At 35.4% G+C, this 72089-nt stretch overlaps 2 protein-coding genes across 7 annotated transcripts; one reads left to right on the forward strand and one right to left on the reverse strand.

The window, feature by feature from the left end:
- Window positions 1–7902: 7902 nt before the first annotated feature.
- LOC129262305 (trichohyalin-like) lies at window positions 7903–43036 on the forward strand. Of its 6 annotated transcripts, none has more exons than XR_010293684.1 (14): window positions 7925–8275; window positions 11304–11492; window positions 16043–16097; window positions 16590–16789; window positions 19359–19523; window positions 20336–20520; window positions 20985–21016; window positions 22244–22452; window positions 23217–23328; window positions 27439–27624; window positions 30940–31614; window positions 36169–36206; window positions 37510–37534; window positions 38139–43036. XR_010293684.1 is itself a non-coding variant. In XM_064099976.1 (13 exons), the coding sequence occupies exons 1-11, from the start codon at window positions 8093–8095 to the stop codon at window positions 31605–31607; spliced, it is 2214 nt and encodes a 737-aa protein (XP_063956046.1). In that variant the 5' UTR covers window positions 8005–8092; the 3' UTR covers window positions 31608–31614; window positions 36169–36206; window positions 37510–37535. The 6 variants fall into 6 exon arrangements, 1 of the variants encoding a protein (XP_063956046.1); XR_010293683.1 differs by having other exon boundaries at window positions 7992–8275; window positions 16590–16819; window positions 38139–42508; XR_010293682.1 differs by having other exon boundaries at window positions 8005–8275; window positions 16590–16819; window positions 27442–27624; window positions 38139–42508.
- Window positions 43037–47614: 4578 nt separating this feature from the next.
- On the reverse strand, window positions 47615–61885 carry LOC129262304 (small ribosomal subunit protein mS29-like). Its single transcript, XM_064099977.1, has 12 exons — window positions 61463–61885; window positions 57179–57234; window positions 56649–56795; window positions 56134–56235; window positions 55065–55266; window positions 53021–53154; window positions 52317–52397; window positions 51610–51771; window positions 51064–51123; window positions 50001–50093; window positions 49329–49443; window positions 47615–48736 (listed from the first exon to the last, which is right to left on the reverse strand). Exons 2-12 carry the CDS (start codon window positions 57218–57220, stop codon window positions 48651–48653), a joined length of 1224 nt encoding a protein of 407 aa, XP_063956047.1. The 5' UTR covers window positions 57221–57234; window positions 61463–61885; the 3' UTR covers window positions 47615–48650.
- Window positions 61886–72089: the final 10204 nt, after the last annotated feature.

Below are 72089 nucleotides of genomic sequence, written 5' to 3' on the forward strand. Positions count from 1 at the left end.
TGGACATAATTACTGAGCACAATGTCTAAAAAGACGAAGACAAAAATAAACAAAAGACAAGGCCGTGTGTATTATGCGAAATAATAAAATGAACGTATAAGGTTTGGATGAAGGCTGCAAATTGTAATTTTCCTAATTGCGTTTCATTTAGGTGAAGAAAGCAAGGCTACAATTAGTAAAGCGTATATAGTTTGGTAGCCAGGTAAATGCGGGTTTCCAATGTAAAGATTCCATATTCATATTTTTGGTTTAAAATGCATGATAATAGTAACGCATATGTTAATGATAAGATAAAGATGAAAACAATATTGTACTAGTAATAATAATCATGAAATGATAATGATAATACCAACAACAAATCTATTTTCATCGTTTTTTAATTAGAATATTTACGATTTTCAACTGCTTTCATTCACCCAAAGAAATTCGAACTATGTCTTTAAATGGGTAATCCACACTAAAGAAAAAACTGTTGGGTTTTTTAAAGACGAAAACATTCGAGAAACAGTATTGGTGAAGGTTTAATATAAATCCATCAAAGATTATGAGTTATGAGTTTGTTTTTGTTAGTTTTCATTTGTGACTTTATGCGAGCCGTATCTACATTTCTGTAATATCAATTCAATAAATTACCATTTTGATTGGTTCCTGATTAATAAAGTAAATATCCTTTTCATATGGGGCCTATAAGGATATGAATTGATGTGTCTGATGATAATATTGAACGCATGATAAAAATTTCTTAAGAAAATGTAATTTTATGGAATTCATATACTGTATATGACACGTGGGAGAGCTGTTCGTTTGTGACGTCACAAAGTAAAATCTTTACAAAAATATATCATAACCCTATGTTCCATTTTACGACTTTCGTCAAACCCTCCTCGATGCATTTACTTTTTTTTTTTTTTTCTGCGATTATCAAAACAAACTTTGCACATTAAAAATGTTGCTTACTTTATGAACATTATAAAGTAGTTGTTTAAACAGCTTAAACGGATGTTAAAGATCTTAAACAACAAAGTTTAATTTATAATATTTAATACTCAATATATTAGGCATTGTTGTTTGAACTGTTTTACAACTACTGTAAGGTTCATTATAATAGTAAACGGCGTTGTATAAAATTTCAAATAGCATTTTTAACGTGTATACGTCAGGGTGGACTTCTCCTTTAACTAAATGATCTCGCCAGTCCAAGGTGGAAGATGAATAAATTCCTAAGGATTGTGATCTAGGATGGGATTCTGGCGGCAAGGTTCGTACAGTCAATTCAATTATCAAAGCAAATAAGATTCCCAATCTATCAATGAGATTAAGCTAAGGCATTTACTTTTTAATAATGATGATTTTAGCTGAGGTGCATTGACGCCTTCATGGTAACCCGGCCGACATAATAGCACTATTGGATTTTTCTCCGTCAGCAAATTCCTCTAATTTATTCACACATGTACCCCCCCCCCCTCTCTCTCTCTCTCTCTCTCTCTCTCTCTCCCTCTCTCTAATTGCAACAATGCCTAAACGGCTACATCTAAATCATCTCAGAGTTGAATGGAAATTGACAAACTTAGATAGGTATATGAGGCGAAATGATTGTTGTTTTAAACATCTATTTAGATTTTTTTTTAAATCAACCCAAACTTGATTCGTTTAAAAAGCACGATAGTAGTCTAAGAGCGCGCTTCTAAGTGATGGCGATGTCGATAATTTTGATGAACACCACCAAATGAGATTAGGTTATGGCGAATTACACACAAAGAGGTGGGATCATCCGGAAAGTGCAGAACCAACCCACTTTGATGAGGAAAAAATGTCATCATTCATGATCATCCAAGACTTTGCAAGATTTACAACCTATTATCTGCAGACTTATCATCGTTAGATATGAAGTTCGTGACTGAATGAAAAATGTACATGTCGTACCTTTTATCTTTTATTCCCATTATCGTTCACTCATTCTAATTCCATTAAATTACAATATCCCCCCTCTCTCACTCTCTCTCTCTCTTTATCCCTCTATCCCTTTCAGTCTCCATCACTTTCATACTTTCTACTTTATTTTAGTCTCGTCATCATCCTTTTCTAAACCTGCTTACGCCCACGGAAATTCCAAAGTACGAGGTTCAGGAGGATTATATCGATTCCTTTGTGATCTCATATTCTTATAAATATTTATTGCTTTCAAATTCAATTATATTAAAGAATTCGTGATTTGGATGTCTGATCAAAATTCAAGATTTTACGATATTATTGAAGGTATGAATGGCTTTTCACATCATTATCTTGACTACGGATTTACTTGAATGTACTACGAGCAGTATTGTATAACAAAAAAAACATTAAATTGAGCATAGAATAAATAAGATCTCGGGTGAAAATGAGCAAGAAAATAATAGTGATTTATTTACAAAATACAATGGCCAAATTCCATGTCCCTATCTCTTTCTATCTGTGAATTTTATTATCTATCCATTTACATATTTATACCTACCCGAGTATTTGTTTATGTGTCTATTCTGTTTATATCCATCCATCGTTTATCTATATGTCTGTTCGTCTATTGATATGCATCTATCTATCTATCTGTATATTTATCTACAATTATATATCTCTCTGTTTATCTATCTATCCATCCCTCCATCTATCAACATATCTAATTTTTATCAATCTATCTGTCAGTCTATCTATTTGCCTATTTCTCCTTTTTTTTATTCCTCTTCTCTCCTCTCCTGTCCTATTCTCCTTTCTTATTTTTTCATTTTTGATCTTTCTCTCCTCCCAGCCTCGCTTTTTATGACCCCTCCCATACAGCGCGATTATTACTCGGCGCCAACTTCCCATATTCTCTTAACTGGTATAGTAAGCAGGAAGAGGATACGTCTGACAAATCAATTATATTCCACAATGGTTGTTCCTATTTCAATTCCAACATCCAACTCCGTACCTTAATTGATAAAACACCATCACAATGACACTCCCATGCTCTTCATTCCACCTCCATTTTGACATTCCATTTGCTTACTGCAGTCACAGAATCGGTATAGATCCAATAAAGCAATAACCTCCAAACGAATAAAAAAAATAATGCACTTTCCGCTGATAATATCTTGGTTGAAGGGCATCCGGAGTAAGAAGTTTTATACGCTAATGTGATATACTGTACATCAGTGTGAAGTAAGATAAGCTGTACAACTATATGGTGAATGGTGGCGACCAGTTTTCGAGATGCCGTGCCTGGCTTTCAAGTGCGTCCGCGGTTTTTTCCCATCACTAGTTCAACTGTTTGATATTCTATGGTTTGATGTATGCTTGCTTGCAAGAGGTTTACACTTATCCTCGCTCACCACTGCAATACTTCTTCTACATCCGAAGCCCGCGCTTTTACCGTATGCATTTCACTATACCGAGTGTGTTTCCCGCCTTTTTGTGCTTCTCCAGGGTATACATGCATTATAGCGCCGTCCACGGGATGGTAAAATAGGGCATGTCGATTCGGAGATCAATGATGATTGCTTGTGAGGGCGCAATAACGGTGAGCACAGGGTGAGCTTTGACGAGCCATTGATAGCCATTGGAAGATGGTAATGCTCCGCAACACAATGTTTCATGAAGTGTTCGGGGGCGCTCACATATAATGATAGTATCAGGGGCGAATCCAGCCTTCGTCAATAGGGAGGGGGCGGATTTTTTTTTCAGCCACATTTTCCCCTATCGGCAGCTCGAAGTTGATTGTTGTTTGTTTCTTTGAAGGGGTAGGGGGTAGTCCTAATAGTCACTTCTAAGCTTTATTCTTATAAATCAACATAAATATATAATAAACCTTATTTAAATAGTGCGAGTGCGAAGCGCGAGTCATTTTCTTTATTTCATGTATTTTGTCCTAAAATTGATTCTGGGCAATGTTTGTGATCCTAAACGAGATGTGTATCCAACTAAATAATTACTGCGAGCGCGAAGCGCGAGCAGAAATTTTTAATATACGTTTTGATTGATCAAAAAAGGATCTGTTAAAGGCTGCTTGCAGTTAGCCATGATTATTCTAAGCACTTTTTGTAATCGTGAAAAGGATAAGTATATAACTAAACAATTGATGCGAGCGGAAAAATCCGAGATTTACACCTAAAAATGGGACACTATTCATTTTTTGTAAATCATGAAAAGGATGAGTACTTGGAAATCTTCCTAAATTAATAATGCGAGCGCAAAGCGCAACCAGAAAATTTTTGATACAGTGATCTGAAACTGGATAATGATTTAAATAGAGAACAAGCTGCGTATCTAAATAAACATGCGCGCGTGTTTTAGATTTCGACCTAGAATCTGGGCATTCTAAATACCTTTTTTAATCATGAAAACTAACAGAGCGAGCGCGAAGCGCGATCTTAAAATATTTGATATTCCGATCTGAAAATGGGTTAATTTATACTCTGCATTTCAAGCACTTTGTAGAAAAATTGCGAGGTGGATATGGATCACAGTTTAAAAATAGCTGATATGTTTCATTAATATTACTTTTTAGTTTTGACATAGGACCGGAACATTCTAAAAACATTATGTCATCATAATAAAATTATGACTATCTTCTTATTTCTCTTCCTAAGCGCGAAATGAAACTTGTCGATGTTCCATTCTGAAAAATGGGACAATTTTATTATCAAATTAATATCTTATTTATCAATCTAATAAGGCTAATGAGAGCGTGAAATCTGTTGATATTATGGCCTGAAAACTGGACATTTAAAGCATTGTGTGTAATTATGAATAAGATCCATGAGTTAATATATTTTCAACAATCAATGCGAGCGCACAAATCGCTAGCCGAAATTTTCGATAAACTGTCATGAAATTGGGATTTTAAGTAGTTTGTTACAGAATTAAAGGACAAGTCCACCCCAACAAAAAGTTGATTTGAAAAAAAGGAGAAAAATCCAACAAGCAAAACACTGAAAATTTCATCAAAATCGGATGCAAAATAAGAAAGTTATGACATTTTAAAGTTTCGCTTAATTTCACAAAACAGTTATATGCACATCCTGGTCGGTATGCAAATTGGCAGACTGATGACGTCATCCACTCGCTATTTCTTTTTGTATTTTATTATAAGAAATATGAAATATTCTAATTTTCTCCTCCTTGTCAAGTGAACCAAAGTTTTATTTCTCCCTGGACATGTGGAATTATCATTATTTCAACAGTTTATGGTTAAGTTAAGTTGGTCCTTTTTGTCAAATTTGTAAAAATTGAAATATTGTATTATTCAAACAATAAAAAACAAAAAAAATAGTGGGTGATGGACATCATCGTCTCTCTCATTTGCATATCGCTGAGTTGTGCATTTAACTGTTTTGTGAAAAATAAGCGAAACTTAAAAATGTCATAACTTTCTTATTTTACATCCGATTTCGATGAAATTTGCAGCGTTATGTTTGTTTGATTTTTCTCTATCGATTCAAATCAACAATTTTCTGGGGTGGACTTGACCTTTAATATTGTGATATACATAACTCACCAATCAAAATGTGAGCGTGCAGCGCTAGCTGATACGTTTTAACAATCTGACATGAATAGGGATATTTTGAGAACTTTATGGAATACAGGAAAATAATAGGTACCTGACAAATCAAATTTTGCGGGCGCGCAGCGCGAGCAGAAAATGTTAATATTCAGACCATAAAACATAATTTTTTACAGAGCACTTTTTAAAAATCAATTTGTAATTCAAACAAAATAATGAAAGTTCGATTTCCGAGCTGAAATATGTTTTGTATAATGACTTCAAAATTTGATATTTTAAGCCCCATATTGAGCTAGATATGTAAATCACCTAAAAGGCAATGCGAGCGCGAAGCGCGAGCGAACATTTTATATAGTGACATGAAAGTTTTTCTTAATATTATTTTCCAAGACTTCCGCTCATCTTATTTTGTTCACTCGTCTTCCTCCTCTTATGTTTCCCCTCTTTTTTCTCCTCTCTTTTCCCTTCTTTTTCTTTTTTTATTTCCCTCTTTTTCCTTTTTTTTTGCTCCACTAATAGCGGGGGCCGGGCCCCGGGCCCCCTGGATCCGCCTATGTAGTATGGTATGTACGCCCGCGTTTCACGCCTTGCCAGTTCCGAAGCAGTTATTTTCACCATATTTTTTATTGACCAACCCGTTCTACCCCTTTTCCAAAGCCCCTCATTTCAGGCGTCAGTTCTCGAAGACCCCCATTTCATGCTAAATTTCATTTCCAAAGCACCCCCATTTTGCAGAGGACCACCTAGTTATAAAAAAGAGTGCAATTTCAGATTTTGGGGCTGCACATTTCTTCCCTCTCCATGCAAGTCCCAGTCTCAGTGTTAACTGAAAGTTTTCACAAATTTCATCAAAAGGGTGCAAAAAATCATTTTCTTTGCATATGAGTTTAATCGAAAATATCTACGCGTCTTGCGCAGTATTTCCAATGAATATAAACCCCCTCCCATAAAATGAAGGAAGACCAAAAGAAAAAAAAAAGGGAAATCATGAAGGAAATGGCACCAAAAACAGAACTGAAAAAAAAAGTAAAAGGATTAAGAAAAACAAAGCCAGTGCGGAGATTGGTGGTCATATATTATCAAAAATGAATATTCCGCGCGTGATTCGTGCTCGCATTGCCCTTTTCAGTAAGATACTTATCCTTATCATGAATATTACATGGTGCATAAATGGCGGGCATAAATATCTCGTTTTCTAAAGATAATTTCAGCCTGCGCTTAGCACTTTCATTATTAAAGAGTGATACGCATCATGTGTATTTATTACAAAAACGTTATCAAAGTGTCCCTTTTAAGGTCCGAATTATAAATAATTGTTAGCTCACGCTTCGCGTTTGCCATTAAGTGGCCTTCGTATTGTGCATGCTGACAATAATAGGAGTTAAAGTAAATCAAGTAAATCGAATTATTCGTTTAAAGAATTAGATAATATATTTATTGTGTTCATGCCTGGACTTTCTTAAACTGTCCTGTTTAATCGAGCTCGTGTTGATATTGCTTATATATAATAACAATGATGATAATAATAACGGTATATTTCACTTCAGTTTCGATCACTCACTTGTTTATTAAATTAATGTTTGAAATATAGTTATTAGGACTTTGTCTATATCCCTTCCTTGCTGTAGGAAAAAGTTTTTCGAGTAGCCGATAAGGATGTGCATGATCCTCCCACCCCATCTATATTGCAATAGACAATGCTTGCTGGTCAGCCCTGTACCTCTGTTAGTGTGCCGTGTGCGTTCGATTATTCTATAAGCCAGTGGCAGATCCAGAGGGGGGAGCACAGATCCGGCCCATGCCCCCCCCCCCCCTTGAGAGTCATATTCGATATTTTCAATGTAAAAATGCCGTTCATACTTAGTGTGCCCCCTACCCTTTGATTGTCACAGTAAATATTTTTTTTACTTCATAAGTGAGGACCCTTTTTTTCTTTTTTTTTTGGCTTGTCAAATTTTACGTGGACAAAATGACCTTCAGTTTTTAGGGAAAACCTTTATGATTTTGGCTTTTCCATTTTTTTCCTAAGAAAATGTGCCCCGGCCGGCCCCCCCCCCCTTGGAAAATTTGGATCAGCCCCTTCTATAAGCAAAATTTCAGTGGGCAGTGCCGGATCCAGGAGGGGGCACATCCGGCCGTGCCTCCCCCTTTTGAGAGCAAAAGTTTTAATGTTAATATGCTGTTCTTACACAAGTGTGTTTCCCCCTTAAGTCACAGCACATATTTTTAATGAAAATATGACCTTCAATTAATGGTGAAAACCTTTTTTTGTCAGATTTTCCTCGGTAAAAAGTGCCCAAAATGTGCCCCCCCCCCCCTCTTTTAGAAAATCCTGGATCCGCCCCTGTCAATGTCTTAGTGGTGCCACCGAAAAGTTGTATGATGTCAGTCAATCGAGAAAAACCTAAAGGCTACCATACTTCTTCGCGATATCGATAGTAGTCGCTACGTTCATACGTTCACTACAAAACAAAATACTCCACGTATTTCGCGTTAAAGCGGACCTGTGTAAAAGCCGGTTTCTGCGATTTATAGACGGCAGCAAAACCTCGTCAAAAAGAGAGTAAAAGCAGCGAAATGGTGGCAAACGGAGTCTCTAGAGGTCGGCCAGGCCGGACACCACAATTTCTAACGTTAGGCCTCCTTGTTGTTATTTGTATTTTAGCTTTTAATTACTGGAATGTGTCATCACGAAGCCGACTTCTGCAGCGACAAGTGCAAGAAATGACGGCGACACTCGAAGAATTGGCAATGAAAAAGGTGGGTGTGATGCACAGAGGATGACATTACCATTACCGACGCACACCATTCTTGTGCACACATAATCTGATGGGGTAATCACGAATCTGTGACACAGTCATTGGCGCTAATGCACTTTCGCACCAGCCGACTTTGAGATAATTTTTTTTTAGTAGGCTACTAAAATCTAGTACGTAGCCTAGCCTAGTAGGATGGGGGATCGGGTGTCCGGACACTTTATATTTTTGAAGCCTTCTTTTTTGTCTTAAGATTACACTAAAAATATGAATTCAATAGTTGTAATCATCTTCTATTTTGTTCTCTATAATATTTTCTAAAATTTTGTACTAAAATTTGATGAAACTTCGCTTGTAATTTTTCCAAATGACTTTCTAAAATTGATCGTCCGGACACACAACCTGTCCGGACACACAACAACTGGGTATATTGATTGAAAAATCAGAAAGAGTTCCATAAAGACCATATGCACCCCCTACCAAAAATAACAAAACGTCAAAAGAACTTGAGACTTCCGCCTTCCGGTCTGTTTTCTTGAGATTTTTCTACCATTTTTTACTGTTTGCTTACTCGAGACTAGCCTGGAGGCTCCTGGAGAGTAAAAAACAGTCTACTGACGTAGGCTTACTCTTCATGGAGCCTGGTTCAGTTAGCCATTGGATTGGTTTATAGTATATGATGGGGTGTCCAAACTTCGCGCACTTTTCAAAAATATTAATCAGGCTTAAATTTTTTCACAAAATATTCATAATTTATACAAAACCAATTCAAGAAATAGTTACCACATTGACGGCAAGATCGTAAACTATAAAATCATGGACGAAAATGTAAAGTAGGTCAAGGGGATTCGCCGGTATCGCGATCTCAAAATTCTATTCCGATCGGCGAATGCGCGCTGTGGTGGAAAAGGTTCAGAAAAAGTGTGACCTAACTTCGCGGACCAAAGTTTTCGTGGACATTTAAACAAAAACTGAAGCTCAAAAAGTGAAATATTTATATCAGTTTGATGGCAAAATGCTATAGAATCGGTTAGTACCACATTGAACTCACATTTTTGATGATTTCTGCTTGCAAAATGGTGATATCGTGATGCTTGTTGAGAATATCAGATTTCTTCAAAACGGGCGCTAACGGTGACAAATTTGCCGATCTTTTGCCAATATTTTCATGAATACTGAACTCATCCTAAAGAAACTTACACCAAAGGATAATTTTAGGTCGCTTTTCACGTTGATGATGTCAGATTTTAAGGATATTGGCTAGTTTTTTAGATAATGACCGTCCGCGAAGTATGGACACGCGCGAAGTTTAGACTCACTGCCATACACACCGTAGGTTTTCCCACGGTGAAACTAGACCTAAATCACACATTTTACTTAGGGTTTTGACAAAAGTTTTGAGCCCAAACTAACGTACATGGGCCAAAACAATATTTACCCCCCAAATTTAATATGTTTGTATATAGGCCTAGTAGTAAATTTGAAAAATAATTAAGAGCATGAGCGTTTACTTACCCAGTCTGTTTTGGTCAGCATCTTGATGTCTTTGTTATCGATACCTAGATACCACACGCGTGTATAGGCTATAGCTGCTAATTTAAATTTTAAAAATACTTGCATCGACGATAAATATGAATCGTAAAATACTTGCATCGATGCCATTGGTTGATAAATGTCATAAAACTATCTTTATGATATTTATCAACCGATGTAAGTATTTTACGATTCATGATGTTTAGTATTTATTAAGTTTATTTTTTTTTAAGTATTTTTAAAATTTAAGTTGGCAGCTATACATGCGTGTGGTATCTAGGTATCAATAACAAAGACATTAAGATGGCGACATCACTCCCTTGGGTTCACTGTAATTGACAAAAGTTGCTGCAGGCAAATCTTATGGTCGCTAACTTCTGAATGAGAGTTCTACAATGACCTTGAAATACAACCATGCCCGTTCGCGATATTTGGAAAAGCGGTGGGCATAGTGACCTTGAAATGTGATGAGAGACTTGCTACATGTACTGTACACATGGCATTTTGGAACAAGGTATGGAACTGATGGGGAAATTCTCTCAAAGTCGGCCGGTGCGAAACTGCACTAGCTCCCAGTCATTATATTACTAGCAAATGTGTCTGCTAGATTAGTTATTGGCATTATTATAAAATGGGTAACCACGTACCACCATTCAAGCTTAGTACAGCAGTCACACGCATTGGTTCCCTGTTTCCACAAGTGCGCACATAAAAATGGACAAGGGTTTCCCTAAACCATGATTTTGCCAGTAAATCTAAATCTAATCCATAACCTTGCATTAACTTAACTTGGTCATTTGGTGTGGGTGTGATGTGATGTGTTTCATGACGACAGACAGCAGCAGTTCATCCAATTTAATACGAAAGCTATGATTATTCGACTATGTGAACATAGGCATGAATTGTTGAAGCCATTATGGCTTTGGCTATGCCTACGGACTGCACACTCTCATGAAAATTACTTGACAAATGTAACAATTTGGACAGATCTCCAAAGTCAAATTTATGGTTTAATGTAAATATTTAGAGAATCTAACAGATCTACATGTAGATCACAAACCTCACTAAAATTGAATTACATGTAAAATCCTTCCATATTTTCTTGACACTTCTTGATATTGGCTTGCTGTAGGATTTGTGAAAGAAATGGTTCCGAATCATATGCAAAGAAAGCATTGTATGCTTTAAATCTGTTCTAAATTCATATCTGAAGGGAATATAGGCCTATTTTAAAGTAACCCCAAAACTGCAAACAGTCATGGTTGCATATTTCCTCAGTTTGTCTTTGCATTTTTTTTAAATTAATTGCAGGCTCAAAACTTGTGGAAATTTTAAATACATCTGCATACTGTACTGTCATGTACATATGTAGGTCACTGTGTAGTCACATTCCCATACATTCGCAAGGTTCAAGTTTCATATTTATGAAGAAAATAATGGTGAATACCCTTTGTTTAGCATGTGTAGTTACATGTATTTGTTATTAATCTTTTTTGTAGGTTCATCTGGAGAAAAGAAGCGAAGCACTCCAAAGCCAGATAGGAGATGCCAACAAAGTGAACACTGTTTTAAAAACTGAAAAAGAATCCTGTATTAGAGAGAAAGAAGATATTCAGGCTTTAAAAGAAGAAGTTGGGTCCCAAGCGGAATCTTTGCGGAAAGAGAAAGACCTTGCAGTAACCTCATTGGTAAGTGGTCTTCATTTTCATTTATTTTGATTGGCGCATGATTTGTTGAAAAAAGAAAGAATTAATCTCAAATTGGGTAATGATAACACTTTATACTACATGTAGAACTTCTCATTGTTATTATGGTTTACATACAGTATGCATGAATAGTGTCATGAATCTATAGCCTCTTGGCAATTGCATAGCAGTATACAGAAGATGTTAATAAAAATCTTTTTCAAATGACATATAGAATAGATTATAGATGTACTATGTACATGTACTGGAGGGCCTACCTTTTAGTCTGCAGACACAGACGCTGATTGAAACTTTGATCAACAAGTGAGTATTCACACAAGACTTTATATACATGTACACATACTGTATAAAATGTGCCAAACTTTTAATTTCAGCGAGAAGACCTTCAATACACAAATTTCTGTAGGCTGCGTATTCAGACAAAGTAACTGAAGTGAAGGTTTTTTTTTAGATGTACATGTATTTGTTAGAAATGTAAAATTTTATATTTTCACCAAAACTTAGCATTCTAATAGCTCTATAAAGTGAGTTAAAGGCAAAAACATACAATTTAGGGCAAATTTTGTACATGTTTTGCATTATTAAGTTATTAACAAAATATAAACAATTTTTTGAAAATTTTACTATAGTCTTGTAGTTTACTTCCAGCTCTATGCGCATGCAAATTTTCATGGCAATTGCGCAATCATCAGCTGAGAACTGAAGGGGGGGTCTGAAATAGCCCAATTAAATTAGGGTTAAGCATCAAGGTCTTAATTTTCAAAATATACAGCAAGTCATAAAATGGGTTCATGTGCTTGATTTTTTGCCATCAAAATTTTAATCTCAGTATCTCACCTAGTTGACAGTTCTCAACAATTGGGCATTTTTCCCGGGGGGGGGGGGCCACTTACATTGACGAGTGGATACCATGGGCCACCCAAAAAACATGTAAAAAGGATGTCTTTTTCAAGATAGGGCACGTTACGTACGTAACGTGATAGGGGTGTCAAAAACACGAAAATAATGAAAAAAGGGTATCTATTTCGCTAGGAAAGTTACGTGTTTAGGGTCAAATTTGCGGAGATAATAAAACAAAATTAAAATGTTTTATAAAGGATGTCCTTTTTGCCCCAACACTACGTGTTTAGAGTCCGATTTGCGCGAGGTGTGGAAGGTGGGGTGACTGGGGTCGTACTAAACCAAATAATTTGTGTAAAGGTAAAACCGACGACCGAAGGACCCGAGACATAACAATAAAATACTCCTGTACTTGTTTAGGGGTTCATTTCAGGGAATACTTGCCAAGAGTATCGTTTTGTTTCCAATACTTGTAAAGGGTAGGGTTTCACACGCCAATACTTGTTAAGGGGTGCATTTTCAGAATATGGAAAATACGTGTTTAGGATGCTTTTCGAGACCCCATGGTCGCGCATGGTATCCACTCGTCAGTGGAAGCAGCCCCCCCCCCCCCCCGGGGCATTTTTAGACCTAAACAAGATCATAACGTTGAGTTAAAACCTCTATTAAGATCTAAATTTATGTGAATTTCATCAAATTTTACAGTAGGCCTATTCATATTGCTCTTTGTTTGCTCTTTTAAAGTTGTTTGCTCTTTTGCACTTTCAGCACTTTTTATCTCATGTGAGGAAAAATTCCAAACCACTCTCCCATTCAAACTTGAGGTCATATGATTCATCATACTTCAAAGTACTACAGAGTATTAAAAAGTATTCTGAAGACATGTAGGCATTTAAAAAGGGGGTCCATGGATTGTTTTCAACCAATAAGATTCACAAAATCCGTTCTGCATTTATATTGCACATCACAGGGGAAAAATCAGCTGATACCTAGCTGATTAATCACCTGTTCAGTCACTGTGATTTCAGTGCAATAGCAAAAGATATGCGCAGATCATGATGCACACAAATGTACATATAATTGTGGAATGTCTTGCTGTACCTTAATACAAAAAGATCATAGCAAAATTGTATATTTATTAAAAAATACCAAAGAATATTTGTTAAATAAAGTCGAAAGTACCAGCGTGGCATACATAAAGTATTGTATACTGAACAGAACATGAATTGTGTAGTATCGACATACAACTGCAATCACACCTCATTATAATATGCTTATTAAAGTATGCCATGCTGTCGTTGTCATACATCACAGTGGCAGTTTTTATTGCTTGGAATGAGTCCAGGAAAGTAAGGGAAATATAATAAAATAAGTTTGAGGCTCTCTAGAACACCTGCTTCTGAAAACTTATTGCTCTGGAATTGAAATCAAATATTGAAAATGGGGGTCTTGACTGTGGCACATACTACAGGTGTAATATACATGTATCTTCATCAGTTGCACCCCCCCCCCTGACTTTAGTGCATTCAGGTTTATTCTGTACATGTATGTATGCATAAAGAACAACCTAATTGACAAGTCTATGAAAGTTCATTTAAGTATTAAAAAAAAATTAATGTACATGTATGTTTTTATTTATCCAAAGATAATATTTGGTCATCCATTTTGGGCCTTTGTGGTAGGAATTCTAGGATATAAAATACACACAAGATTAATGTACATTTGTATAAAGCAAACATTTCTTTGTTTTGTCAATTTTCTGATATTTCAACTTCTTCCCATCACTGTAAAGAGAAGTAATGTTTGAAGGCTGCTATTTATTGCTTTAAAATTTTCTTTGAACTCTAAGCCTAACAAAATATAAAGCTTTTTTTTTCTTGCTATTTATTTATGCTCTTTTTGAAGTAATACAGTTCAGTGATGAAGACAGCCAACTGTATGTTTTCCAGTTTACATAGCTAGGCCTTAATCTTCAATGAGAATGCATGTACATGTACATGTCAATCTGATAATTGGAAGAGATGCAATGCAAATTGAAATATGGTATTAAAAAAGAAAACCATGTGAGGTTCAAATGGCATTCAATTGCTGCATGGACTGTTATGTACATCATGCAGTATGCACAATGTACAGTACACAGGAAGTGAACTCTTACCTCCCCAAGAAGGGAAATAAAGTGCATATAGGATTAGTTTCTGTGTTGGATTGAAAAAGGAAGAATAGTATTATGGGGTACATACTGACAAAATGAAAATATCAAAGAAATGTAATGTATGATGAATACTTGTTTACAATAATGGCTGCATGTCGCTAAGGTACAATATGTAGTGAGGGTACCAGCAAATTCAGTATTTACAATGGACATACATACACAGTTTGAAAGAACAAAAGCTAAAGTACATTGTACATTTAACCTTCTCCAAGAAACACTAAATTCTTTATAAATGTTCCTTTATTTTTTGTACCAGGCAAAAAGATATTTTTTTATTTTCAGGGGCTACTCTTCACAACTTACTACATGTAAATCCCTCGTACCATGAGACAAAACATAGCGATCAATCATACTACATGTAGGATGGACATTGGTCAATTCAATAAATCCAAAGAAATTGCCCTAATATCAGTCACTATAAAGCAGAGAGAATATCACCTCTTTAGTTTTACAGAGCCCAAATTTTGGTAAAACCCGCCTACAAAGAATGAAACTGAATTTTATATGTAGACTGGAGTTTTGGCATTGGGAACTGTTGATACCAATGCTGCCCCAGTGCAGATTGGCACAGTAATTTAACAGTTAAGCTAGACTTCTATCAAGACCTACATGTATTTGTTCAATTAGTGTCTGTGCAGACTACATGTAGAAGGTACCAGCAAAGTACGTGCACACATGGACAAGCTACACAACCTGCTCAATCGTACCAGCTTTACTCATATTCTTCCTATTAATATATTACGTTGTAGAGTGACATTTTAAAATGATTTGATAAAGAAAAAAAGCAGCATCTAGAGTTTGTTTATTAATTTGAAAAAATAATTGAATGTTTAAATGACAATGTGTACATGTGTCAAAATCGCAAAGAATAGAGATAGAAATTCCTTCCAAGATATAATTTAAAACTATACATTTTATAACATATTTTTGGGAAATAGGAGTTTCACACAATAATTCAAATACCATTATTCACATTAATGTATTTGAACATGTCCTTTAATATTAAAGTCAGAGATGCTAGCTGTTCCATTTTTGCAGTAGTTGCTCTGGGTTTTTTTTGTGGGGGGGGGGGTTCCTTTTTTAAAATAATGAACTGCTTTATGCCCAAAATCCCAAAGTAATTTTTTCCGAAAATTAATTTGCATTTCTGTAGTTAAAATTTGAATTCAGACTTATTTAAAACATATTTTCAGCCATAGAAAACACCTTTTTAATGTAGGTAAAGAGTATCTAGATGAATTTCAGACTTTATTTTATCAAGCCTTTATAGTGGCCTCCCTGTTCAGTGGTCTTCATACTTCTGCACTGCACCTGTAGGATTAAACTACACATACTGCAATTGATACAAATAAATTCATATCTATTGACATCAATACTGTGTATTTTGAATATCTTTGACATGTAAATATAAACAAGGATATTGAAATATAATATTTTTGTGATCATATAATTTGTGTTATGCTTTCATTCTCATTAACAGGCACAATTCAGGATAAATGCCTCCAAGACTGTTGAATTGCTCATGGATATGAAAAGTAAGTCATGTATTTCCTGTGTTCTACGCAATCCATTTTCAGGTATTTGGAAGAATGGCATACACCTATCAATGCATGAACTCTGTAGAGATTTCATAGTGATCTTCTTTCGTGTTTTTTCTCCAAACCTTCAAATTGCATGTGTGTAATAATATCCCATAAAATGAATATCATACTTGATTATAATCCTGGGCATGTAAGGTTTTTCAAGAACAACAAATTTTGGTGGAGGTTTGCAGGAAGTCAAAGTTAATTGAAATCATCCTATGAGTGGATATGTAAATGTATGTGCAACCATATTTTTATTTTAAACACAAGGGTACAAGTACACAGGCATAATTTAATTGACAACTTTAGCAGACAAAACAAAATGGACAAAACACTCTTCTTATTATCAATAGAACTTTAAAGAAATATAAATATGTGCTTCTTCCCTACTATAAAGCCAACAGCAAATATAAATTGCAATGAATATTTATTTGTGTTTTCCAGCTAAATATGAAACATTAAGAACAGAACACGAGCAGATCCAGGAAGCATCGCGGCGGGAAGGACAAGAAAAAGAACAGGCCATCCAAGCCATCCAACAGAATGCCAATAATCGCTTGGAGATATGTAATTCCCAGAAGCAAGAGCTCAACAGGATCATAAGCAACCTTCAGAAGGAGTTCTCTGTCATGCAACAACAGAGGGTGAGTGAGCGCAACATGTCCAAAGATGGGGTAAGTGCATGCCAGATTGCAAAACTGGTGACTTCTACGATGGCAGTTCTGTCTTGGCATGCTTCTGTAGGGTAGTTCTGTTGCCACTCTCTTCAATGGTTCAATCTGCAAGGCTTCTCTGGCAAGTTTGCTTGAGGTTTCTAAACATGAAGGACTGTTGAGCTCCATGGTGGCATTTCTAATCTTCACACACTTTTCTAGGGGGTTCTCTTCTTCAGGGTTTTTCTGGCAATTGTACTTTATGCTTGAAGTTTCTCAACATGAAGGACCATTGAGGTCTCAGGTGGCGGTTCTATCTGTGCTTGCTTCTGTAAGGTAATTCTATCTTCACCCACTTTGATGGTGCAATGTGCAAGGCTTCTCTGGCATTTGTACTTGAAGTTCCTGAATATGAAGGACTATTTAGCTCTGTGGTGGTGGTTCTATCTTCACACACTTCTGTAGGGTAGTTCTACCATCACTCTCTTCAAAGGTACAATCTGCAAGGCTTCCCTGACATTTGTACTCTTAAAAGCAGTTTCTATTTATGATCTAGGCTATTTAGACATCTCATGGTGGGTCTATCTTCGCACACTTCTGTATGGTGCAAGTAGCTCTATCATCACACTTTTCTCAATGATTCAATCTGAATATCTTATCTGGCCTTTGTACTTAAGGTTCAAGGTAAGGTACAATCTACAAGGCTTCCCTTGCATATTTTCAGCATTATCTATGTAATGATAGGCTATTGAGCTCTCTCGTGGTGGATGGTTCTATCTCCTCTCTTTTCTGCACAATCTTCAGGATGTCCATGAAGTTTCTATTCTTTATTACCATGATAAGTCTGGCAATCCTATCTTTCTCACTTCTATGTGTTGTGTTTTGTTAGATTCAATTCGCAAAATCTGTGAAAATAAAACCCCTGCAAAAATAGCAGCTTCTGCAGTACTTAGCTCATTTCTATACCTAAAGTTCTTTCTTGGTGTTTCAATAATTTTGATGGTTTCCCCAACGTTTGTTATGCTAAGTTACAGTGGATGGCAGTCTATTAAAAAATATCTACAGTGGCAATTTACATGTATCTTGGATACTTACCTACAAAAGGCTCTCCCAATTGTGGTACTCCGGGTTCAACCAAAAAATTACACGGGGGCGGCGGGCGAATTCGCCCCGGAAAGTCCAAAAAGAGCCCCGGAAAAGGGCTAAAAACATTCACACGAGGGCGACTGCAAAACTCATAATCGCCCCCGTCAACACTGTATATTTATGTAGCATTTCATGCATACGTACGTGATTGCATTTAAATTATACATTATATTGCATTTAAATGTGTACTTGTTTGCATTTGCGTGTGACCGCTTATATTACAATCTTGAGCTGTTTCCTACGCGCACACCAATTGTGCTACAAAATCCCAAACTCATTGCCCGACTGCAGTTGCGAACATCACGTATATATGTACGTAAATCACCACGGAGCTGCCCGCAGAGTCACACAAGCAAATACAAGATACAGTGGCACAATAACATTGCTCATTTCAGCGCACGCGAGTCCATCATAGGATCGTGTCAGCTAAGAGAACTTACCTGTGAATCTCTGTTTACGGGCATGAATAGTGCATGTGGTACATGTGCCTATGAATTTGAGATGGTACCGGTACGTACTTCTCGCTAGCTCGCGCCGCGCTGCTTCGAAGCTTCTATTTTTTTCTATTTCTTTTTTACCATATTAGTGTAGTGACTAGTGTGTGTACAAAACAGAAATATATAAGAGTTGGGACCAGCAAAATCACCTTGTTACTTGTATAAGAGGATTTTGTATTTTTGTTTATCCAAGGTTCCAACCCCTTTCCTTTATAACAAGGTTCCACTGTATTTGTATGTGTATGTGGTAAATTGTTATTGTGGTATATTTCTTGACTGTGTAGTGTGTAAATTGAGGGGGAGACAAGGAAATATGTCATACTAATGATACTATCACATCTCCCCCTCAATTTTGTTTGTAAATAATGAAAATGTAACTGATGTTAAATTATACTGGAAGAAGAGACAGTAGAGTAGTAGACAAAATTCACTAGAATTATTAGAATAAATCAGTACATCTTGTTAAAGCAGAGCCTGCAGCAGAGCAGCCCTGCACTGCTGACCAGCATCCCTTCAATGTGGCACACACACAGACACACACACACACACAAACGCAAAAAAGCCGCGAAATAGCTCCAGAAATTGTAGCCCTGGAAAGTGGAAAAAGAGCCCTGGAAAATGAAAAAGTAGCCCTGGAAATTTTTTAAGTTTCTCCAAAAAGAGCCCTGGAAAGAAAAAAAGTAATTTTTTGGTTGTCCGGGTTACTGCATGTATAGCTATTAGGATTAAGATGCCATGAATGGTTGATATGTCTTTGACTGTAGATTTAATTGTTTGGTTGTGATACATGTATGTGTTCACATTATTTTTTGACATCATAGTGATGCAAGACAGGTATGAAATGTCCCATAGGATAGTGTTAATGCCCACCATGACATGCAGTAGGATTAATATATCAGTGGTTGTATTCACCACAGGGTGGACAGCAAGTAGTTGCAGGGAATGATCAGGCAGCATACATTCAACAACAGCAACTTCTACAACAACAACAACAACAACAGCAGCAACAAGAACAGCAACAAGAACAGCAACAGCAAGAACAGCAGCAGCAATTACAGAATCAACAAGGACTACAACAGCAGGTCAGGATGTAACCGTATTTCTCAGTATCAATCTCATCTTTGTATTCATCATTCAAAACATAATCTTTGGACTTCTCTTTGATCGACTGTGTGAATATCAGTGCCCTGTCTTACAAAGAGTTGTAATTGTTCTGATCAATCACAACTATGGACGGTCAAGAACGTTCTCTATAGATGTTTACTAAGGAGACTGTGCAAATTTCCTGTAGAAAAAATTATGGTATGGATTGATTTCCATACAGTTGAGATTGATTGGATCAATCGTAACTCTTTGTAAGACGGGCTCAGGTGACATGTTTTAGTAGTGCTTGCATAAACTTAGGGTGACCAAGGCTATGGCCTTGGATGCCCATTTTGACTGCCTCACTGCTCTCAAAATTTCCCTAGTACTGACAGCGGTTCTAGGGTAATTTTCCGGAAATACTGTCTTTGAAAGGGCTGTGTTTAAGGATATAAACAAGGTGTATTTCAATATTCTTGAATTAAATGTGCCAAAACTACCATGATAAAGATTTATCATCAGGACAATCATAATAGATATCAATCAAGTAGTAGTTTGTTGAAGCAATATTTTTTCAGACTGTTTTTGCATGATGAATCATAAAATATGTATGATGGTTCTGTGATTGCACTTGTATCATTGACAATATGACCATGTGTACATGTATGGGTAACATTAAATCATCTGGAAAGTTAGACCTTTTTTCTTTTTCTTTTTCTTTTTTTGCATGTAAAGCCTTGGGTTATTTTAGTAATTACCTAAAACTCCTGACTAAAAATAAAGTGTTAATGATATTGGTTTTCAAACACAGAATGGTCTAAATGCTCAACAACTTGCTTGGATGCAGAGGGAACAATATCGTCAGCAGCATCAAAACCAGCAACAACAGCAGCAACCGGAACAACAAGACCAACAGCAGCAACATATGTTGTATGATCAAAAGTATCAGCAACAACAACAGGAACAGATTGAACAGCAAGCACAAGAAGAACAAAGGTAGGTGATACACATGTATTCCAGAAAGGTTTCTTTGTCTCTTCCTCTTTAATATGACAAGGAGCATAATTTCAATGCGCAATATAGTTCAGTTTGTGGAAAATAGTGGTGGTGATGGTGGGTGGTGGTGGTGGGTGGTGGTGGTGGTGGTGATGGCGGTGGAAGTGGCGGTGGCGGTGGTGGTTGGTGGTGGTGGTGGTGGTGATGATGGTTGCTCTTGTAGTTTTAGTAGGAGTAGTAGTAGCAGCAAAGTAGTAGTAGTAGAAGTAAATGTAGTTGTGGTGTGGTGGTAGTGTAGTGGTGGTGATAAGGGCAGTAGGATAATTATTCTTTCTTGTCTTACTAGTAGAGGTTATGGTAGATGTAATACTATTTTCAAAGGTAAAAGAATTAGTAGTTGTAGTGTAACCAGTGCCAGCAACAAACAATTATTATGTTTCTTTTGTATTTCTATCTTCTTACAGGCAAGAAGGTGAACAACAAATGGAAAGGCCAGGTAAATCATTTGTCTTATGATTGTCTGTGTTTTGCCTATTACTTTAAGTTTTATAATACTTTCCATTTTATCTGACAATAAATATAAGGTTTGAAAAAAATCTCTGGAATTAGCAAAACTTTTTTTTTTGGGCTCTATGCAGTTAAAAACTTAGGGTTGTGGGGTTATTTTCTATGGCAATGTGACCAACCGTAAGAGAATAATTTAATGATAAAGAATAAAATGTAAACAGTTTTCAAAGTCAATGAAACATAACCTGTGTGAATTACTAATACACAATATAGGAGTAGATCATGTGTGTGGTCAGTACAATAGAATATGCATTAATTCTTCTGATCATGCAGAATGATTGACCAGAGTCAATATGAGAATGGACAGATGGACACTCATGGAATAGTTAATGAATTCACTAGCATGTTAACGTCATTGTGATCTGAATAACATTCTCTTCATATTTTCTAATTTCATCCTACCTTGTTCCGCCGTCAATTAGGCCATGAGTTGAAAGAAGCAGTTTGCGATTAGACATTGATATTTCACAAACTGTATACGCAAAAGATAATACATCACTTAAATCCTGGAAAATCGATGTGCAGTTCTGGTTTTTCTTTGGCAATCATTTTTAGTTCCATGTGTTTTATTTGGGAAAATGTATGCATATTTTAAAACAATATTGGGATTGATTGCCTATTATTCATCCCATTTTTCAAATTTTCCTCCTAATATTCCAGAGATACATGGCTCATATCTTGTAGAGATCCAGTATCTCTGAATGTTATTGAGGTCATTATGTGCGTGCAGAGGTGTGTGGATCAAATAATAACATATTTTATGTCACAAAGTTGTGTGCTTCTTAATTTTGCTGCTTCAATCTGAAGCATGTTGATTGAAAAGCATTTTCTAACACAAAGCATCAGCCAACAAAACCAAAACCAGGAAAGTTGTGCCTTTGTAAATAATTTCAGATACATCTTGGTAGTCGCTATTGTGAAAACACCCGTATGTTCTCATTAAGATGCATATAATCACTAGGCGGCAGATCTTGTTCGATCAAAGAAATGATAGCATTGAATGTCCATCTCTAATAGGTCCATGGTATGAGAAAAGCCATCACTGGTGATAGTTTTTACCTTTAGTAGGGAAACAGTTAATATCAACTTCATTATTAATGGGCAAAATTAAGAAAAGCGATGCACGGTTTCCATAAATTCTTCCATCCAACCACAGGTCAGGCAGATCCAGGCCCAGTCCAGATGGAGGCCAACCAAGAGACCCAGAAAGAAGAGGACAAACAGCCCCAGATGTTCCCAGACCGAGAACAGCAGCCGGAGGATCAGCAGCAGGTCCAGGGACCGGTCCCAGACCAGGGTCAGGTAGATAGAGAAGCCAATGATATCGACAATGATGTACAAGATCCAGATCAAGCAAAGCAAGAAGTGAGTCCATCCTTGCTTTTGTCTTTAACTCTTTGTGCATTGGGCCCTGAACCCCTCTGTGCTGAATTAGTTTTAGGGAGGGAAACAATGCATTGTTTGTTGAGCGTGTAATTCGAAGTTCGCGCGTCACTGGGTGTGTATTTTTGCGAAGTACGCGTGGAAAGGGTTGATATTGTTTAGTGATGATGGGTTTTATTCACTTAACGTGTAGAAAAAAGTAAATGCTACCATCTTATTGCAATTTTTGGCATGGTCAGCCCCACCCCCACCCCTTTAAAGTTTTCTGTGCCCCTGTGTATGGTTGATGTTTTATTATGTAGCAAAACCCCTAATTTGTAATGAATCTTGGACATGGCAGTAAAATTTTGGAAAATATACTTAAGATGTTCCAGGTACATGTGTAGCATATTGCCATTTTGGCAGCATGTACATCTAATTATGTTTGCCCCAAATTATCAGAATTTTTATAACACCTGTAAACCATGAAAAGAATACTTGTTCTGGGTCCTTTCATATGAGTGAATTGCAGTATATGGCAATATATACAGGTGTAGATCACCCCCCCCCCCTCCATCAATCCACTTCTTAGATTTAAATACATGTACAGATAATAATATACCATAAAATACTCTCCTAGTGAGGGTTATTGAACTTTTTTTCCAGAATGCCCCCCCCCCCACCTCCCTCAAAATCCTGGCTCCTACCCTACATTTGTATATTACATGTGATACATTGAATCTCATCAATTTAATATTGTTTTACAGACCAATGAACAGGAAGCTCAACAACAGGACGAAGAAGATAGTCAATTGAGTGATATAGACGAACAAGGGGAACAGCAGATTGACCAAGGACAAGTACAAGCTCCACAACCTGGTAAGAACACACCTCATTTTTACAATTCAATCCACACTGTGTAACAAGGCCCCTGTTAACACATGCTGCAAATAAATCGCTGTTATGAGAAATGCTAGTTGTGCGCATAAAAAATAGATTTGTAGAAAGGTCTTTATTTTGGTTTATATGGAGTTTGATGAAAATCTAGTTGATATTTTCTACAAAATAATATGGAATTATACATGCAATTGTGCGTAACCACAGCCGCCAACAAGTATTGATTTTCAGTATTTAGTACTGAAAAATAAGAAAAACACTGATGCTTTCATGCAAAATACTGATTTCTAAAGTTACAGTTTTATGTGTTGTTCTTTGGTTTTTCTTTGAAAATACTGATTATTTCTTCACCAAAATACTGATTTCACTTTTTAACATACTGATTCAATCAAGAAGACGATGCTTACTTTACATACAAAGGGTGAACCGGATATTTATTCATTTCTGTTGAAGAGTCATTCACAGTTGAACTCAGATTTCATGTATAATCTTCTCAGTATAAATATTGAAAACCTTCTTTAATGCTAGCCAGGGAACATGGCATTAGTTTGATGTATGAAGTGTTTTCACTATGAAAAGTCTTATTTTTAATTTTTCAGTTATATATTTTACTGCATATTTATACATGATTGTATTATTACATAAGTGGCATGTTTGTCATTATTTCATTCTTTGCCTTTAATAGGAGATAATTAAAATGTTATTTTCAAAAAACCATCTGCAAATTATTCATGAGCACTCTGGGAATAAAGGCTTTCTGTCGCATGTTTATTCATTTCTTCATTTTTATTGTTGACAATACATTTTGACTTTTTGGGGGGCGAATTGCCCTAATAGCTCCCTTACCTTCATTATGTACATGCTATAGTCACAACAAAAGTGACTCCAAACTGGCCAGTGGTATGTCATTGGAAATATTGTAATGAGATTAAGTCGGTCTGGAATTGCTTTCTTCGGTGTGACTCTGGCACTATGCACAATGACTTTAGTGTAAGATGTTGATTTACATGTATAGCCAGTGTCAAAAATTAATATGGTCTACAAGGCAGTGTTGACAATTCCCTGGGAAATTTTATAGGTATTTCTACCTTACAGGGAAAATATTGTTGATTTGAATCGTTAGTGAAAAATCAAACAAGCATAATGCTGAAAATTTCATCAAAATCAGATTTAAAAATATTAAAGAAAGTTATGACATTTTAAAATTTTGATTATTGTTCACAAAACAGTTGCACAATTCAGTGACATGCATGAGAGAGTTGATGATGTCCCACACTCACTATTTCTTTGTTTTTATTGTTTGAAATATACAATATTTCAATTTGTACAGATTTGGCACTAATGACCAACTTGACTGAACCATATTTGTTTAAACATTGGGGTAATTACACATGTTCAGGAGGAATAAAATGTTGTTTCACAGGATAATGAGGGGAAAATAAGAATTTTTCATATTTCAAATAATAAAAATACAAAAGAAATAGTGAGTGAGGGATGTCATCAGTCCCCTCATTTGCATACAGACAAGGATGTGCAGATAACCTTTTTTTGTAAACATAAAAGCTAAACTTGAAAATGTCATAACTTATTTTACATACGATTTTGATGAAATTTTCAGTGTTTTATTCAAATCTATTTTCTGTTGAGGTGGACTTGTCCTTTAAAGATGTACACTGTACAGGGAGGTTCAGGGAAATGTTAGAATATGCTTGAGAATCAACTCCAGTGTCAATTATGTTTTAATCCTCCTTAGACACACAGGTCCATATTGTGAGGTCCAGTTCAACTAAGGCTTTGTTCTAATAAAGGCTCCACACTTACTTTTTTTCTTGGTGGCCCAATCAGTCCACCAGAATAATCAATTTTATTTTTTTGGTGGCCCTCGAAGCAAATTTGTTGGCCCTAAAACTTTACAAAACATAAAAATTTATCAACACTTTGGTAACCCAATCGGGCCACCAAGAGTGGGCTTTTACAGAAGTTTGGTGACCCAGCTCTCATTTTTGGTTGCCCCGGGCCACTGCTAATGTCGAGCCCTGTAATATGGGAAGCTAAAAGATCAAATTTCTGTTTTAATGGTATATTTTGTTTACCCTTGCTTTCATGATGAAGAAGAATACTTCAGCAATCATTCCCAGACGGTTGTGAATGTTTTGAATGTCAAATGAGTTGATAAATTTAACATGTATGTATACTGTACTACTAATAGAGATTTGTGCCATAATTTGGCTATCCATAGTTAAACCAGAGTTGCATTTAAAACCAAATTCAGAGTAGGGGCCAAGGTCTTTATTCATACAGTAAATTGCATTTGAGACGGAATCCCTATTTTTAAGTATTTGAATATGCAGACTATTCATGAGTAGTGAACTGCATGTGCACAAGACTACATGTGTAACCATCCTGAATTTACAGGCCTACAAGGGTATTTACATTCTTTGTTTACTATCCGACCAATTATCAAACAAGCTCTCTCTTTGGAGTCTGGATAATCTTCGTGGAAATGTGAATAAATAAATGTGTATAAATATTTTATAACCTCGGAAGTGTAATGTTGGTATCTGATGTGGGAATAACAATTTTTATTCTCAACAATGTATTGGGCCAGTCCTGTATTGGGCTATCAGCGATGCATTGTGGGACCTTTGATAATCAAAAAGTGCAATTCTTGGTGTCTAGAATTCTGTTTCTTGGTATTGATAATTCAATTCCTAATATCGCAAAGTACATGTACAGTTCTTGATGTTTGAGTTGTGTTTCTTGATGTGGACAGGTCGGAATGAGTGTTAAAATGACTTGCCATACGAACATACGCTGAGCGAAAACGGGCTAATCATATCTTGAATAGACATTGAATTTTCAGATGAATGGCAGTGGTAAAGTGGAATTTTCCTTACAAAAGTTTTAAATTCTACATTACTGGTGCATTGCATTGTAATCTTACCTCTACATGTAGCTATTAAAGACAATTGATGATTGGGTCATCCCATCTGGTTGGGGCCATTTTGTGACATACCAGAATTAAGAAGCTTTTTCTCATTTGAATTATCATAAGGCACATACATGTATATTAATCTGCCCCCAATCACTTCAGCAAAAATGGGTTTTCCGCTATAAAAAGTTTACATACATGATGTAATGCAATTTCAGTCCTGCTCAGAGTTTAATGCCAATTAATAATGCAATGTCCATGCTACTTTTTTTGTTTAAAAAAAATTATTTTAACTGGCAATTTTTTTTTTAAGATTTCATATTCAAGCATGGATAATTCATGACACATCAACACTTAGCCACAGCTGAATTGATCTTCACTGTGAGAACTAAATTTTGATTTCATGATGGTAATGGTTCCATATTTTGTAATTTGTCGCCCAAACTCAATGGAATTAATACCCAATCGTGAATTCTGGTACAGATTGCATTGGCTTTTTAAAACATGTTCATTTACTAGTGATATATTCATTTTAGGGGGAATAATTACAAGACTGCTTGTAAATGATCAAAGTTTTGCATTTTAGGGAGAATTTTAGTTGAAGACACAGGGTGGTGCCATAAAATTTGGCTGTGGAAAACTCCTTCTAAAACCTTATACCTCGGTCACATTTGCTCTACGGCGGCCGTACGGCGATTCGAAAACAGCCGTTTTATTTATTTTTATTCAAACCACCCAGGGAATAATTTTGCTTTACAAATTTGAATAGCATATTTGGTCTTAACAGAAAAGCTCTCAACTATTAAAGTAACTTACAGTCCTATGTAAAAATATGCTATACAAAAGACTTTATGCATACATGAAGCAGTCTTTCAAAAATGTGGAGCAAATTGCGATGCGATACCAGGAAATTTATTCCCTGCCACCTATGTATAGCTGGTACAAAAAATGTTAAAAAGCCGTTCCGTCTCGCCGTACGGCCGCCGTAGAGTAAATGTGACTGAGGTATAAAGTTTGTATTGGCTAAATGTTTATGCCATGATCCTCTCAATGTCGTTGCTGATGCACATGCATACCTGCTAGTTATAATATCTGTCCAAATCCTTCCTCACCACTACCCCCACCCTCCCCTCCCCACCCCGCTCTAAAAAAAACAACAGTAGGTAATGATAAGGAAGGAGATGAAGATCAAGCCGGAGAGAGTAGTTTATCAGAGGTTGGAAAGGTAGAAGAAGGAGAGAATGTGAAAGGAGAGATAGTTCTCCAGGAAGAAGACGATGTGGTGGAAGATGACGCGGTGGACGAAGAAAGGTTGGAGGTCGGGAACATTGACCCTGGACAGCAAGGTACTATTACCCATCATTCTCCTTGATTTCATCCAGCTTGCTACATGTAGCTACCTATATTGTTTTGCTATAATATTTTTTTTTCTTTAATACAAGCTCTGTAGAGGGGACCAATCACAAAAACATAAATACCCCCTAGATGGTACTTTCACAAAGTTGAAATTTTATAAGTCGGTTATAGAACTTTTTTAGTAGCTTTACATGTAGTCACTCTCCAAGTACACTAAAGTAGTGCTTATTTCATTTTTCTTTTGTCATTATAAGTTGTTTGGGGAAACTGTCAAACAGGCAATCATTTTCCCTTATCTGCGTCCTTAAATGTCTAAACTGCCCCATGCAGATCTTTAGATCTGCCATTGACCCCATAATGGTTTTCTAAATGGCATTATTCAGTCATAGATATAATTTGTTCTTAATACAATTTTTTTTGGGGGGTCATACTAAAGCATTTCTTGATTATATCATGGGATTTAAAATCATATTCCTACATGTAGTTTTGGTACAGTAAACATTCAGCTGAAGTCTTAAAATTGAAAATATAAGCATTTATTGTATTAGTCTTCACAAAATTACTGACTTAATTTGAATCATTACCAGGCGCGGATCCAGGGGGGGGCACAGGGGGCACGTGCCCCCCCCCCCCTTTGAGAAGAAAAATTAAAATTTGTAATGTAAAAATGACATTGAAACCGAGATGTGCCCCCCCCCCCCCTTTTGAAATTGAAGAACTTTTTTTTTGGGGGGGGGGCTTGTCAAAATTTTCCTCCAAAAATTTACCCCCCCCTTTTGGGAAATCCTGGTTTCGCCCCTGGTCATTACAGTGCAATAGCGATAGAGATCTGTGGCCTGTTTCATAAAACTATACGATCACAGTTAAAAGCTACTGAAATCATTCAATTTTATTGGCTGATAATAGAATGGTCTTTATGAAACATGACCCTGATTGTTATACAATCAGTTTGTGATAAATTGTAAACTTTCAACTTGAGAATTTTGATATTTTTCATAAAGTTGTGATAAAATCAACTGTACAAATTAGAGAGCAGCCAAATTTGTTTTTTCATTTTTTTGTGGTTGGTCCCCTTTTTGAATTTTCATGCATTTTCATATTTTACCCTGTCATGAAAATAATTATAGTTTAGTTTATAGTACTATAGTTTACTTTTAGTATTTGAATTGTTATACTAACAAGCAATCAGCTGTTATTATCTGTTTTCATTTGCATTTTACAGAAACATGATACTGGTTTCATGAGTTTGTAGTGTTTGAAAGTACATGTAAATGATTTTTACAATCAAATTAGGCAAATGTTGTTGCAGACCTCTGGTTTGTTTGTTATTCAATTTATTTATTTTTTAATCTCTTGTCTTTTTCTTCCTTAACAGTGTTCAATATTGTTGATGTATAATGTGCCAGATTAATATTAATTTAATGATAGAGGCAGACTATTTGTATGTATGATAAAATGTATCTTCAGGTGTTTATACATGTACTTGGGTCCCGTCTTACAAAGAGTTGTGATTGATCCAATCAACCACAACTGTATGGAAATCCATCAATGACATAATTTTCCCTGTACAGGAAATTTGCACAAATATGTCTTTGTTATCAAAGAGGAGCACACTTAGAGTTGTTAAGACAAAAATTAATGTCTTACATTACATCTAGAAAATATTTTGAACAAACATGCATTTTTTAAAAATAGATGTTGGCTTGCCATAGTTTTGTGTGATCGGATCAATCACAGCTTCTCATAAGATGGGATCCTAGGTTGATAAACATTGAGATACATTTACCCCCTCCCCTTCTTCACAGGTATCAGACTTTTTTCAGGCTATATGAAACTGCCACCGTTGCTGTATGTTTTGAATAGGCCTACAGCCTTTTTCCAAGCTGCCCTCAAAATTTTAGATTTTGGGATGCAAGATTTTATCAACCCATCCATGATATATGTTTTTCTATATCCTGAACTCAAGTTTACAATAAACTGTTCTCCTAAGTTTGGGGTTAACTACAGATAGCCAAACGAGACACAATAGAGGCTGATGATTTCATCAACACATTCGGCAATCACAAACCATTGATAATGATTTGAGAGTGAAAGCTGATCTTCTTTATCATAAAAACACGAGATAAGAGAATAGTTAACCTACAATATGAACTTGCTTCCCATAGATATACATACATGTATAAGAGTGGTTTCACATGCTCTCATTTTGCGTCATTTGAATGCTTAATTGCAATGCAGAATTATGATGACGCTAGAATCATCTTTTGTGCACACGGCTCAGGAGGATTCAGGAATTCTGCAGCTTTACGTTTCGCTCCGATAAGAAGGGGTGTGGCTTCTTTTTGGTACCCCGTCAATCACTCATGCATCGCTTAAATTTGCCAACAGAGCAGAATATAGGTCACCGTAAGCTCCGCCCCCAGAATAACGTTTTGGAGGTCAAAGCATTCACACGGCTGTTTCACTCCGTCATTCTGGAATATCGTCACTGGAAAACATCTCGATACTATCATTTGAATTGCGCATTTCAAATTACACTATTTTGCTTTCACACGCTCAAACTGCGTCATTTAAATGACGCAAAATGCAAGCGTGTGAATCCCCTCTAAGACCCTTGCTTTTTATAAAGTTAAACCAGAGTTCATGATATTTGCAAGTTTTATATTGAATGTACATACATGTACGTACAAAGATGTTCTCTTTATGTGTAACATACATGATACAAGGTACAAAGGTTGATGAAATAAACCTGTATTTTCTCTATGAGAATGTATTGCTACCTTCAATTGTTGATATATTTGGATAATGTGTAGAACTGGCGTGTGTATTGTGTGTATTTTACGATCTGAAATTGAAACCTAAAAACTTTTTATTTATGTGTTGTTTGTCTTATAATGCAATTGATTTTCAATATTGGTAATAGTTGATGCACTTAATATTTTTATTGCATTGCTGTTGTACCCTGTGCATCACATCCTATTATTTGCTTGCTTTGCTTATTTGATTAATGTGCTTGCTTCTTGTTATGTTTTTTTTTCTCCCAACTGCGTTTCTCCATGCTTCATGCTGCTTCTCTCTCACCAATTGCCCCTTTTGCACAAACTGGTGGATGAAATATATATGAACATCATTATGCATTTTCCTGAACATGCCTTCTGAATCTGAACAAACCCAATGATATGATACTTACAAAATACAATACAAATGATTTGCAAATCCATTTGATTTCATGATAAAATCTTGTGGACACCCGTAAACCCTTGATGGCGTTTTGACATAATTTGATGTACCATTCTTCTGAGAAGGTGATGAAGAGAAACAAGTAAGTGATCCCTCTTATGACTATTCTGATGATGAGAATTCTTCTGCAAATGATAATGATGGTGGGGAAGACAGCCCAGAGGATGATGGATCTAACGATGGCAATCAAGACTCTGACATGGAAGATGAAGACCAAGGAGCTATTCCTGTAGACGACCAGGGAAATGAGATCCAGGAAGATTACCCTGATGGCAATATCAATGATGACCAAATTGATCAGGATATGGAAGAGGACTATCAGCGGGCTGACCAAGGAGGGGATGGTGATTTAGATGAAGATGACGATGACGATGAAGGAAAGGGTGTGAACTATGCTGAAGGGGATCAAGGAATGGTACCAGATTACCCTGAGGATGACCAAGGAAGGGTCGGGGACTATGATGAGAATGACCAAGAAAGGGGGCCAGACTACGCAGAAGGTGACCAAGAAATAGAGGGTAACCAAGGAAGGGAGCCTGACTACCCAGAGGAAGACCAACAAATAGATTCTGACTATGTCAGTGATGATGAGGCGGATGGTGAACAGGAGCTCGAAGACAGAAGCAAGAGTCAAGGAAAGAGCGATATGGACAACCCTGAGGCGTTAAGCAATGAAAATGATGGTCAAGTGCATGAGGATACCAGACAGGAAGAAGTCGGAAACTACGCGTAAACCAAAGGTGAACTCTATCTCGTGTGACTGATCTTAACCACACTTTCCAACGATACTGTCATCACACCTTCTGTTTATATAATGACCCTGTGTGTATACTGTATTTCAATTTGTCACCTCTCTGTCTCTTTGGATCAGTAACTATCACCTACCTTTTGTTCGAAGTAACCTTGTACAGAGATCTCTCCATGACCTCTAGCATCTCCTCTGTGCTATCATTATCAGTTATTTGGTTTTGGATGTTCCTCTAGACTCCAGTACTTCCTTTGCACTCTTCAGAATTCTTGATCCACTTTATAACAAACCTAGAAGAAGACAGCACCTATTTTAACATCTCTATGTATTTTATAATCACTCTACTTCATAAATGTACCTTATGTTATCTTAATCTGTTCCTGTATATTTTGTATATTTCAAGGTTCTTGGGATGTATGGAATCTAATTAATTCTACGAGACATCAGGGGCTTGTTCCTTAAAAAAACTTACGAAATGATAGCTTTCACCATTATTTGGTTACTGAGCTCCGCAGCCAATCAACATCATGGTTTCCATGGACATTACCATAATGGCAAGATGTAACAACTTTATACATCACTAGAGGCAGTTTCATAGAGCTGTTCATAAGTTAAGAGTGACTTTAAGAATGACTGGTGATCCTTTCTTGTGGTAAAATGATGTTCACCATTAAATGTTCATTGGTGATCATTTATCGCGTAAGAAAGGTTCAGCGGTTGTTCTTAAAGTTGCTCTTAACTTACAAACAGGTTAATGAAACACATACCTAGAACATGTTCTGAAGTGATATGTCAGCTACATACATGTAGGGATATACATGTATAATAGCAAAGAAAGGGTCACCAGTTGTGATAAAGTTACTCTCAACTTGAGAATAGCTTTATGAAACACCCACCAGGTGAGTGTTACCAATGTACATGCAAAACCGTATATGCTCATGGCTAGCCCTGCTGTCTTGTCCGTAGCTTTCATGATGACACTCTACCTGAAGACGATATGGATATGGCTTAATATGTGTATGGACTTTTTATCAGTACCGATATCTGTGTACTGTGTTTTCTTGCTCATCAAATGCATTATAAAGGACACGGTTGTCTAACAAAAAAGAAGATATTTTCTTCATTTGAAAATTGTTGAGCAACAATTTATGACAGAAAATGAAAATATGGACCTGCTTTGAATGAGATGACATTATAGGTCTCTTGAAATCATTGTATATTAGCATTATTTGGGCGATTTACATTACCTGTAGATGTAATGAGTAATCTCTTATTTAGGCAGGCCAGGCAGTATAGCAATTGACCCTGGTGGGGATCATTTCAAAAGTTGGTCTCCACTGACTGCCATTTACCAACAGTTACAGTAGTAACAGCTAGACACCTGTGCTTCACAGCCAATCAAAATCATGGTTTTTGAAGGATCTTGGACTTTGTCAAACAACAAATTTTGATGAAACACCCCCCGACCCCTGAATTCTTAACCCCTTTCTGGTCAGAGGATGCAAAAACAAAATAGTTTTAAACTTAAATTGAACATTATGAAATATAGGCTTTGGATTTCTGTACATGTATTAAGGGTTTTGGAAATACGGGAAATCTGCTTTTTTTTTAAAGTTGCCTTTTTTTTAAAGTTGCCTTTACTCATCTTAGATGTATATGGTTTTAATGCACCTATTATCGGACAGGGAAATGGACAAGAATGTTTTCTTCATATTATTATATGACATTAAGTACAGCTACTTGATTGTACACTGTAGGCACTATACAGTGCGTCACACAAAAAACTAAACCGAGATTCATAGATGATTTATCATGACTTAATCGCAAATACAAATGACCTATACCGGTATGTATCATTGTAAAGCTTAGGGTCTCTTCTTTCATTTGAATTAATTTAGATTATTCCTTATTCTTGCATGAGTGAGCAAAAACAATTTGAAGAAAGGAAACCAAAAAGTCACTTGGCGGGCGGTATCTGAGTTTCATAAAGAAACTCTTTAATTTGATACCTCAATTACAGAAAACGGTCAAGAAATAACAAAGTTCTGTTTATTTGAAATAACAAAGTTCTGTTTAATCGCTAGAGGGTATTCATTTGTCTTGCAATCTACTATGGTCAACAAGGAAATTCGTGATCACTCTCGCAAAAAGTGTTCACTGGCTTTCTAGGAAATTCGTGATCACTCTCGCAAAAAGTGTTCACTAGCTTACAAGTTCACGAGCTTTCGAGTGCCGCTGCAACTCTTTATCAAGTGAGTCACTTGAGTGCAGCGGCACTCGAAAGCTCGTGAACTTGTAAGCTAGTGAACACTTTTTGCGAGAGTGATCACGAATTTCCTAGAAAGCCAGTGAACACTTTTTGCGAGAGTGATCACGAATTTCCTTGTTGACCATAGTAGATTGCGAGACAAATGAATACCCTCTAGCGATTATTTCAATCCGCAATAATGAACCTATTTAGTATTAAAGTTCTGTTTATTTGAAATAAGGCTTGAATTCCAATAATTTCATGAAGTGAAGAGGTTTTACAGGATAGCTTTTAGACATACTCGACACTCCGATCAGCCATGCAGAAAGTCTTTTGTTATAACTGCGATAGCATCGGTGGGAAACCGGTGAAAACACGTATGTTTTATGAAATGATGGAAATACAAGCATTGTTTTGAAGGAACATAACTTTGTTATTTCTCGACCATTTTCTGTGATTTAGCTATCAAATTAAAGAGCAGATATTGAACTTTTTAGGCATGGGATTTTCTTTTTGAAATTTTGATACCCCCGCCAAATGACTTTTTGCTATCCTTTCTTCAAATTGTTTTTTCTCACTCATGCGTGGGATAAAAAAATCTTGTACCGTGTTATATCAGCTGAAAGTGGACATTCTAAGCTTTACAATGATAGGTAATTTGTCTATTGGATTTGTGATTAAGTCATGATAAAATATCGCTAAACCTCGGTTTCTTTTTTTGTGGGACGCAATGTATATACTGTATCAATGTTTTTAAATTTAAATATCAATCTTTTTCCTCTTTACTTTTTGAAAAATATTGAAGTAATCTGCAAAGTACTTCAGGGGGGTCTTGATGATTTACGAACAATAAAATTAGTTATATTTTATATAAACTTTCTTTGCCTAACATTTAGCATTTATCTTGTTACTAGAGTGTCACTGTGTTACAATGTATGTATTTACTATGTATCTATATTCAACATGTCACTTCAATACTTCATCATCTTTATAATTCATTAACCTTTTCTTAATTTGTCAATTCAATATTACATTTTTGTAACAATTTACATGTGCAGGTGGATACATTTTGATTTAATGAATAAAAAGAACCCTTCATTTGACCCAATATCGTATTAAAAGTGAACTGCAGTTCTTGAAGTATACAATAATGTTTAGGCAACAGAATCATGAGTTTCTATCATTCACTTGTACATTCAATATTGTCATTTGTAAAATCAATAACTTTCTCTAAACTGTTTGATAGGTCATTGTATACTGTACTACTCCTTCACTTTGTTGAGAATACAAATTATACTTGAAATTATTTGACAGCTTTTTAAGGTTTTTCAAATGAGCCCATGACGATAACTTGTTATTTATTGTGTACTCCATCCACACAGCTGATCTCTCCTGCATTCCCCCATCAATACTTCAACCAATAGCTAGCTCTAGAATCAATATTTTCTCAACAACTCAGCACATGCATAGCAAATATTGTTCTATTGGTTCTGTGTTCTATAGACCATTCTGAAATGTAAACATGAACACTAATCCCAAACAATCTGTGTGTTTGAAATGCCTCTATGCAAGGACATATAATGTACATTTGCTGTATTATTTAACTCATTACTGCCATAATTTCCTCAGAATTTATGTGCATAAAAAGTACTACCAAAGTGACTCTAAACCTTTTAGCTTCCAAAACACCTAAGTTTTCATCACTCTGAATGTTTTTTTTTTGCTTCCATCATATCCACTCCTTGTCAATTATTTGTTTATGCTATTTCTGATTTTATTATACTGATTTCATTGCTGTGTACACTTTGTTGGAATTTTATTTTTGATTGGGAGTAGAAATAAAATTCATACTTCCTACTCATCGGGGAAAATTCACTCCCATGATTTTAATCATACATTTGTACATGTAGGTGTTGTATGACTAACCAATCATTCTTTGCTAGCATATACCATATCATTTCTGTACCATATTTCCTGTTTTCCACTGATCTCATAAAGCATATTTTTCATCTCCTTTTATTGAAAGTCTTGTAAAATTCTAATCATGATAATGCCGTATTGTTGAATTTTCAGTTTGTATTACTTTTCTTCATCATCTGAACAGTTTTTTTTGCATTCATCCACTTTTAGGGAATTGATATCTTCATGGATGTTGAATACTTTTATTTCATTCTCCAGTTGAAGTCAAGTAAAGAATGCCCTATTCCATGCTTCTTTTAGGAATGAAAAAGAATTTATGTACGAAGTTTTGAGTAATCTATATAATTTTTTTTGTTACTCTTATTCTTCTTAATGCAGGAATCCAATTGGATCCTAATCCACCGATACAGGATATGGTGAGCTAATGAATTTTTATATGAAAATAATATCATATATTTTTTACTTATTCTTTTCAATTCATGTTTGTTGATAATCCCATGTTGGCAAGCATTGATCGCTTGGGGAGATTCCAGCCTAAAACTTCTTATTTGGTTTATTGGTTTATTTTCAATTGGTCTATTGCCAATTCATCCAACTTGTCCACTATCATTTGGTCTACCGTCAGTTCTTCCATTATCCACATGGTCTAATTAGCATTTTGTTTAATAACCAGTTGGTCCAATAGTCATTTAGTCCATATACCATTTGGTCTAATTAGACTAAGTGTAAATTGGGCAAAATAAATGAAAATAAAATGAATATTAGACCATTTGGTTATGAGATGAAATGGTCATAGACGAACTGGCAATTAGACTAAGTGATGATTGGACCAAATGGTTATAAGACAAAATGCTGATGGACCGAATGGCATTAGACTATTGAGGTAGACCATGTTGTAAGTGGACGAGCAGGCAGTAGACGAATTGGCAATTTACCACAAGGCAAATTGATAACAGAACAATGGGAGATTTTAAGTCAGATGCAAGACAACCCTAATATGCCATTTCAATTTTCAAATATGTTGAGAAGAAGTGAGTGAAACAGTTAACATGTTTAAAAAATTGAAATGGCTTATATTTCACATTTTTCTTCTCCAAGAATGTAAAATAACATTTGATTGCTCATGGAATATGTACACAAGATCAAAATTAATGTTGTAATGGGGGAACCAATTCTGTATGAACATTTTTTTTTCAGAATGAAATACAGGGAAGTTATTGTAAAATGAAATAAAAAGTGAGATAATGTCTTGATTTGCCTAGAACCTGCGTTGCATGTTGCTGTTTCATGAGTCTCTTTGAAACTCCAAATTTTCTGTAAATTTCTCGGTTCAAATCAATTATTTGTATAATGCATTTTTTATGCTTCCTTGTTTAATTTGAACCCTCCCCCTTCTCTTTCTCTCTTCCCAATCAACTGGACGTAATATATTGACTTTTGAACTCTTCCTTTATTAGATGTTTATATTTTGCATTAATTGGGCAATATCATGGGAAAATAATGTTTCTCCTAGGAACATTGTTCTGAGCAAGCTTCCGTGTTTTGTTTCATCACTTACAATGGTGATGAACTACATGATTATTACAATTATTCATTCTAAATTCATACATGTAATCATGATCATGATTTTGATTGAATTGGTCAAGGGGCGTAGGGATATGATGATGTATATATAATGGTCACTATAATTTTTAACACACTTTATTTTTCCATCTTCAGGGAGCTGTCAGAGTAGTTGATGATGGTGAGTTCATATTTTAAATGATTTTTCTTTTTTGTCCAATTAATATTTTTTGTAGGATTAAGCAAGAACATGCAGAATAGGCTATGGCAATGTTTTTACAATAATAAATGAATGTTCTGATTTAATATTCTTACTATCATTGATACATATTTCTTTCATATGATTCAAAAAGTGTTCATATGATTCCAAAAATGTTTTAAATTAGAGATTTCAGTCTGATTATAATGGGGTGAAAAGGATTAGTAAGGACTTATTACATCATGCATTTTCAGATGCACCATACATTTGCATTACTATTATTTTCAAGAATTGGTGATTATGCAATCTTTAGGAATGATTAGAAGTTATTTTTTAAATAATTGAGAAATAGAAAGCACACAAATACATATATTTGATATTTGGGCAGCTGTATGAATGGAAAGAAAAATGATATAGATTGAAAATAGTTACATTGACCATATTGATATGTTTATATTAATTTTGCTATTCTCTTTTCCCCCACATCCATCTTCTCTCTGTTTCTTTGTCTGCCTGTCTACCCCCCCCCCCCTCTCTATCTTCATCTGTTGTTCTCAACTGTCAATCCCCTTATTTCACCATTCAGGAAAGGAATTAGAGGAAGAAGAAAGAATAGAAGAAGAAATCGACAACAGGATACAAGAGGAAGACCAATACTAAAGATTTTTCAAATTATGAAATTTATATCATTTATATATTATTATATTAGGTTATTATCAAATTGGTCAGTAATATAATTCAGTTCAGCTACTGGCTTATTCCTCAATTTTTCATCAAAATGTGGTGTTTTCAGAATCCATAAAAATGGCATCACTAGATGGTCTTTAGTGACAAATTTTGAGCTGGTTATTCAATAAGTGTCAACGAGTGCAACATCGTTACAGTAACTACAGGTAAAATTGAAAGTTCAAAGAGTATAGTACTTCACTTACTATGACTTGGCCGGTATTCAATTCTAAGTATTGATTTGTGAGTATTTTACTTTGCGTATTTTCTTGGCTAAGCAAAATACTGACTATTAATCATTGTGACGTTATAAAGTTTGAGCGAAATAACGTGCAGTGTATGTATCCATCTGTATGCAGAATGTATGACTGGACGCATCACATTTGTAAACTGCATGCAAGCCAAGTCTGGTAGGCTGCTGACTTAGATTTAAGCAAAATACTTAGCCAAAAAATGCAATTCGAATACCAAAGATGGTTAAATATTTTGCTTGAGCAAAATACTGAGTAAAAAACCTAATATTCTGGCTTGAGTACGAATCGAATACCGACCCTGGTATTTTTGCAAATGATTACAAACTATCGGCCTACTGTGGATATATATATTAGTCATACCTTACCTTTGAAAAAAACACCAACAATTTTATTCTGTAGTTATTTCTGGTTTTTTTTTTACATACCTGTATTGCTGAAATTTCCCCAATAAGACACAACTAAATACTGATGTCGCCAGATGAACATGACACTTCTGAAAATTCACCATATTTTATATAAATATGGAAAAAGGGTGATAGTATTTGGAATGAGAAAATGATATTACATCCAGGTTTTTTTTTCCAAGAACATATTTGAATTAATGTGGATAAACAGAACATTTTATCTTGATAGATCCCATTATAATTTCTATTCTTGGTTTTTAGTAAATATATTTATAAATGTGATGTTGCAGTATTAGGGGATGAATAGAGTAAAAATCAATCCCAGCACATTTAAAAAGGGTACTTATCATTTTTAGGGGTACAAGTAGAAGGAAATTAGTACCATTAAGGATTTTGAGAATGATACAAATATGTTTATGTTGATTTTTCTTTCACTTTATATTGATATGATTATATATTTAACTTGTATTGCAATAATATGTACAATGTTAAAGAATGTTGGTGATTTGCTTCTGTCTTGCTGCTGCATATAAGAGATCTGGTGGGTGTTTGGTGAGAAATTTTTCGGTATGGGCAAGTTGTCATACTCTGACAGTTACCATAGTAACTAACAGTCGTGAGCTTTGTGTTCCTCAGTCAAGAAAAAACAAGGATTTCACTGAAATTGTGAAAGCTGAGCAAATTAATAGTCAATGCTGACAATTTTCATGGACTTGATCCTTATCATGCTCTTCATTCTGAAAAAGGAATGATTGGTTAGATTTCTAGAAACCTCTTCATCATTAACGTCTACTTCAAGGAATTGTCAACCTTTTAGAGATCTGATTTGACACATAAAATATACCAAGTTTGTAGAAGTATTATCGATGACTTATTTCATATGGATGTTGTAAATTTTAAGCTAAATGCAGAATATTGATGGTGATTGACAGAGTCTATGAGCCTGCTTAATATTTTACATCTCATTTTTATATTGTTATTTTTTTTCAATCATCTTATGTAATTTTCATTTTTCTAATGTTTCCATTCCTTTTTCTCTGTACTCCTTTCTACTCAATTTTCCAGTATTCATATTGCTCTTATTTTCTCTAATTCCTTCTCTTTCTCCCACTGCTCTTCTTTTTTATTCTATTCCTTCCTTTCATATTCTGCACTTATTGTATTTTTGCCTGCACATGTTGTACATATGAATGGATTTATAGCATCTAGGTTATGAATCTATACATGAATTTGTACACATCTCTCACGTTTCATGTTCAGACTGGCCAATCACGAGATTGTAAATATAAGTGATTTTTCAAATTTGATTGTAACTTGGTAAGAAATTTGGTGAAGCCTCTTTGTAATGTGTGTGCAATTTGATACATAAGATTAGATCATAATACATATCATGCTCTGTATATACTTGATAATCAAGTTTTTGCAGGTAGACATGTTACTAAACATGTCCTTCAAAAAACGACGGCATTTTGTGACTTTATTCATTTTTTATTTACCATTTTGGTGATTATTGTTTATTTTATTACTTTTTACTTATTCATTTTTATGATAACTTTTATTGTTATTATTATTATTATTATAGTTATTACAGATTGTGTAATCAATGAAATATTAGAGAAAAATGGATCATGATTTGAGGTTAAATATGGAGATTAATTAGAAGTGTGCAACATATTGTAAAGCAAATGAAGTACACAATTTGTGAAATTATATTCCTTGATCTTTTTTTTTATATGATTTCCTTGCAGAGCAGTCTTTCAGTGCATGTTATAACTTGAATTCTTAGTTTGTCAATTTAGTTTAGGCTTGTCATATATCACAGAGTATAATCAAACAGTGAATAATAGTAAAATACAAAACAATCTTCTTTTTTTTAAAATGACAATAGAATAGTTGGTAGAGCATTATATTATTTCATTCATAATTTGGCCAACATTATATTTAGCAGATAGGACAGTATATTCATCCCTTCATTAATTAGTGGGCCAACATGTAGAAAAAGTGTTCATTTTAATTATCTTTTAAAACAGAACTTTAATTTAAATCCATGCAACTCAGAATTGGCTACGTGTGTAGCAGACTGAATGAATAATGCATGAACATACATACATGAACATATATCTATCTTCAATGTGTCGCCTATTACAGACGGTCTATGTAATGTATTCATGCATAAATGTTTGGTGTAACTCCTTAGTGGTTTATACATTGATGAGGTGCAGAAATTAAAGCAGTGTCATTCACAGAGAGCGAACACTTTAAAACAATTTTAACAGTCATTGTATTCATGGGCAGGATTTAAAACATATTTTCAAGACAATAAACTTCAACCTAGATATATGCTTTTAGCTTTTTTTGCTACTAGTGACCCAAGAATACATGGTAATGCGAAATAGGAACATTTTATGTCAGTAATGAACATTTGAAATTAGATTTAAGTATAAAGATGTAGTTCTTATGTTTTGTTGCAGTTTTAATGCAATATAAATGTACAATAGGGAATTTATAATATATGAATGTAGTATATGTATGCTTCCATAGTTGATTTGTAAAGTCAGAGCTTTTTTTTTTTACACTGCAAGTTACCAAAAACAAATTCTCCTTGGTCATATAGAGAATTTTCCAGTGGTTGGCTCCCCATTCTCATGTTCTTTGCCAAAAAAACGCTTAAACAATGGAAATTGTTCATTCTTCATTTCTATTTAAGTGTATTTGATTATTCAAACATTTAGACCTGTAGATATTACATCCATGGCTGATTACAAACCAAAACATGTACAGAGCAAAACCTCAAATTGATGATTGTGCATTTATGTTATTTTTTATACATTTATACATGTTAAATGTGTCAATGTGAAATTATGCCTGGTGGGTGTTTCATAAAGCTGTTCGAGAGTTACGCACAACTTTACGCACGACTGGAACATGTTCTTAGGTCATAAATCAAATATATAGGATATCACATAGAACAAGAAAGGATCAGTAGTCGTGCTTAAAGTCATTCGTATCTTACGAACAGCTTTTTGAAACACCCACCTGTTATCCATGTATCGCAGCTTGAAATTCATATTGGGACCTTTTTATCGTTTATTGTGCCTTAGTTAAGTCTTGTTCGGGTACGACTCGGCAAACCACCGCAAAATTCCAAGAGGCCGTTTGCATATAGATTACTGCCGACCCAGTAGCATCAACTGAGCTTATAGTTGAAATAGCACTTTAAAGCACATGAAATGATGATGATATTAGAGTCTTTTACGAAACCACAGCAATGGCTCCAAACAAATCCTTTAATCAGGCATGTGACTTCTGTTGTTAGCCATTAAAATTGTAGACAATTTGGCTATTTGAGAACTGTTTAGAGCCAGTTGTCATGGTGATGAATGGCTGTGACATCACTCTTCCGTACTAAATGTCATTTGGAATCATAAATAGTGCAGCGTTTTCCTGCCGAGTCCAAAATGAAATGAGGTATTTTAGTTCATTGTGATATACTAAAAAAAAAATTCTATTTGAGGCTAGAATGTGCGGACTGAAATATTTTTTTGTTAAAACAGTTCTCACTTGTATTTTATTTGTGTAAAGTTAGGTTTTTCCCTATGACATTGTTTTTTGTGCATTTATGAATTTACAATATATAACAGCATATTATTCAAGACCATTTTTTATTCCAATTTCATGAATAGTTTCGATTTTTAGCTTTAAGTGAGAAGTGAATAAATGTAGTCTTTATTAGGAAGTTAAAATGCTCAATCGCATATATCTTACCGGCCTTTGCAGTTATTTAAAATGTAGGATGTACTTCTTAAATTTGAAACCTGTTCCATTTATATATATGTGGAATTTCAGAAGCATAAAGCAATGAAATTTGGGTACACTGATCATATTTCATGTTTCTTTTATTTTTATTTCACTTGTTATTAAAGTCTGTTTACAGCAAATTATTGTAGTAAAAGCAAATATTGAGTATTGATATTATTTTGTTGTCATTAGTGTCATAGCATGCATATTCATCTGTAAAGTTACATCACTGGGTCATATATTATTGCTTATGTAATTTGTCCCAATGTTATTTAATAAATTCCTGTCTTTTACAAAGAAAATTGTTTTCATTTGAATTTTTATTTTGTTTTGCATGTAAAATGTAACTCTCGTAAGAAATACAGCAACGGGCATTATCCCAACTACTATGGAAAAATTACATGAAGCAAATTTCATTAATTTTCACTTACAACTGTACTCAGCTACTGAAATTTCTGGATCCAATGGCTAGAAGGTTATCCGTATGTTGAAATCAACACGATGCTTTAGCTCTAGATTTGTCTTCACTTCCTGTGACAGGCTTGGCTATATAATTCCTTCCACTCTTCATTCCCGTCACCCAGTTGGTCTAACGGACATGCCAATCTTTCCTATTTTAGAGTATTTGTTCCTCTTCTTTTTTATGTATGATTTGTTTCTTTTTTTTAATTTCCGATCATGGAGTATGTTATATACACAGCCTGTGACACTAGCGCCGGCCCGACAGTCCAGACTGGTAAATCGGGCCAGTAACTCGTTGCATGAAAAGAACAAGTAAATTCAATGCCTACGAGCTCATGTTTAAAAGGGTAAATTTTCAAGTAGAGCATTTCACCGATCTCACTACAACAGGCTGGTGATATTGACGTTGAGGCAAATTTTTAAAAATACTCTTTTTTTTGCAGAAAGTTGGCAGGTCTGGTCTAATGTCAGATGGTCTAATACATAGATCAATGGCTACACCAACTTATGTGCACTTTACATTTGGTCCAAACATCACTTGGTCTGATATTCGGTTCCATATTTGCTCTGGCGACAATTGCTCTGCTGTAAATTCCACACACTAATCAAATGACCAACTTCTTCCCTGGATTAAACACCATACCCTACCTTAACCCTCAATCTCCCGGGGTATTTTGATTCTTGTCATTCCCGGGGGGGGGGGGGGGGCCATTATGGCCCCCCCTTAAGATCTCAGCCGTGGATTGCGCGATCACAACGAAAATTTGCATGATGGTAAAGAATGACGTAATTTACGCAGTTGCATTGGTAAATTTCACTGAATCCATATATTTTTATTTTATATGAATTAATTATGTTAATTTATTCATGAAATCTTACTTTTTGCTCTGATTCACTAAATAAAGCTCCTAGAATGCTATTTTTTGCTGAAAATATTCTTGATAGCATTCCTAACAATTGTGAATGAAAAAAATTCTGGTACCAAGACCGATCTTTTATGTATTTTATTGTTTCTTTTAATTTCTTATGTATTTCTTTGTTTTTTTACTATTTGTTTTTTTATTGTTTTTTCAATAAATCGTTCCAGACTTAATTCTGATCATAAACAAGGCAAAATTAATTAAGTTTAATCAGTAAAAGTAGAAATAATGATACATTTATGAATTTTGGCCAAATACACAATTTGCATTGGATTTGTACATGAAATCACGTTTATGAGCAATTTTGGGTCTGACATGCACTTACATAATGTTGCGTAATGTCGTAACCGCGTACCCGGGCGTCACAAATTTGGTCTCAAAATTTGCGCGAGACTTGAAAGTAAAAAGTCAGTGAGCGGCGAGGTCAAAAAATTTGGCGCAGCAGATATATCGCGGAAATTGTCGAGGGGGGGCCATTATGCCCCCCCCCCCCCCCCGGGAGAATTAGGGTTAAACCTTATCCTGCATATTACACTGAACAAAGCCTGAATCATTTGTAACTGGAGCAAATGTTGTGTCGAGTAATGTTTACTTGGGCTGTCACTTAGTCTTGTGTCTAGATGGTATAGTTTCTACTTTGTCAACTTTTCGTGCATTTTGTCATCATGTGAAAGATAACTAGGCCCAGTCAGTCCGCAAGCCCTGAAAAAGTAGCTTCTTTTATCCAAGTGATATTCATGACAAGAGGGTTTTTGCATAGTTAATGAGCTTGGTGCGAACCAAAACACCTCTTTTTTTTGGCCATTGCTGCTCTAAATATTGACCAAATTTCATGTTTTTGGTATCTTTGTAAAGAAGAAGAATCATTCTTTTAGGTCATGTGTCTGGATTTTTAAAAGAATGTTGTAATATAGGAAAAACTTTTGATCTAAAACATGAAACAAAATATTTTTTTTCATGCAACAAAAGTTGTTGTTTTCACACTTAATTTCTGTTTGGGCACAAATGATTTTTAAATCATGATAAAGCTGAAGATCTAAGCTTTAATATGATATAATTTTTATAAGAAGATGTATTTTAGATGGGTCAGCAGCCAGCTTTTCATAGGCCAAGTACATTTTGCAGCTCAAAAACAAGAATACTGCGCTCTGATTGGTCATATAGACCACACACCCACGATAATTCCAATGTTCCCCACACTGGGCCTCTACAAGGTCACACTCACCATGTGGTAATCTCTTCAAATTACCCGCGCCCGTTTGTTTTGAAAACAGTATTCAGCCAATCAGAACTCTGGATTTTATGTTACTCAGAAATTTCAGAAATCTCGTCTTGCATCCTGATGGAAATAACTGGCTGCTGACCCATCTTAAAAGATGCCACATATCAAGAGTGACATTGTAAGAAAGTATAGAGTTTGAGCTTTCTGATGATATAAATAATGATGGTGCCTAAAACACAAAATGTTGCACAATTTGCAAGTGAAAACAGAGGAAGAAAATTCTGTTTGATGCATCTTTTCAGGTAAAAAATTCACTTATTTATCAAAATATTTCATTCAAAAGAAATGACCAATATAAAAGGGTAACATTTACTCTTGCCCATGGTACAAAAATAATCAATATTACTCAAGGAGAAAGTGGTTAAATTCTTTGAGAAAGAAAGTCTCACAATTCACGAGATTTTGCAGGGACATGAATTCAGCTACGAGAGGACTTGGATAAATCTTGCTCATTTGCTCATTAACACAGGGGCTTGCGGACTGACTGGGCCTACCAACTAGTTGTAACGATCTCAAAATGAGTTCGAACAGAATCCTATGAAATTACCACCAGTGTTTGTATGTATAAACAAAAAATGTTTGCCAAATAGCTCCGGAAAAAATGCTTTACTGCTGAGAAATTAGCAAAATAAGCACGGAATTCATCAAATGTCAGGGTTTTTCAGAGCAATATATTAACACACTGTCTTACATCTGCTTTTCTGTGTTAGTGATCATCAGAATTATCGATTTTGAGCTAAGATTTCATGATTTTACAAAGATAAGGTTACATGAATGTACCAGATCTAGATGTACGATGACAAATGACCTTGTTTAAAAAGTCTTTCTCATGAAATAATTGTTTGCTGCAACTACCGTCTTTTACCTTTAAAGCAGATATGAACCAATAGCGCCATCTCGAGTCCTCAACTACTCATACCTGGCCAGTTTCCTGACCCATAATGCTAGTGTAGTCTAGTAATATAGACCCACTTGAATGATAACATGCTAATTATCTACTTAATACATTTTATACCGCAATGTTACTAAGTAGCAAAACAATTACTTTTCCTCTCAAAACATTTTAGTCTCTCTATACAAATACAATTATAGGTCAATTTATTCTCTGTAGTATTAGTAGATATCTGAAAACGTATATTTTAAGACTATGTATTTATAACACAGAGTCAATGAGAGACCACACACAGTTCACTCCCCCTTTAATATTTTGGTCATTATCCAATATTGACTTCAGTTGTGTTGGAGAAAGTGTGTATCAAACAAAGTGAGTACAGCCTATAAACTGTAAATTACATAAAATGGTAAATTAGCTAAATTGCTGTTAGACCAAATAGCAGACAAACTTGTCTAGGATTAGACCATGTGGGGCGAGGCCAAACAGAAATTAAACGGAGTGGATGGATACGTAGTGGCTAGGCACCACTCATCGCCAACTTCCTCTTTCTTTAATACTCGTAGCTCCCCTTTTTCTTCCTCCTTCCTCATATTTTCCTTTGCCTTGCCCCCCTTAAGGTCTCCTCTTTTCACCTGTCTCTCTCTCTCTCCAATATCCTCTTTCTCTCTTTATTTCACTTTTTGTGTTCTCTCCATTTCATATCAACCTCAAAAAGTCCTATTCTTGAATAGCAAATGCTTGAAAATTGTCACATTAGTGTTTCCAGAAATATATGAAAATCAGTCTTGAAGGCATTTATATTTCAAGAACGGTGTACTCGAGGACTTGTCATATGTACATTAAACAAAAATTAAGTCCTGGAATTAATGGCATATTTACAATGAATATTTCATTTCTTGCCACTCAAATTACAGCTTTCCAAATGGATTCAAAATCAAACAATAAAGAAGGGTGGGACATACACATTTTATGAAACTGCACCAAAGTTTACCATTTGTCAAAATTTACTTTGTATATACATATAGGAAATTCACCGACGATATGTTTTAAGCAGGGAGAGATTTGGTGTATCATTTATCACAAGAAAAAGTCACCTGTCCTGCGCAAAGTATCTTAAGAACAAACTTGTGATGCGACTCCCTGGTTTGTATGCATGTTCAATTCACTGGGGAAAAAAAAGTTCTTCAGGGGGAGGGGGGGGGGGATTTTCAACGATATACAGGCAAATATGTAATGCAAAGAAAGGCCAGATCATTTTTTTTTCCAAATTTAATTGATTCATCTTATGACACTGACAATGATATTCCTAAACAGGAGTGAGTAAAGCTTTAAATATTTCTTTATTTAAAACCTTTGTTTGCGATCAGAGTAACCAAATTTTGGAAGAGTAAATTCCAAAATAATATTTTTAATCATAAATATTAATCATATAAGACATCTATTAAAATAAATGAAGGCCATAATATCTCAATATAGAAAAGGCGTCCCAACTATTACAAAATAAATTCAATAGAAACAAAATAAAGGGAATTTAAACTTGGTCAAAATTCCTAGGTCAACAGAAATCAGTTAGATTTGAAGGAAATATGATTGATGGCAAATAAATGCAATAAAATGTGCATTGCATGATTGGGGCTCTGTCACACAAAAGACTGTAAAGGGAAATGGCCAATTGTGATCATAGTTGCTAACAAACAATGGCAATGCAACAAATACTAACCAGTGTAATTTTCGTAGAGACCATGCATGATCTTTCTGTATTTTGAGCATCTTCTTTCTGATCTTTTCCATGATATAATTTCCTTTCTCAAACCAGAATTAATCATGATCTTTCTCCACGTTAAAAAAACTATTTATCATAGACCTATAGTGCTGATATCATGTAGGTCATAAAGGGGGAATTTCAAAATAAGGGCTTTCAGAAAACATTAACCCGTTGGAGTTTGAGCCCGTATATATGCAGGCTGGAGTCTATGGAAAGTGTGTTATAGCAAAATCATTTAGTCTCCAATGGGTTAATTCTAAGGAGTCGGGTGTGTTGCTATGTCAGAATGGAACATTGACATAATCAAGACTCGCATACATACAGGCTGGAGTCTATGGAAACGTGTTATAGAGGAATATTTAAAGACTCCAACAGGTTAGTGTACAGTCGACATAACACCAATGCATCAACAGCAGCAAAACCCAATCGTGGAAGAGTTTGAAGATGACCAAATGTTGTTTCTGTAACCGGGATCTGAAGTGAAACTTTGCAAGGCTCGTAAAGATCTTTAGCTTTCACCATCTCTGGCTTTCACCACAGACATCCACTGTCTTCCATGTCTAATCGGTCCTCAGGTCTAGTTTTTCAATGTTCATATAGAAGCACACATTCTTTCTAATGAACCAGGGCTGCTTTCAGATAACAGCTTCAGATGGAGTTTGCCTTCCTCTGTCTTGGCTGAGGTTGAGATTTAAAGAAAGAACACAGAATATAGTAATAATATTAATAATCGGCTCTTTTATAGCGCATAACTCATACCTAAGCATGTCCATTTTCACTTACACGAAACAAAATAATTAATGAAACGGCAATAGAGTTAATCCCAAGTCATGTGATAAAGACATGAAAGTTATTATACCTTGTGTCTACGTTCATACGATGCAATTATTAATAAATAATCTGAGTGGAAATTGATGATGCACTGTTTTAAAAGGATACCATAATCAGTTTCATTTTAATGTATGTGGAATGGTGTAACATTGCATTTTGTAGCAGTTATTTCCAATGTAAATTTGGATTAATGAATAAGTCATTCGGGCAATTCCATAAAATAATCATCTTTTTGTAAGTCCAACCTGCACTTTCTAATTTTGTTCTGCACTTCATGAACTGCCAAAACTGAAAATTATTCATGTGTGCAGGAAAACTGAGACAATTCATTTCAGGAAGGGAAAACATAAATACCTTTCAAGTAGTTTTAACTAAAGACAGTATCAGTATGCACAAGTTGAGAAGAATGCTGTAGAGGAAACTTAAACAAGAAACCTACCTTGTTCTGTTTGGACCCATCGTTTGCTGATATAATACTGCATACAGCTCTCAAACTCCTTATCACTGTAGTTCTCAATGTAAATAGGTACAAAGGGATCCAGCCATTCAAAGCCCTGACAGAAACAAATTTAGAAAATGTGAAATATTAGTTATAAGCCCTTTGAAGTGAATAATAATCATCAATAATGAATACTTAGTTTCATACTATTCAAATTGTTAGGCAATACCAATATATCTAGTAAACAAAGAAATGGTGATGAATTTACGATCAAGCAAGTTGGCTGGAAAACCCTGTTTGTTTTCAGGAAATTTCTAAAGACGTGGGTACGCGGGGGTGTTGGCTTTCACAAACTTATAAATCAAATTATACTTTAAATAAGTGACATAGTTTTTCCAGGATGTCTTTACCAATACCTAATCCATTGGAATTGCCAAGAAGTTTCAAAAGTCATTTATAACAGGAATTTGGCTGCTTGCTTTTAGGTGTTTTCCACAACTCTGAAGATTTCATATTGCACAGATAACAGTAATGTGCAACATGCGCCAGCACATTTCAAGCAACTACGCACCAGATTCACTCAGAGTTGATAAATGGTGACATTCAAAATTTACCATGAGCCCAAGCCAATACCTAGGACACATGCTTTAGATTTTAGAGGATTTTTTTTACCTGTTTTTGGAGCAAATGAAGGGGTTTGAAGTCATTCTTAGGGGCTTGATGGCAGTTATGCTGGTCAACTGTCGTGATGATAGCACCATTAGTCTGTCATGTATTTATAGTGATTTAAATAAAATACACAAAATGAAATGTCGATAAAATGACTTTGGCCAATAACACACATAAAAAATAGAAAGAGCACCTAACTACATGTACACGGACACTGAACATCATTATAAACATCACCATCTAAATAATCTAAGCAGTGCAGGTAATCTTTCAAATAACCTTTAAGATAAATGCCAGTTGTGGTTGCAATCAAAAGTTAAAGAGAAATTCCAGTAGTTGCAGTAAACACTGATTTCATGAGAAAGTCTGTAAAACCAGGCTTAATTGTCAGTATATCATCGAGGATCTAGATCTGGTACAGTTACATAAACTGAACTTTGTGAAATCTTGAAATCTACGCTGAAAAATGTTCAGACTGAACTTCCCCAACACAGATAAGCGCACGTGGGACTGTGTATAATTATTGCTTTGAGCGTCGGGCCCGACGCTCTACCCGAATCCTGTGCTTATTTGCTGATTTCTCAGCAATTACACAATTTCTTCCAGAATCCTTTGGCACATGCGTTTTATTTATGCAAACAGACACTTTGGTGGTCATTTCATTGGATTCTGTACGAACTCATTTTGGTATCGTTACCAAAAATAGCATTTACCTTTAAGTTTTAACAGAATCCAATAAAATGACCAACCAAATTATGATGATACTGTGACAATTGACCCTGAATTTAAAGATTTTCTCATTAAATCATTAATGCAATTGCATGTTCTTGGCTTTAATCATTTCAAAGACAAATTTGAACAAACACTTGAAACTACATGTAAATTAAGGTCAATGGACTAATTCTTACCAGAAGGCATGGATACCGGAGACCATATCACAGTTTATTTTCACATATTTGCCTATCTTCCTATCTTGTTTGTAAATATATATTTAAATACATATTTTTCTTTTTTTGTTTTACCATTGACTTATCATTTACACTATACTCTCAGCATCAATACTCACCCAATGTCCTTTCAGCATCTTCTTGAAGTGATATGCCATTCTTAGCTCATTCACAGGAATCTACAAACATAAAAATAACAATTAAGATTATACACACATCTCTGCCCCTTGTCGTGCTTTCATGTAAAAGAAATGAAAATGGATCATGCAATCATGTATATAAGCATATAAAACTTGATACTCGAACGACTCAAAAATTGTCAACGAAATATTTCAATTTTTAGTTGTTCTTTCACTGCTAAATTTGCAGTTATTTCAGGTTCTCTGAGATCACTTAAATAATTTGATTGAGAAAATTGTGTATGTGCCATACTCATCTTCAGCTTATATAAAGTTAAACACTGCTTCTTCTAAAAGAAATTGTTATTATAGAGTTGAAGTATTTGATTTGGTTGTATTTTAGTTACAAACAGTGAATGCTCAGTGCTCATCAATACATGAAGCAATGGTACATACTCCCGAATCCCTTGACAACTCCCCCCCCTTAGCCCCCCCCCCAAAAAAAAAACAAACAAAGGGTACGGTGAGTAAAATGCTGGAACATACTATATATCCTCCAGGTTTCCTAATGTTGGTCATCTCAGCAAAGAGGCCGTTAACAGCCTTGACCGCTAGGATCAGACGATACTGTCCTGAGGAACTCTGCTCCTGAAGTTCTTTCAATACAACACCAATCACATCCGTTGCATTCTTAGTACGATTTAAACCCTGTAAGTCAATCAAATAATGTAAATGAATCCATCATTTCTACAACACTGATTGACCTTGCTTAATCCAATTAACCCAAAAATGAACACTTTTCTTCAAGCCACCTTTATTTGTGATCTCAGAATTATCTGGATAATTCCATGAAATATGGACCGGAGTCTGCGGGTCCCCCTGACTATGGCCCCCTTCCTGTTTCCAGATCGTGTGAAAAGTAGCAATGCTCTCACATAATCTTGGCTTGATCAGTCAATGAAGTGAATGGGCTTTAAGCAGGTCTAACAGAGCAGAGACATCAAAACATTGAATACTAGTTAATTATCTTTTCTTCTCTCTGGGAAGCATCCCCCCCCCCAAAAAAAAAAAAATAATAATAATAAAATAATAATAAATAAATATATATATAAATAAATAAAAAATCATGGCTGGGCTGAAACCAAATTATAATTTACACACTAGCAACACAGAAACACAACAAACTACCGCTTTATAACGAAAAAAAAGAATTGGTGGCCAAGTTTCATCACTTTTTTTTTTTTTTTCCTTACCTGATCAACTACTGAAAGGAGAGGCTGTCCTGCCTCCGTTTGTTCTCTTTTACTCCACTCGTAGCATTTACTTGTCAGGATCTAAAGTGATGAAATCAACATTCCAATACACACTTGATGAGATAAAATCAATAAATCAATATCAAAATACCACAGGGATGTATCACATTGCATCTTCAAAGACAAGTCCATCTTCAATTTCATTTTTTTCAAATCTAATAAAAAGTTTGTTTAAAATCACAAGCAAAACTGCTGGCAATAAATCTATATAAATAACTCTATGTGTTAAATTAAAGACAAATATTAATGAAGGCCCAGAAAGTATTCAAGCTCTAGAGACTTATCGTCATCAAAAATATGATGTGAGTGCTCTCATATTAAAAATAGTCAGTGATACTGAGTAGGAATCTTGATTTCTGGAAGTGACATTTTGAAATTGCATTTAGGAAAAGAACTGGATTAAACCCATTTGAAATATAAATAAAGCTGCCAACCTGAACAAGAATACTTCAACATTTTAAAAGCTGAAAAATCAGTATTTTCAAAGAAATACAATAGGAAAACACATAAAACTGAAACTTAAAAAATCAGTATTTTGCATGAAACCATCAGTATTCTAATTTTTCAGTACTAATTCCTGAAAATCAATACTAGCTGCAGCTCTGCAAAAGGAGGGCTTCTAGAGTAAAACATGGTGTTCCAACCTGTTTGAGAAAGTGTTCATTCCTGGACCTGAAGTGCTTGAGCCATTCTGAAGACAAAGCTGGCTGGTCGTACATCCCTTCATGAGAAACAGAATCCAAGAAATCCCACTTGTTGTTCACGTTCCAGGAGTTTGCTGTCATGGATAAGAGATGGTTTGCATTATCAGTGATATTTTCTTAATTTTAACCTTTGACACCTAGAGATGATTTGTAACCACTTTGTCAAATACTATTTGGTTTTATATAATAATCCATCAGTTTGGTCTCATTTTCTTTGGCCACCCATCAGTGGGTTTTATACCCTTTGCCTTAATGCAATTTTATGTAATCACCAAATGATCTCATTAATATTTTATTAGTTTCTCTTTTCTCGATTGTATCATATGACCATTTGGTTTGTACAGCTTTTACCAGATCAGATAGAGTAATTGGGGTTAGCCTACCCAAAAATTAAATGAAATGGTAGACAAAGTATAATAATTAGACCAAACCGGAATATAAGATGAACTGGTTGTAGACAGAATGAGACTTAATCGCTAGAGGCACTTGAAAGCTCGTGAACTTGTAAGCTAGTGAGCACTTTTTGCGAGAGTGATCACGAATTTCCTAGAAAGCTAGTGAACACTTTTTGCGAGAGTGATCACGAATTTCCTTGTTGACCATAGTAGATTGCGAGACAAATGAATACCCTCTAGCGATTATTTCAGTCCGCAGTAATGAACCTATTTAGTAGAATGAGACTTTATTAACTTTTTGGGGAAAAAAACAATATATCATCAAACAAACAAAGTAGGATTAGACTGGGAGGCACTGCTGTAGTAAAGAGATCATGACTTAATCTGGAACTGACGATTTCGGATAGCCTAGTCAACTTTATTGCATTTCTTCCTGAAGTGTTAATACCTGATCCCATCAGGGCCCCATCTTACAAAAGTTGTGATTGATCCAATCAACCACAACTATGGAAAGCCAGCGATGCCAATATCTAAAATGCGTGTTTGTTCGAAATGTTTTCTAGATATGATATATATTCATGCATTCATCCTTTTCTTCAAAGTTAAGTGTGCTTCTCTTCGATTACAAAGGACATTGTGCAAATTTCCTTTAGACAAAAATTATGACAATGATGGATAGCCATAGAGTTGAGGTTCATAGAATCAATTATATCCTACATAGAGTAAATCCTGTATAGTGATTGGTTCAAGTAGCATCATGTGACCGAATATATTTCAACTATGATGTTGCGTGACGTCAGACCTCGATATATTTTTGGATATACCAATATTCTGACGTCATTATTTCACAAAACTGGATATCTCGGCGCACCGGCTTGCGCGCTCTCTCTCTCCCGGGGGCGCAAGTCCAGCGCGATGCGTCAGCGCAGACACTAATCTGCGTTCCGCTGGGCGCGGTGGCTCGGAGAAAAGTAGGTAATTCAACAGGACTTTGCATGCTCAGCGCATAGATTTTGGTTATAAATTATTAAAAGTAGGATATAAAGCAAATATATCAGGCGTTTCATTCGAAAGCATAGTGGGAATTATTAATCCTCGGTTGGACTGGCAAAACTACTATATTTCCCTCGGGGCTTCGCCCATCGGGAAAAAATAGTAATTGCCAGACCAACCTCGGATAAATAATTCCACTATACTTTCTCAAAGCCCGATATATTTGTTTATTGTAACGCTTTGTAAGACCTGGCCCTGATATTTGTAGGAGAGTGAAACTCAGGCAAACATGTTAATACAGGATGGATACTTAAAGAGGGGACATATCAAAGCATGTGACGTATAAATGGCATATTCATTCATTTGCATATTAAAATACTTACTGGTGACAGGTGTTTATTATATTGAACATTGTAAAGGCTAATCATCAGTTCATCTGGGTTCCGTTTCATAAAAAACTAATCATTATAAAATGAACAGTATCTATATCAAATTTGCTATCAGCCAATCAAATCAAATGGTTTCAGTAGCTTTAAACTGTTACTGCTAATTTGCCACGATAACTTATTATTATGAAACGAGGCCCTGGTACTTACCACATGGTATGTGAACTATTAGGCAGTTTTGATTGTGACAGAAGTGTAGTACATGATTGAGACAGGTTGTCTTGCCGCTCCCTTTCCTACCATACATCAGATACTTGATTGGAGGATTGGTGTAGTCAGCCTGCCGCATTAAGTCCATGATTTCAACAGCTGGTTTACGAACCATGATCGCAGCCTCTTGAAATGGTCTAAGCTGAAGAGATCGTGAAAACAAAAAAATTATAGAACTTTAGATGTGATTTCTTTAAATAATCAACACGTTTACTTGTCTGACCATTTTATAGATTCTTAATTCATTCCATGTACTGCACAAACCATGATTATTTTAGAGCATTGCAACTTTTCATGTTAACTAGGAATTAGAAACAGAGATAAATCACTGCCCTTTAAAATAGAGATCCGTGCAATGGATACTACAGAAATTGCGTTTACCTAGAGAGGTAATGTTCATGATCTCCTGAAAGACACCAATGGTTCAGGAAACTACAAAGAAATAAAGTATTCCAGAACAAGAGCCGGTAACCATACAAGACCTTGTTACTTACAACTTGCTTAAATAACTACATGTACCATAGTAATAGGATGCAACAGACAATCAAAATTAAGTCTTCCATGTCTAATTGATAGTAGGTAGGATCTGTTACCAACTTTGGAATCAACTTCTCCCTCTATAACTACCCAGTTTACCATGTAAAATTGCTGTGTAAATCTGTTTATTTTAAGGGAAATCCCATAGATTCTGTACATTCGAGACCCTATATATGAGACCCCCCCTGAGATAATTTGTCTCTGCTTTTTATTTCAAATTACAAATTATGTAATCCTCTTGGGACTCAGAGAAATAGACAAATTAGAGTTGGAACGAGACATTAAAATCGATCATTCAAGCCAATGATTAATTGAATTAATCATCAATATAATCAATTATGAATCATTTATTTCATTATTTAGTTAAATTTAATTAATCAATCTACACTGCATTTATTTATAGGCTGCTTTGGTATTTGGGGTTAAAATAAAAGTGATCCTACATGTAATGCTCTTGTCCCCTTGTACTTACTAGTTTATGCCATCTGGCTGAGTATCCAATGGGGAATACCTTGGGAACATCTTTCAGAGGGATGGTGTAATACTGGCCGATATGTCTGGATGTGTGGTTGAGCTGATGAACAATTAAAAAAAAACATACAATTCACACACAACAATGTGCAATGGAAAATGAATGGAAATGAAGGAAAAGAGTCACTGCAAAGGATAGGCCTAGGTACTGTGATGTCTACACATTTATTTAACAAGGGTAAACTAACAGCACTAGAACATGAAAGAATGCTGACAGAAATAAGCAATGTTGTATTTAAAGTTATTACTCTGCAATACTACATGTAATATCGATTGAAAGCAAAAACATATTCAATAATCAAATTGAATGTCATTTTCTTATGGTGCCTGTTAAATGCTAAGTCGTATGGGAAATAAAGAAATGGAAGAACTTATAAATTTACATGCTGCTATGTTCATCTTTGAATTTGTTTGTCAATGAATATTACTACAGAAACTCAAATATTATGCACTTACTGGATCACTTTCACTGGTTCTAAAGTCTTCTCTATGTTGTTGGGATTGGGATGACTGGGTGCGAATAGGTGTTGATATGGTGTCAGATGAAAAACCTTGTGTTTGTGGTGGTGTGGCACCTGATGATAAGCACCTCATACACCTCCACTGAAATAAGAAAAAAAAAAGAAAAAAGGAGAAGGGAATTCAGTGAATGATAACACTTTATGATATATGTAACTTCTTATAAAAGGTGTAGAAATAGAGTACACCTTTTGAAAAGCTCCTTACACACCTCCACTGGAAAATATGAAGGGAGAAATATGGGATGATGTGCAAAGACATTGCAATAAGCACCTGCTACTTTAATGGGAAAAGTGCTAGACGATGTCAGGGTAGTGTTAATTATCTTAACTTATATTACTTACATCTTATGACAACAAACTCACGGAAAGATGATTTAACTTTATAATTATCAATGAAGCATTGCAGTTTTAAGTTTTATAGCAGACTGTGACTAGAGGTATATGAAATAGAGATGAAATACTCACTGAATGTGACCTACTGGTGTTCCTAACAGCAGCTGCCAACATTGTGAAAATGATATCTACATGTTGGAGAAATCAGAAATGAAAATACAGTGTACACAAAATATATAAAATATAGAGGAATTCATAATCTAATAAAGTTCTGACTTATCATTTGGACTAAATCCATTGGCTATTTTTTTTACATTTTGGGGTAAATAATGACCTCTGAGACCTTTGTCCTTGTTCCTTGATTTATTTTTTCCTGCTACGGAAAAAATAAATTTCTTACTTTGTGGGGCTACTCTCCACAACCTATTGAATCTGCTACATTGGATAGGCATTAACATTGCAGTGAAAGAGGATTTACCAGGGCACTTTTGAGCACTTCGGGGGCTAAATCCCCCCAAGCTCCCATGCAAATTTATTCCGTCGCCTGCCCACGTTGCGAGAAACGATGTCCAACACAAAAATAATGAGTTCTAACCAAAATCGTAATAAATTGCAGTAGAAATTTCTAAAACAAATCCTGTTTTATGAATTGACAAATAATGTATCTGTGTGCTGGGTGACCATCAATTTCAAAAGTAACTTTGCACAACATGGCGAACATTACTTTTAAGATGACTACATGTAGATTAGAGTCTAGATTAGACCGATAAATGGGTCTATTTCTGTCAGGGATATGCTCCGCTGAGACTTCGTCTAGCTCTGCGGCATGCTGGCATCCCCTCCGTCAATAGACCAATGACGGCCATTGGGCTCATAATGGTGGAGCAAACAACCGCCGCTTTATACCTCGGTCACATTTGCTACGGCCGCCGTAGATTCTAAAATTTCTACGGCGACTAACAATTCTACGGTCGCCGCAGAATTTCCACGGCCACTTACTGTAGCGCTCACATATGTTAGGGTCGCCGCACGGCGTATTTTTTAATTTATGGAGACAGAAAAACTGCGGCTGACGTATGTCCTTGAAATCACGACGTACGGTCGCCGTAGGGCGACCCTGCGCTGGCCGTAGGTTTTTGACAAATCCTCGGAACTACAAATGTTGGTGAAAACGGGGGTCCTTGGAACGGGTCGCCTGCGTGTAAATGCGTATGCATCCCTATGGAACGTACATACAGCTAGCCCGGCGGCACGGGCGCCCGGTGCGCTAGCGCAGAGGCGATGGTCGGACAGCGCTCTGCAACTGCTTTTCACCAAAATTGCGGCTCATTGTAGCAGATCAACGCGGCCGGAACGGCGTAACGGAAAATATGCGAAGCTTTGGAGCAGATTTCTTCTTTTTTCTTGATATGAAGAAAATGCTATGCTTTGAAGCGGCTTTCTTTGTTCTTTTTCTCAATAAGACAAAAATGCTATGCCTTGTAACAGAAATTTGAGTGTAAAATGGGGGTCCCCTCAGCGGCACATACCCACTATGCATTATATAATGAGTGCCCCCCCCCCCCCCCGGGGGGCCCAAGTGCACAATTTATTTTTTCCCCTTTTATTTGGAGTGCTATTGCAACCACATTCTACCCCATTTTGGAGAGAATATGTTTGACTAGTATTACACGGATGAGTCCTGGGCTTCCATTCTGAGCCATCCAATATAATATAAATATTCATGCTGTTTGAGGCTGCAACCCTCGCGTGCGATGTTTTGAAATCGGCCGTGAATATTACGTGTGAGGAATTATGGCCAAAAATCACCAATTTTGAGGTTGACCGGAGGATGGACACGGAGTGAAATAAGGGTGAAGAGTAAGAAATTAAGCTTTTATTTATTGTCTTTTTAAAATATTTTTAACAATAAATGTGCATTTTTCCCCACCTTTGCCACTCAGAGTATCCGAACGAGTTAACTGTCTTGATGTTTGGGTAGGTGGAGCGGTAGTGAAGTGGAGCCTGCACGAACACACTCACACGTATTGCAAGGTTAGTATAGTATACTATTACTAACCTCGCACCATAAACCGCCTTTGGCAGTGGACTTCTAACTAGTGGGTCGCGTGTGCTGGGATCTCACTTCTGGAGTCCACAACACACGACTTCAATGGCTTGATTTTTCTGTGCGCGGCGGCATGTAATGAACCCTTGGGTGGCACGAACATCACTTGAGGTACCGGGACTCGACTGGGGCCTGTTGCATGAAAGGGTCTTTCGTAGAACCGTTCTACGTAAGAACGAGATATCGCTCAACTGTTTCACAAAGCCGATTTTGGGCGATACGAAGAATGGTCCTTGGAAAGACACCTCCAGACATGTCCTACGTAGGCATGATCTTCTTTGCACACCGCCCGCCACCGTCGGCATTGAGAGAATATGCGTTTACGGCAAGCCACACTGACATATCACCTTGAAACATTTTTGAGGGGTCATTCGAGTGCACTCTGATGCATTTTATCTGGGATGGCGCCAAGTTATATTTTTAATTTAACTAACGGATGTCATTTTAACTTCTCCGGGGTAATCTAGGCCCAAATAATTTTTTTTTAATATGTTTTCTTTTATTCTCCCTCCAGTCTTCTCCCCACCCCTTTTCCATTTTTTTTCAATTAAACTTGAAATACATCGAAATGGGCGGCAATCTCTCATTAGATAAACAACATGAAAACATTTTTTAAAAAAGAAATTATGAATGGTAAAAAACGTGTTTATTACGTTCAGCAAAAAAAAAAAAAAACGGTACTACAAAACTAAAATGTTACTATGCTAAATCATTTATTTATTTTTATTTCATTTTCATAATGACAATTATTATTTTTAATCAATGAAAATTAATTGATATATTTGTGCTAGCTTGAGATGATGAATGAAACAAAAAAAATCTGCAGTAACAAAATAACTAGTTGACTTTAAGATATAGATTGGGCTAATAGCTTACGAATCCATCACAATAATTACAAATTAAGATAAGTTCATTGTACCAATAAAAGAAAAGATATTATGGAAATTAAGTCCAAACGAAGAGGCGCATTTTAAATCGTAGGGTAGGCCCTATCGGCCCCTCAGTGTTAAAGCAATAATGTATAGTCTCGACTCCTTAACCCCGAAATGTTGAACATATATATTTTTTTCATATTCTTAAAGCTTATAATTATTCTTATATAAACTTCCATAAAGTTATCAACTTTAAATATGACCAGCGTTTATGATCGTTGTCATTTCTAGCATTGTTGTATTTTTTTTCCATTGCGGATTGATTTCAAACATTTTCTATGTTTTATTATTGCAAAGCACTACTTTACCCACATGTTTGCAGAAATGTTCATATGTTGCTTGTCTTCGATTACTCATCATGAAAAGGTATGTTTATACTCTAAACACTCACATTTGTATTTCTTGCGTGATATCTGATGAATAAAATAAATAAATTCGATTTTTCACAGGCAGCCTCTCATATTTTCCTTTTTAGTCTCATACAATCAGACACTGTTGATTTTGTTTACTCCATTCAAACCCTATTTTTACCTCAACAGATAACATATTAACGCATAATCATCATTATATATATAGGCCTAGGCCTATATGTATTCTATAAAAAAATCAGTAGGGCCTATATAGAACTAATAAAATGTCGAAATTACTTAGTTAAATAAATTTTTATGTCGGACAAGGGTCTCTTTCGTTGAAATATCAATGAAAGGTGTCTCTAAAACTTAAAGGACACCGTGTTATAAATAAGGGAAATAATGAAAATTTCTATTTTATCCAGTAATGTTTGTGAATCTTGAAAGTTTTTTCTCTTTTTTACCTCATAAAGTACGCACCATACATCAATTCTACAATCAGCATGATCAGTTACTAATAAATAAATCATTATTTGATCCCCTTTTATTGAAATACCGGTAGGCCTATACGAATTATGATTTTATGAAAAGTCGTCATTCCGAAATAAAATTAAAAAGGTTTAGGATAGGTGACGATGAAGACTAAAGACTTTAAAGTAAATATTTTTCCGATATTATCGATATCAAACGATGTCGCGGACTTGAAAGACAAAATTGCCTTCGTGAAACGGAAAGCGCTGATTTGTCGCCAATCTTCCTATCTCGGAAGAATGGTCCTAGGACGTTCCTACGGCTACGTATCGCTCATCTCGTCATGCAACAGGCCCCGGCCCCGGGTCTCTTCTCGTGTGTGTGCGCTCGTTGTGTACAAAACTACAATGAATCATTGAATGGGAGATGAAAGAAGTCACCGCCGTTGTGCGTTGACGAAATAAAAGAATGGAGTGGTGACTTAAACCACGATAATGCCAACATGATCTTAAAATATTCAAATATTTATAATAAGGGATTATGTTTGTTTGCTTACCAGTTCACTCTCTTTATTACAGCAATCGAGGTAAATGTAGATTACTAGAATTTACTTTACTTTCGCATGGAGGCTGACATCTTTATCAACGAACGTAGAGGGCGTAAGAAAAAGGATTTGCTAGAACAGTTTTTGGTTTGTTACTCTTGCTCATAATTAATTTATTACCGGATGTAGGCCTACTGGAAAAATGCAGAAAACTGCAGCCAAGTTTCCAGGTCTAGCTTTCGTCCAAGCTAAATCTTCTTCAACAAGTATAATATGTGTGACAGTCCCGTGACAGTGTCAATGTCCAGTGTACATGGTGCATTTGCAATCATTTTTGTCAAATCAAATCATTCCCAAGGGTGACTGTACCATTCTTAAGTTCCGCCAGAACTTATCAAGCCTGGCTTTGAAGGAGTTTACAGATGCACTTGGTCTAATCTTTAGTTGGGCTAACAATTAACATTCGGGCTAATTCCACTTAGTCCGCTTCTCATACATACCAATTGGTCTAATGACCACTTAGGTTAATCGTCACTTGGTCTAATTTTCATTACGTGTACGTATACATAGGCGGATCCAGGGGGGGGGCGAGGGGCCTGCCCCCCCCCCCCCCCATTGGCGGAGCAAAAAAAAGGAAAAAGGGAAAGAAAGAAAAAAAAAGAAAAAGGAGGGAAAAGAGAGGAGAAAGAAGAAGAGGAGGAATAAAATAAGAAGAGTGAATAAAATAATTAAGAAGACTTGTAAAATAAAAAGAATCTTTCATGTCAATATATAAAATTTTCGCTCGCGCTTCGCGCTCGCATTGCCTGTTAGGTGATTTTCATCTTGTTCAATATGGAGTTTATATATCAAGTCAATATACACAACATATTTCACCTCGGAAACCGAACTTTCCTTATGTTATGTGATTTCCAATTGATTCTTAAATCTTTCTCGCGCTTAGCAAGAGGAATGGGAAGTGCTTGAAATATAGAGCTGAAATTAACTCTTTTTTTCAGATCGGAATATCAAATAGTTTAAGCTCGCGCTTCGCGCTCACTTTGATTTTCACGATAAAGGATTATTTAGAATGGCTGGATTCTAGGTCTAAATATGAAACACGCGCGCATGTTTATTCAGATACTCAACTCGTTCTCTATCTAAATCATTATCTAGTTTCAGATCACAAAATATCAAAAAAAAATCTGCTCGCATTATTCATGTAGGAAGATGCCCTATTACTTATTCTTTTCATGATTTACAAATCATGAATAGAGCGTCCCGTTTTTAGGTCTAAAGTCTCGATTTTTTTCCGCTCTTGCTTTGCGTTCGCATCAATTGTTTAGTTATATAGCTATCCTGTTCACGGGTGCAAAAATTGATTAAAATTTTCCATTCGTTATGGAGAAATGTCAAAAATTTTCAGCTCGCGCTCGCATTATTTGATTGTTGAAATATGTGGCTAAGTGCAAGCAGTCCCTTTTCGATCAGTTCAAAACGTATATAAAAAATTTCTGCTCGCACTTTGCGCTCGCATTGATAATGTAATGAAGATCTCCAATTACTCATCCTTTTTAAGGTTTACATAACATGAATAGAGTGTCTCGTTCAGTAGGTCTAAATCTCGAAATAATTTCCATTCTGTAGGTAAATATGTCAAAAAATTTCAGCTCGCGCTTCGCCCTCGCATTATTTGATTTTTTTTTATAAATATGAATTGGCTTCATGACTAACTGCATGCCGTCTTTCAGGTACCTTTTGCATCAGTTCATTTCTGCTCGCGCATCGCGTTCGTTGTAATTATTTAGTTGCATACACATCTTTTTCAGGATAACAAACATTGCCCAGAATGTTCAAATTTTAGGAAAAAATACATAAGATTAAAAAAAAAAATTAGCTCGCGCTTTGCGCTCGCATTATATATAATTATAAGGATATATGATATTATATATTTATGTTGTTCAAAGAAACCAAAAATCATCTTCGAGCGGCCGATCGGGGGGAAATATGGCTGAAAAAAAATTCCACCCCCCCCCCTATTGGCGAAGGCTGGATCCGCCCCTGGTATAATGTATTAATATTATTGCCACTTTGTTTAATTGCATTTGGTTTAATACCAGTTCGTGTCGGTTAATCTAATACTAGGTGGTCTACTACCAGTTCGTCTAATCCCTACTTGATCTATGATTCATTTGGTCTATTTTGCATCTGGTCTAATGTGCGATTCATGATCTAATTTACACTTGCCTCTTTTTTAAGTTGATGAATAGGCCCACTAGCGTACCTACGGGGGGGGGCAAAGGGGGCAGTCTGCCCCCCCTGACGAGCCACAACCCATGCAAAACACGTATCCCTGCCCCCCCTGACGAGCTTGAAGACCTTTATTGCCCCCCCCCCCTGACGAGCTTGAAGACTTTTTTTTTTTTTTTTTTTTTTTTTTTTTGCTTGTCAATTTTTTTTCTGGTACGAAATCCTTCATTTGTGATTGAAGACCTTTTTTTTTTTGCTTGTCAAATAAATTTATGGTACGTAATCCTTCATTTGTGATTGAAGACCTTTTTTTTTTTTTTTTGGCGGACGGTTTTGCCCACCCTGTGAAAAATCCCAGGTACGCCACTGAATAGGCCTATTATAATAACATTATGATATTAGCATTATCTCGTTTCTCATCAAAAATAGAAACAATGGAAATCCCCGTTGGGGGAATAATAGGCCTACACATACATAGCCTGTGAGAACTAGCTATGTCCCTCGCACTGTGACGTGTGAGATGTGTAGGATGAGAATTAAGGTAAAAAGTTTTTAAAACAAGGTTAGTCTATAGCCCAACAAAAAAGTTTGTTTTATGAATATTTCATCAAAATCGGATGTAGCCTGTGGAAAGTCATACTTATGGATATTATGGACGATACTGAACGAATCAGTCGTTAATCGGCCCGTATTCTGAAGTCAGGTTTAACTTAGACCACGGTCTAATTCTGTGCTAAAATCATGGGAAGACAAAAATTCAAAATTCTGTTTGTATTGTATATTTCTTATGTTTCCGATTTTGTTTTATTTTGCTTTCATAACGAATGAAAATACTTCAGTTACCATTCCCAGACAATTATGAACAAGTTGGGTGTCAAATGAGTTATAATAAATTGAATGTGTACTGTGAGGGATTTGTGCTCCAATATTCTCCCTATAGGTAAACCACAACTTTAAACCAGGGTTTGATTTAAAATCGAGTTCAGAATACAGGCCTCTGCATTCAGCTCCAAATTCCTTCTCCTCTTTTGCCGGATGTCCTGGCGGGTCAGCGTCAAACTTGAACTTCACTGGTTCACATCTCCAATAGGCCCACTTGTTCAGTCCTTTTTTGAAGCTGTATTAGACACTGGGTGCATTAACACAGAGGCGGCGATCCTGGGGGTCGGGGGCACGCCCCCCCCCCCCCACTGAATTAAGCACTGAAAAGTGCCATTTATTACGCCAGAAAAATCCCCCTCACGAACGTGTACTACGCCCCTTTCACCTGAGGATCAGGACCCGCTGTAGGTGTCCAAATGAGTGCCCTTTCTCGTATAAGTGCCAATTCTTACCCCCAAAATGCCCCCTCTCGAACGTGTTTTGTGCCCCTTTCATCTGAGAATGACACGTTTTATATGTTAGCAAGTGCTATTTCTCGTATCAGTGCCCGGAATCTTTAACAAAATATGCCCCCTCACGAACGTGTTCTATATGCCCCTTTCACCTGAGAAGGACCCGTACTGCCCCATTTTCTCCCAAGCACATGCAAGTTCTACTTGTGCAATTCAAATTCCATTACTGTGAAAAAGGCATCATTATCTTATCATCTTTGTTGCACACTTAATGATTTTCTCATGTTTATGTACTTCGAATTGGCATTTTTTTCTTCCATGCAGAATTTGTTTAAGAGCAAACCAATAAATAATTTCCACACTATATTTTGTGTTTTTTTCCTACAATATTAGGCAAGTATGAGTGGAAAAGCCACGTTTACACAGAATGTTATCCCTATGAAGCATAAGGATAGTTACACTTATAATATAACGTTTTATTTGGGCAGCCGACGAGAGAATTTTCCCAAATGATGTTTAAATTATTATTCTTGGTTAACAGCAGTAAAAGTTATAACACAGTCATCTAGATTCTCAGAAGGACAATTACATCAATATGTCAAATAACTTAGGCCTTGGTTGTTCTTTATTTTAAGTGCCTTTTTCAAAAGAGGAAGTGCCCTTTTTCCCTTTGCCCCCCCCCCCCCCACTTTAGAATTTACACGTACCTTAATGGGTTTTTTATTGGATGTAGGAAAAATATCAAATGTTTTCATAATGTGACTTGTTCAATTCTGTGTGATACTCACATGTTAGAAGTTTATTTTTCATTGTTTTACAAACAATTATGGTTTTTCAAGGAGGTGAAATGTCAGTCTGATTTGCAGCTTTGTGTCGACTAGACTGAAAAGCTTACATTTTGTAATTTTATATACTAACAGATGTTTAAATAAAACTTATATCTGAAAGGATTGTGTAAAGAATGTTGACACGATCCAGTCACGTCCAGCAAATTCACATTCAAGGTTTGATATTCAAGGAAAACAATGATTTCATGAGAGAATCGGTATGTAATAGTTAAAGGACAAGTCCACCCCCAAAAACATGAACAAAGAGTTGATTTGAATAAAAAGAGAAAAATCCAACAAGCATATAACACTGAAAACTTCATCAAAATAAAGGATAGAATAACAAAGTTATGACATTTTTAACTTTCGCTTAATTTCACACAATAGTTATATGCACTTCCTGGTCTGTATACAAATGAGGGGACTGATGACATCGCTCACTCGCTATTTCTTTTGTATATTCAAATTTTCTCCTCATAATCCTGTGAAAAAAAAAGAAGTTTTATTCCTCCCTGAACATATGGAATTATACCATTGTTTTAAAATTTTGTGGTTCAAGTAGGTCCTTACTGTCAAATCTGTAAAAAACTCTTTGGAGAGTAAAGAGAAAGAAACATATATTCTGGAGAAACAGCTACAGAATGAAATCGAGAAAAGAGAAGACGTGGAGCGCCAATTGAATATTCTCGAGCAGTATACAAGGAGAAACAGCATTAGAATTTTTGGTGTGAAAGAGAAAATAGGTGAAGATACCGATCAAATAGCAATTGACATTGCCAAGGATCAGCTTGGGTTCAAGTTGAAAAAACACCACATCGATCGATCCCATCGAGTAGGTCAAAAAGATCCAACCAAGGCTAAACCCATCATCGTTAAATTGTGTTCCTACAAACAGAAGACGCAATTTATGAAAGCGAAAAAGACATTGAAAGGGAGTGGAATTTCTATTCAAGAAGATTTGACACTGACAACCCTCAAACTCCTCAAGAAGACAAGCCAACACAAAAATGTAAACGCGGCATGGACAAGTGATGGCCGTATTATCGCCTCGGTTAAAACGACAGATCCTAACACTTCAATGAAGAAACAAATCTTCAGAGAAAGTGACCTTCTTGCCTTATAAACTCTATTAACGCTACAGTTTGTCTATTCCATATGGGCAGTTTTAGTAGATCCTGAAAAACTGTGTTATATTAAATACCCTTCTATAATATTTACGAAACTGTTGTTTAAATCAAACCACATTGTATTTGTAACTCAACATTAATATATATATATATATACGTAATCATAAAGATTGTAATTTTATATTCTGCATTTGAATAACTCTTTGTATGTCTCAATACAACTTCAACCCGATAAATTTATGGGTTAAATTACTGTCTGTATCCAATGCCTATCAACATATCATTGATATATGCATACTACATTATTATATTATCATGTGTCTATATATTTGCTGAAGGCAAACCTAAAATTGACGAATTTTCCTCCAGATTATCCGAATTGTTTATGCGCTAAATAATATATAGTAATTGTTTTATACTTTTATATTCTATTTCATTATTATACACCATTATATTGTTTAGATCTTTGCTTATAGTGTGTACATATTCTATATTAGATCTTTAATGGGCTTTTGTATATGTTTTTCCTGCGTATTTAGTCTCTCAAAGTCATATTGTAACAATTGCCATTTCCACTTTAAGAACATGTCTTTAGATATCAATGCCAGTGTCTTAACGATAGTAGTGTACTGCATAAACGAACAATGTAAATCCTTAGATGGTTGAGTCTTTAAACATGTCTTTTTCTGAAGAAGAACTCAAATCTAATGAATGCCACTATTATTTACCCGATGAGTTTAATTCCTGTCATAATAACAACAAGTCTTATTTCAGCTTACTACATTTAAATGCCCGGAGTTTAAGTCGCAACTTTGACAGTGTATCTAATCTACTTAAATCCCTGAACAATTCGCTATCCATCATTGGAGTAAGTGAATCATGGTTAAACCCTAATTCTCCTTCTTTATTCAATTTAGAAGGTTATCAGATGTTACGGTCGGACAGATTACACGGACGTGGAGGAGGCGTAGTATTATATGTAAAAGAAGATATTTCCTTTCAATTAACGACCCCTCTGTCCGAATCACCAGACTTTGAGATGCTTTTTGTAGAAATTACCAATGTCAAATGTAAAAATGTAATTGTAGGTGTAGCGTATCGTCCACCCGGTACGAATATTGAATCATTCACTCTTCAATTAGAATCATGTATCAGTAATTTTTCGAAAGGTGGTAAACATATTTATCTAATGGGCGACTTTAATGTAAACTTACTTACAAAAAACGACCAGACTTATAATACATTCATGTCGTTTCTGAATAGTTACGCCCTCTATCCATTAATAGATAAGCCTACCAGAGTATCCCCGGCATCCGCAACGCTTTTAGATAACATTTTCACAAATGTTGTAAGAGAAGATTTCCAAAGTGGTATTTTATATTCTGATATATCAGATCACCTTCCTATTTTTACAATATCAAGAAAAACACAAGGGAAACGATGTGAATCTAATGAATATTTTAATAGACAATATTCAATCGAAAATATAAACTCCCTTAAAATCGACCTTATAAAAGAAACCTGGTCAGATGTATTTCAAGAAACACATGACGTGAACATAGCATATGAACTTTTTCTTCAAAAATTTAAGGAATATTATGATAAAAATATACCTTGTTTGCTCAAAAAGAAAAGAAAAAATAATATTCATAATCCCTGGATTACTAATGCGATAATGAATTCTATCCGAAAAAAGAACCGATTATATAAGTTGTATATACGCAATCCTAGCAATACCGTCCAACATAACATATTTAAGGCTTATCGTAACAAACTAACAGCCGTTATTAGAGCATCACGCAAAATGTATTATACAAACAACTTAAAAGAGTATCGGGAAATATGTCTGCTACCTGGTCCATCTTAAACAATATCTTAGGTAGGGGCAAAAGAACAGAATTCACAAAAGAAATGTACTCTGAAAAAGAAAAGACACGTGACCCACAGAAAATTGTAAACATCTTAAACAAATATTTTGTAAACATAGGGCCAACGTTATCAAAAACTTTTACAACTAATGAGCACTCTTTTAAAGATTTTTTACCTGATCGAGCTGAAAACTCGATATTTTTCAAACCCGTAAGACCACACGAAGTTATATCCATAGTAAAATCCCTTAAAAATACCAAAACTTGTGGTCATGACGATATTAACTCACTTATCTTAAAACAAATAATCTTTTTTATAGCTGAACCACTATGTCATATGTTCAACTTATCATTGTCTCTTGGATGCTATCCGAATTCTTTCAAATTAGCACGGGTCGTACCAATATTCAAAAAGGGAAATCGTATCCAATGTGAAAATTACCGACCTATATCTATCTTACCCTCTTTATCTAAAATCTTAGAAAGAATAATCCATATCCAGGTATATAATTTTTTAGACAAAAACAAATTACTTTGCACCGCCCAATATGGTTTTAGGAGACAACATTCAACTGAATTAGCAGTTTTGGACTTATATGATAGAATAACCAAATCCCTTGCAAAAAAACAATATATAACTGGATTATTTTTGGACCTTTCAAAAGCGTTCGACACGCTTGATCATTCAATATTAATACATAAACTTGAACGTTATGGTATAAGGGGTACGCCTCTTGCATGGTTCAAAGATTATTTAAAGAACAGAATTCAATACACTGAGGTCGACTTAAATGTATCACAAATTTTAGAACTCCAGTGTGGCGTCCCACAAGGATCCATTCTTGGGCCGCTTCTTTTTATAATATATATGAACGACATTGTAAATTCTTCCAAAATGCTTAGCTATGTGTTATTTGCAGATGATACGACACTGTTATATTCCCATCATGATTTTAATAAAATGATCGTCACTATCAATGTAGAATTACGTAAACTAACCAACTGGCTACAATGTAATAAGTTATCTCTAAACCTCAGTAAAACCAATTATATTATATTTCACAACCCAATAAAAAAGATTATGGAAGACCAGTGCCAAATCTTAATAGACAATACCCTAATTGAAAGGAAAACTAATGTTAAATTTATTGGCGTTGTTCTCGATCAACATTTAAATTGGAATTTGCATTTTCAGCATCTAAGAACTCATATTTCTAGATTTATTGGTATAATGTTTAAACTTAAAGATACGTTAATGCCAAAGTCTATTATACTATTGTACAATTCTTTTATATTATCTTATTTATCTTATGCTAATATTGCGTGGGGTTGTGGAACCAAAAGAAATGTTAATTCCTTATTGCTACTGCAGAAAAGAGCCATAAGAATTTGCACAGGTTCTCCTTACTTAGCCCATACTGATCCAATTTTCAAAAAACTGAACATATTAAAAATATCTGATATCAATATCTTACAAACTGCAAATTTTATGTTCAATTATACTAATCACTTGGTTCCAAGCAATTTTAATTCAATGTTTATACGCAATACCCAGGTTCATGAACACAATACCAGAGGTTCTAACAATTTTCATCTTAGTAATCCCAAAACAGTACTTGCTTATAAATCCATTAGACATAGAGGACCTGATGTTTGGCACTCGCTGCCTTGTGAAATTAAAAAATGTTCTTCGCTTTATTCTTTTAAACGTAAGCTAAAAAAACACATTATATCATCATATGACTCATAAATATTCTTAAAGTGTATTTTGATAATTTATATATTGTTACACTGGCTTCCAGTTCCCGATGGGGGATGGGGGGGGGGGGTTAGGACATTTGTATTTATATTTTTTTCATCCTGTTCATGTCATCATTTTAACCTATGCCAATATATGTATTGCCATGATGGCACTCGGGGTCTGCCTCGTCAAGACCTTTCGGTCTTTTGCAGTCTCCCAAATTTCATTTTATATTTATGTATGTTTAATTGTTTTGTTACTATGTATTTCTCTGATATTGTATCTTGTATTTTTATTGAATGGAATTTGAATAAATTGAATTGAAAAAAAAAAAGGAATATGGTACATTTCAAACAATAAAAAACAAAAGAAATAGTGAGGGACATCATCGAATCTCTCATTGCATGTCACTGAGTTGTTTTTGTGAAAAATAAGCGAAACTTAAAAATGGCATAACTTTTTTTTATTATAGGGCCTACATCCGATATCGATGACATTTTCAGTGTTATGCTTGCTTGATTTTTCTCTATTAATTCAAATCAACATTATTCTGGGGTGGACCTGTCCTTTAAATTGTTATCATATATTGACTTGTTCTTATTGTTGAGTGTTTTTGCATCTGCATGCAACAGTTGTTTTAGCGTTGTTTGTGTTCTTCAAAGGATGGTGTTTAATTACAACGTTATTACCCATTGTGTGTTCAATAATAATTGTAGAAATGCAATCTTCAAATGAAAAAAAGAGAGGAAAAAAGAAGAAAGAAACTGTTTTATTTGGAAATAAATCAGTGCGGTATATACTGATGTGTATTCAGCTCATATAATAATCTTTTGAAATTGGTTGACTTTTCATTTTAGTAATTTACCAATATTAAAGTGAAAACGTTACTAAAATGTAGGTCATCTAATAATCTATATTAAGACCAGAATTATGTGTAGGCCTGCCTATTACTAGTAAAAGGAACTTTCAGGGAGAAAAAAAGCGAGAATGGTGTCTGTACTTTATAGAGGGAGAACTTAAAAAAAAATATGCGATAATGTTTTTTGTCATTCGGGCGAGATATGTTATACCCACAATGTAATAACGGTTACACTTCGTAATTCCGAAGGTTCGTAATTCCGAAGGTTCTTTATTCCGAAGGTTCGTAATTCCGAAACACGTAAATTGCCTATACCTCAATGTTCGTTAATCCGAAAACGAAAAAAGGGTTCGTTAATCCGAACATTTGTGGCGTTATTCCTAAGGTTCGATAATCCGAAAACGAAATAAGGTTCGATGTTCCGAAGTATCGTTAATCCGAAAACGAAATAAGGTTCGTTGTTCCGAAGGTTCGATAATCCGAAAACGAAATAAGGTTCGTTGTTCTGAAGGTTCGTTAATCCGAAAACGAAATAAGGTTCGTTGTTCCGAAGGTTCGTTAATCCGAAAACGAAATAAGGTTCGTTGTTCTGAAGGTACATTAATCCGAAAACGAAATAAGGTTCGCTGTTCCGAAGGTTCGTTAATCCGAAAA

The sequence above is a fragment of the Lytechinus pictus genome, chromosome 5 (assembly GCF_037042905.1).
Source record: "Lytechinus pictus isolate F3 Inbred chromosome 5, Lp3.0, whole genome shotgun sequence".
NCBI lineage: Eukaryota > Metazoa > Echinodermata > Echinoidea > Temnopleuroida > Toxopneustidae > Lytechinus > Lytechinus pictus.

Coding starts and splice junctions, on each gene's coding strand:
- LOC129262305 (XM_064099976.1), top strand. CDS start 8,093: ATGGTGGCAAACGGAGTCTCTAGAGGTCGGCCAGGCCGGACACCACAA. Junction 16,820..19,358: donor GCAACATGTCCAAAGATGGG/GTAAGTGCATGC, acceptor TATTCACCACAG/GGTGGACAGCAAGTAGTTGC. Junction 23,329..27,438: donor AGTACAAGCTCCACAACCTG/GTAAGAACACAC, acceptor AAAAAACAACAG/TAGGTAATGATAAGGAAGGA.
- LOC129262304 (XM_064099977.1), bottom strand. CDS start 57,220: ATGTTGGCAGCTGCTGTTAGGAACACCAGTAGGTCACATTCA. Junction 56,796..57,178: donor ACACCAGTAGGTCACATTCA/GTGAGTATTTCA, acceptor TTCTTATTTCAG/TGGAGGTGTATGAGGTGCTT. Junction 53,155..55,064: donor AATAGTTCACATACCATGTG/GTAAGTACCAGG, acceptor TATCCATGACAG/CAAACTCCTGGAACGTGAAC.